Here is a 67,997-nt window from a genome sequence, read left to right on the forward strand (position 1 = left end):
ACTTCACAGCTTACATAGTAGCTTACTGGTTCAGTGTACAGACAGAAGCTTTGGGCCAGTTTGTTTCAACACAGCATTCACAAACATTAAAACACTAACCAAATGATGTAAAACAATGTTGTAACATAGTCCCACTTTGTTTTTTATATTTAAATAATTTAAAGTGACTAAAATAATAATGGCTACCACTAATGCTAGACATTTAACATATTTAAGTTATCTAAAATCCCAGTAACCTTTGTTTAAAAGTAAGCAAGCTAAGGCTCAACAAATTTTAGAACCCGTGGTCAAAGTACTAATAAATGACAAGAAAGAACATCCACACAAAATTGATTCAACCCCAGAGCCCATGTTTGTTTTTAGTCACGCGGTGTCTCTCATAATTGTGAACTCAATGCACGTTCCTATTGACGTATAAAGAAAGCATGCATTCACTAATGGGGGAATATGCTAAAAAAAAAAAAAAAGAACCAGAGAAAATGGCATTTACCTTAGTGAGTGTACAACAGTCTAAAGTATTAGCCATCCAACGCTGGACTTTTGTTAGTCACTACATTTCAAAATGATCAGAAAAGCAGTGATGGGCCAACAGTGAATAAATTTACACTCAACTGTAATATAAAACAGAAGGCCAATTTATTAGTTTAGAAAATGATATCCCTTTCCAGTTTCTAAAATGTCTGTGTCTGCAATATAAGGTAGCGATTCAGGATGCCCAAGAAGCTGAATTATTTATCAGGAGATTACTTAGCAAAGGGAGGTAAATTATCTTGAGGACCATTTCTTCCAGATCATGGGGAGATACGGGCTATCCCTGATGCATAGCAAAGACTAACTCTCTTGAGGACTAAGTTACTCATGACCCAGGTTTCAACATCTTTCTCTTCTGGACAGCTCTACGTACATTGGCATAAAGTTTGTATCCCTGAAAAAGGCTTCTCCATACTCACAACCCCTTCAACTGATAGTCTTCACCAGTGTGAATTCCACTAATTAAGCTAAAGAGCTGTTATCAGAAAGTGGCTATTACCAGTAACATTCTAGACATTGTGTCTCCATCAACACATATCGATTTAACAGGTTAACTCTGCAAATCATCTCTCTCTTGAGTAGATAATCTGATAGCCTCTGTTAGATTATCAGCTTCAGGAACCAAGATGCGTTTGTTTCCAAACTTCTGTCGCAGATAAGCTTATTGCCAGCTATTCAACCCTGAAATGGTTGTAGCTGGCAGATATCCACCTATGTTCAGAAAGAGGGTAAATAACCCTAAGCAGCAGGGTATAACTTACTCTTTTTCCCTTGGAAGTCTATTTTAAAACAAGTTTTCCAATCCAAACCACCAGGTGGCAGTGCTACTCAAAGCCAGGTACTTGATAGTGGCTCTGTTGAGTTTTTTTAATAGTCCAAATTTCTCCAGCAGTTTTCCTCACTTAAAGAAGCAATTGATGATTCTTGTCATATATTTTTTAACTACCCATTTAAATAATAACTTCCATGCTCTGATCCTAATCCCTGAAAACCTTACCTGAAATGTGTATAAGCACTTCTGAAAGAAAATGTTAATGTACTGTAGGTAAAAACAGAATGAGATCAGTTCACTGAAATGATAGAATGTTACCTCTGCCACCTGAATATGTGCGATCCACATCTTTGACAACAAGAATCACAGCACTCCACAGTTCTTCGAGGCAGTTCAATACTGCCAGTCTAAGCCCCATCAAAGCACAGCTAAGACAGGCAGAATGACATGCTCCTCTATTCTCTGCATGCAGCATAGACTACCAAAAAAATGATGTCTGGACCTCATTAGATTAGCATACTTCCCACCTTTCCCTATTGCAGAATGTTGGGCTTTACTGATCTACGTCCTCGGTTTTATAAAGGGTCAGTATAATATCACACAGGCCTGTGGACCTTCTCGGCCCAGTATGTTGGAAACAGAAAAGTTTGACACCTGGGGATGGAGGTGGGGGGGAGTACTGGCTTCAAAATACTAGAAGAAAACTGCCAAATATAATGGTTATTTCTTTAAGTATCTAGATGTCCCTTGTTAAAATTTGCGATCGTCTTTATTTTGATATCTATTTGTTAGTAATCTGTAGGTTCCATTAGCAAAATGTAATCTCTATGTGGCACAGAGAACATACCTATTTTACTCTTCCTTGTGTACCCAGTGCTTAGCAGTTAGGAGCACTCAATAAATACTGAAAACATGGAATCCAGTTCTAAGATAAATCATTCTAAGAAAGGATTAACTAATTCATATAGATTTCATTTTCTAGGTGTTTTTTCCCAGTGACATCTGTTTTACCCTTCACTCAGAGAAGTGGATGTTCAGAAGTAGCTAAATTAAAAGAAAATGGTGGTTCAAAAACTACACATATAGAACCAGTGGGTGTAGAAAAAAGGTTGAGTGGTAGAATTAATCTCCCAGTCATCTTGGGTTATTTTAACTTCCGATTTCAGTTTCTTGTCTAGTCCATTTCATGTTATCCCTGCAGCCTTGTTGCTAGTTAGCCACTTTCCTGGCCTTTTCCTTTCTCAGATAGGGAGGCATGGGATTTAACCCAAGAGTGCAACATTGCTGGTTTCTTCCAGGCAGCAGCAATGATTTACCAGTCCTCATGTCTGCAGCTCCGAGCCCAGTGCCTGACCCCTAGTATGGCCCCTGAATGATGGAATATCATTCAGCAATAAAATGGAATAACGTACTGATACATGCTTCAGCCTTTCATGGATGAACCTTGAAAGCATGCTCAATGAAAGAAGCCAGTCACAGAAAACAAAACAAACCAACAACAACAAAAAACTACCTAATGTATGATCTTTTGTGTGAAGTGTCCAGAATAAGCAAATCCATAGTGACAGAAAATAGATGAGTGGTTGCGTAGGGATGGGGAGGCTGGGAGGAATGGGGATTAGTGAGTACTAATGGGTATGGGGTTTTGTGGGAGGATGATGAATATGTTCTGAAGTTGCTTGTGGTGTTGGTTGCAAAACTCTTGTGGATATGCTAAAAGCTATATGAATCATGATATGTAAATTATATCTCACTGAGGCTTTTATTTAAAAAGCTAAACAACCTTTGAATTTGCTTTTCATCTCTAAAGAGACCAGGTGAATGCTGGAACTTTGTTGCTTGTTTTGACTAATAGAATTTAGATTTATGAATTATGTTTTTCTATAGATAGACTCATACGTCCCAATTTCTCAAGAAAAATATGCTAATTATAAAAAAAGATCAACATTTTCTCCATGTTTTTGTATTTGTGGGCTTGTTTAAAGAATTGTTTCTTATTCAGTCACCCAGGGTCTTTTTATGATTACCAGTATCTCAAAGAGACTAAATGAACAATTACTATTCAAAATAAAAAATATTGTTAAGGCAAAATTTTAATTCATCTTGTGATCTAATTAATGAACTATTTCTGTGTAATGTTTCAGTCCGTGGAACCTGGTGAGGTGAAGCACACAGCTGTGACATCAGGACCAGCACCAGGAGCTGCTGACCCACCCAGTAGTGAGAAAGAAATAGATCCCAGCAGCATCCCCACAGCCATCAAGTACCAAGATGACAATTCTCTGGCCCATCCAAATGTAAGATCTTTAGATCAGAACAATGTCCACTGAAGTCTAGTTGACTGAAATGAGTTTAAACCGTTGTTATTTTGTGTTGGTGACAAGAAGCCTATTGGAAGAAATGGATTCATATGTTCCTGTTGCCTAGAAATAGGCAGCTGACCCTTGTCCCTTAGAGCAGTTACATGGATTTGAAGCCGGTATAAGCCAAATCATTTTGTCTGACTTTTAGAAGTATTCTTTCTATGCTTAACATAAACAAGCAAAAAAAAAAAAAAAGAAGAAGAAGAAGAAGTTTGTTTGTTTTTTAAATCTAGCATTAAAGATCTAATTCTGCCTGAGCTCTAGTTGGTTCATTGAATTGAGCCTGTCATCGGCCTATTTTGCTCTCTGCTCTGAAGTCGTGGCATTCCACTGTGTCTCTGAGAGAGTGTGTAGGAAATAAACTTCACAAAATGCACCGTAAAATTGTTAACAAACAATGTTGATATTAGTCCTTTTCTCGAGGACTTTCTGAACGTTACTAATTCCAAATAGATTATCTTCATTTGAGAAGTCACCAAAAGTTAAACGGTATCCAAATCTTGTGCTAAAAGATATATTCTGTAAAGGTAATTTATGTTGCATAAGATCAAATCAAATTATTGGCAAACAGTAACATTTTTTCTTTTTCTTTTTCTTATTTCAGTTATTTATTGAGAAAGCTGATGCTGAGGAAAAATGGTTCAAGAGATTAATTGCCCTCCGACAAGAAAGGCTAATGGGTAGTCCAGTGGCCTGAGTAATATACATATGGTTGAATTAACAGTAGCATTGGAAATTTAGGTTTTTAAATCCCAATATTAACTTTTTTACTCTCAAAAAGCAGTTAGCTGATAATGTGAAAAGGTACTATTTCATTCATTTCTCGTGTAGGCTTGAATATTTGTTGATTTGAACTTAACCAAACATTGTGAATATTAATACTAGTGTAAAATTTAACAATGCATGAAAATGTCATACTGTTAATAAAAATATCAGTGGTAAAATAAATGATACACAGTAGTATTTGAGTAAAATTGGAAAATATCAAGTCATCATTTAAAGACACAATTTTGATTAATCATGCATATGTGAGAATCAAACTATATGCTATCCATGTGAGATTTCATATTCCATGTATTATGAAACTATTTGGGTCTTTTTTTTCACCTTATTGTAAAAATTTAGGCAGAATAAAAAGCACTCTAAACAATCTAAGCAGAATGAGCATGTTAATCTTAAAGGAAAAACATTTTTTAAAACATTTCTTGAAAATTAAATGAATTGAAAATTTATTACCTAGAGATCAGCATTTACTAAGCGTTCCTTTTAAAAATATTAGCAGATCCCGGCTCATTCTTCTAGAACCATATGTTCATACTAGACCTCATCAGTTGACCAAATACCCATGATGGAGAAATCATTTCTGAGGAAACTGGTGAGAGCTCTCACTTCAGTCTTACTTACCCAACTGCTAGTCCCTGCAGAGAAAGCCAGCTAATTGTAATTTTGATAAGGCTATGTGTCATTATAGAATACCTTTCTCCAGTAGCTGAATGAAAATCAACTATGCTTTCCATACTAAACATGCCAGAGTGAGGATTTCTAGGCCTTGCCTTACAAAACTAGTTTTCAACAGCTGACATGAATATTTCCCTTCTATTTTATTCTGTTGTCTGGTCTCACTCTAATTTGGTCTCTGTGAAGACTGTGCCGCAGAATACAGTATAAACCTGAAAAGTTTTGGGGAGAGGATTACCAATACTTAGGACAGTTTAAAGCCATCTTTGTTGTATTTCTGAAACTAGTAAAACTCTAATTCCTATAAAAAATTTTAAAAATAGGGGTGCCTGCATGACTCAGTCAGTTAAGCATCTGCTTTCAGCTCAAGTCATGATCCCAAGGTCTTGGGATCCGCATCCTGTATTAGGCTCCCTGCTCAGCCTGCGTCTCCCTCTCCTGCTCCCCCTGCTTGTGTCTCCTCCCTCCCTGTTAACCAAACAAACAAACAAATAAATAAATATTTTAAAAAATAAATAAAGGGTACCTGGGTGGCTCAGTTGGTTAAGCATCTGCCTTCAGCTCAGGTCATGATCCTGGAGTCCTACATCAGGCTCCCTGCTCAGTGGGGAGCCTGCTTCTCCCTTTGCCCCTCCCATCTCTCATGCTATGCTGTCTCTCTCTTTCTCTCTCCCAAATAAATAAATAAAATCTTTAAATAAATAAATAGATTTTTAAAATATAAGGATCCCAGTTGCAAAAGGTATGGAAAATAAGCTGATGACAAAATATTTGTTTTCATATGAACATGGTTCACATTCTAAGTAGGTGCTAGTAGTCTTTTCTTCTCTTTTCTCTTCTTTTTTTAGCTGTAAGTGAAAGTGCCCAGCATAAACTCAGGTTCATGTGATCTTTAATAAAGATACATACATTTTTAGTGACTAAAGGAGGGATTACAGTTTTTGAAATATTTTGTAGTTCATTCTTTGCATAACTTGTAAACAATAAAAGGACTCTCATTCTTTTGGAAAGTATATTTTACAAGAATATGGGTTGTCATTTGGTCCACTAGTTTATTCTCCAGAGAATCTGGATGAGGCATTTTTTTCCAGTATGCCTAACGCTCCTTACTTATAACTAGTGAAAATATTGTGATCTGTGTTAATTATATTTAACACCAGTGTTCCTTTGTGGCAAGTAGCCCAAACACAGAAGTTTAAATTACAGTTGATTTGTATTTTAAAGCTAAATTTTTCAAAGACATGGAGAATCAAGTTGTTTTTTAATTCACTAAACTTTAGTCCCTGCAGGAACTCAATGACTATTCCCCTCCTTCCTGATTTCCAGTATGATTCATTTTAATGTATTATTAACTTCATTTACCTACATTCCTGTTGAAGACTACAATATTACCACATAAGCCAAATCAAATTTAATGAGAAAGACTTCAGAGAACACTATCAAATATATCACCATACTCAAGCTAGGTGATGCATCCTGGCCTTCTTTAATATCCTAATATAATGAGTCTATAAAACACAACAATCCCTTTCATGTCACTTGAGTAATGATAACAATTTGGACTTACATGAGACCTTGGTGTTTATTGAAACATTGATTTCATACAGAATGATGAGTGCTCGTAATATAAGTTGGGTTTTCATTTCTGACTACATTCTTAGGGAAAATGGAATAAGAGCATTACGTCACTCGCCTGCTTCACTTTAGCATCCTCACCTATAAAATGAGGATGCTAAGAGTGGACCTGCCTTCTTTGATTTTTCGGAAAAATAACATAAAAGAATGTCCTTCATAGAAAAAGTTTTCTGTGTATGCCAAAATAACATTTTAGCATGCTAGCCAGCTTAAGGAAATATGGAACAGATAGTTGCATGAGTAATGGTGTGAAAAGCTGCACCCCAACATCAGTGTACTCCTTATGTATGCGCTTGAAATGCCGTGGTCGGTGGACTCCATCCCAGCTTTGTCCCCAGCTCTCCCTGATCTCCCTCCCTGCCAAGAACACAGGAAACCCTATTTGCTCTGCAGTTAATGACCTATGCCATCTACTTACTTGAGGGATCTCAGGTTTTCTTTAATCAAATTTACCCACTTATTCATTAATCTTTTTTTTTTCAATACCTAGTTTGTCCTGGGCACCATAAGTGCAGTTGAGTACACACGGGTGAGTCTAGTGGGGATCCTGCCTCCAAGAGGTTTAGTTATGAAGCTCAGACATGTATATGACATAAGAAATGTAGTACTTAGTGGCACAGCAGAAAACACAGTGGCAGTGAAAAGAGAAATTATTCCAAGTTAGAAAATTAAGGAAGTCTTCATGAAAGAAATCACAACTGATGAAGACTTGAAGAATAAGATGGCTCCGGAGCCACAAGGACTCCCAGCCAGCCATCCACCTCCACCTTCCTAATAGTTGCCCTGGAAGGTTGGGAACTATCTAACCCATGGAAGTTCTAACCCAGGGAAGAATCCCTCTTGCAAAAGACCTAGATGGCCCTGCCTTTCAATTTTATGAAAAATCCAGGAAAAATTTGAGGTTCCTGGCTACCCTTTAGCTTTCTCTGACCATTTCTACCTTTCAATGGAGAATTGGATAAATAAGCCAAGCCTTCATTTGGCCACTGGTATCAACAGTCTTGTATCACTACCAAGATGACATGAACCGAGACATGCAAAGCTAACTGAAAGGAGACTTCCAGTACCTCTGAGAGCATCATGTCTGGCAGTAAGGCCTCACACAGCCATGTGGATCCTTCTGTGTTCCCCTGATACTCTTTGTTTTTCCACTGTGTACTGTTATAGAAAGCCTTATTTGGAACTAAAAGATAGAGTCCACTTGTCGGGTTAGCTCCTACCCCAAATTTTCCTTTCATTTGGGCATCCAGTGAAAATCTTTAAGTGTACAAATAAGATAGTAATAAAAGCTGGAAACGGAACAAGACAGGTGACATTTTTGGTCACTGAACTATGGATGAATTGATCTGGAATTCTTGTACCCATATTACTCCTTCTTCCCCCATTTCCCTATCCCCAAATTCCTTTTGAGTATTACAGAAGGAATTTTATTTATATAAGAATTATTTCTTTTAGAGACAGAGCAGTGGAGAGAGGGAGAGAGAGTCTTAAGCAGACTTTGTGCTGAGCATGAAGACCCTGAGATCATGACCCTGAGCCAAAACCAAGAGTCGGATGCTTAACCAACTGTGCTACCCAGTGACAGAAGGAATTTTAAACAAGCTCTTGGCCATTACTCAATTGATATAGTACTCGAATTATTTAGACAATGTTTAAATGCCATCCTTTAAATGTAAGCTTAACTCCTTGGAACTCCGTTCTGGAATAATGAAAAAGCACATCATCTTCATAAGAAAATACTTGAGTCTTTACCACAGAACAGGAGTAAAAATTAAGAAAGAACGTTTTGTGAATTCTCTAATCATCTTCATCTTTTATCACAGGGGTAGACATTGGTCAATATATTTAACTGGTGGGTTTTTCTAAATCAAAACACTCTTATCTATATTTCCAAGTTATTTTTGGCTATCATTGTACACCTAGGATCTAGCCCATTCCTGACACAAAGAAAGCTCTCAAGAAATATTTTCCAGTGAAAGAAGAATGAATTTGCCCATGTCAAATGAGCCATCTATTTAACAGTATGGTTATTTAAATTAAGCTATTTGGAGCCAGCACAAAAAATAAATAGGTGTCTATGTATATGCCAAAAGAACTGAAAGTACAGTCTCAAGGAAATGTTTGCACCCCTGTGTTCATAATGGCATTATTCACAATAGCTAAAACATGGAAGCAACCCCAAGTGTCCATGGATGGATGAATGGAGAAGCAAAATGTGGCGTATGCACACAATGGAATATTATTCAGCCTTAAAGAGGAAGAAAATTCTAAGCAAAATAAGTCACTCAAGGAAAGACAAATACCATATGGTCTCATTCATATGTGGAATTTAAGAAACAGAACAAATGAGCAAAGATTAAAAGAAGAGAAAGAGACAAACCAAGAAACAGACTCTTAACTATAGAGAACAATCTGATGGTTACCAGAGGGGAGAGAGTGAGGGGATGGGGATTAAGGAATGTACATGTGATGAGCACCAGCTGATGTATGGAATTGCTGAATCACTATATTGTACACTTGAAACTAATATAACACTGTATGTTAACTAAAAAAGGAGGAAGGAAATTCTGCAATACACTACAACTTGGATGAACCTTGAGGACATTGAAGTGAAGTAACCCAATCACAAAAAGACACAAACTATTATGATTCCACTTATATGAGTTATTCAGATTAGTTAAAGTCATAAAGACAGAAGGCATAACCATAGTTGCCCAGGCTGGGGGAGGGGGAAATGGGGAGTTACTGTTTAAGGGGAAAAGATTGTCAGTTTCATAAGGTGAAAAGAGTTATGGGGATGGATGGCAGTGATGGTTTCACAGTACTGTGAATCTATTTAATAACCCTGAACTGTAGATATAAAAATGGCTAAGATGGTAATTGCTATGTGTATTTTACCACAATAAAAAAAAAATCTATCCTAAGTAAATGTCATGGGTAAGTACAGAGTACATAGTGCCTTTCTGTTGTAATTGGGGCTACAACAGTGGGGTAGAGTTAAAGCAAGGATCTTACTGTTTCTACACTAGACCAGACTTTCTAGTGTAATCTTTTTATTTGTGAAATAATATTTCAAATGATGTGGATGTGGTCATTCAGGGTCCACCGCTGGCTCCTATGATTGCTGTCCTTGGGAGCTATAGGCCAGTGTTCAAGAAGTAAAGGCTACCGATATAGTAATACACCACTGTAAACTCAACAGTGTACCATTTTATTTTTAGATCTTGAGAAGGAATGGCAAAATGATCCTGTGACAACTCTCAGGATGATGAACTGAACTGACCCTCTTTTAGCATCTCGTAACTTGAGACTTGGGCTGAAATCCTACAGCGTAAGAAATGTAGTAGAGTGCAGACTCCCTTCCTAATCTTTTTAAAAATGAGCTGCCAAAATCCCATGTCTTACATAAAGTCTGTAACTACCGTCTACCTGCAAATGACACAAGAATTATGTCATAAAATTAAAATGGAATTTAAAACATAAATAATTGAGAAATAAATATTTTCCAAATACCAGCCCAATGGATGAATGACTACTGTCAAAGATTCCCAGGTTTGTTTAAACAAATTCTGTAACTGGATTATTTATTTAGCACCATTGTAGCTTTTCTCTCCTCTCTTTCTGCTATAGTACATCTAATTGGCCTGGAGAAGATAACGCATAACTAATTGATTAATAGTTTGTAAAAATACTCTTTTCAAAATGCTGTGTATTTGAATCCCCTGCACTCTCAGTATGTGAGGTGAAAATGGAAGGTCATCCAAAATGATCATCGCCCATAAATACAGTTTTCTCCAAGTTTAAAATATTTCATTAAAATTTGTGGACCTACCGTAGAGCATAATCAGCATCCTAAGTCCCATGTTACTTAACAGGTGTTCCACCAGAAACATTTCCAGGTGAATAACCTATTCACATTAAGTGTTCCTACAACCACGCTTGTGTTGCAGAGGTCATCTTTTTCTTTCAGAAAAAGATGCTATGAGGCTTTTGACTTCCCTTCTTTATAATTAATAAGAGAATAACGGATGTGTTAGCATTCACCATAGCCTAGAAAATACCAGAGACTCCGTTTTTACTTATTGTCCTAAACTTGACATTCCAATTTCTAAGTATTCTCATCTTGTTATAATAACTGCAATGTAATTCCCAAGTGACATTGTTCAATTAATTTCTAAATCCCTTTGAAAGGCATTTAAACAGACCTTAAAGAGCTTTGAAAAAGTTATAAAAATATACTTTTTCTCTTACTTTTTGAAAAGCTACCTTAAAATTCTCACAATCTATGAGAAAAATCTCTGTTCTTTTGCCAGCAAAGACAGCATAGCATTAAAATGTATTTTTACTTTGGAAGTTAAAAAATCAATCTAATGTTTAATGTCACTGGGAGATTTGAATATTGGACTCTAGTTCAAATGCAGAATGTATATATTAAATGTGAATGACCACTACTTTGTTAAACTAATTCTGTTTCTAAGTACTTCAAAGTGTACTCAATCTTCATATATATGTTTTCTATAAATTACATAATTTAAATATGCCAGCTAGCAAATGGTCACATCTAATTTATTAAATATGCTCATTTGCTAGCCTTGTATCAATACAGGCAACATCAGCCTGATAAAAGAATAACATAATGAAAATTATATCAAGAATTAACATTTTTCTCAAGTAGTGTCTTCAACATTTTTGTGACTTGAGATTTTTCTTTCATTAATTTTTTTTAAAACAGGAAAGTCAAGTCATCCATAAGCAACCAATTTTTGTTACACTGCTGCTTTCTCTCCCTGCCAAGTGACCATTGTTAACAGTCCTTCCCAGTCCTGCCCTATGTTTAAACAAATACATCTCTGTAGAGATAGGGACATATGGGCTGTCTTTTCAGACCATGGAAACAGATTGGTCTGCAGTTAACTTTTTCCCTTGATATTGTGCCTTGGATAACTTTCTGAAGCCATACATCTATGTGCCTCATTCTTTCTGAATGGTTGCGTAGATTTCCTAAAAGTGAAACTGCTAAGCATAGGGTATGTACCTTTTGTATTTATACTATAATAGCAACAGTAAATAAACTTTCAAATTAGATGATTTTATGCAAATTAAGATTGTTATCACTCTCTTCTCCAAATCATTTAAGAACTAAAAACTCAGGTGGCGCCTGGGTGGCTCAGTGGGTTAAAGCCTCTGCCTTCAGCTCAGGTCATGATCCCAGGGTCCTGGGATGGAGCTGGGATGGAGCCCCGCATGGGCTCTCTGCTCAGCGGGGAGCCTGCTTCCTCCTCTCTCTCTATCTCTCTCTCTCTCTCTGCCTGCCTTTCTGCCTACTTGTGATCTCTGTCAAATAAATAAAGTCTTTAAAAAAAGAACTAAAAAGTCATTCTGTAATTAGGATACATTTTATGCAGCTAATAATCTCCATATTCCCCCTAAAATCATTGGCCACAGTGCTCCTGGAGGCAGACCTTAATAGACTGCAGTGCCTGGTTTCCCTTGCCCTCCAGCCTTTGGCTGGGTTCAGCCAATAGGAGGCACTGGCAAAGTCAAAGGAAGGAGCAGAGAAAATTGGGTATCTGTACCTTTGCTGGGCCCTGTTTCAATTGTGGCTGATTTCCTAAGGTCACAGCTCTAGGAGGCCAGCCCCTTTCCCAAGGGTGCATCTCTCACCGTGTTCTAGTAACAGCTCCTTTCCTCCTGCCCGTTCAGACGTGGGGGCTGGAAGAGTTTCCTATAGCTTCTACTCCCTGATTGGGGCCCATAACCCTGCCCACATCCCTGTATTTAATACCTTCATTAAACACTTTTGTGTATGTCCTCTGTTTCCTACTGAGACCAAAGCTAATAAAATTATCTTCAAGGGCAGTGTATCAATCAGGGTTAATTAAGTATATCTGTTCCATAACAATAGCATAACAACAATAGAAACAACAAACAATGGCCTAAAGAGCAAAAATGTTTCTCTCTCAAGGAAAAGACATTTAAAGGCAGTTACGATGGATTCATATGTCAGAGACTTGGGCTCTTGGGTCGGTGGCTTCCACCACACGCCTCAGGCTGACTGAGGCCGTAGCTACACATTCCAGGCGGCAGAAAGGATGTCCTCCCTGCCCTTTTTTTCATTTTTTTATTAACATATAATGTATTATTTGCCCCAGGGGTACAGGTCTGTGAATCATCAGGCTTACACGTTTCAGAGCACTCACCATATCACATACCCTCCCCAATGGCCATAACCCAACCACTCTGTCCCTACCCCCCTACCCCCAACAATCCTCAGTTTGTTTTGTGAGATTAAGAGTCTTTTAGGGTTTGTTTCCTCCCTGCAAGTTTATATCACACCAACTGAAACTTAATCAAATGACTGCTCTCCTGTTGCAAGGAAGATTGAGAAATGAAGTATTGAATTGTTTTAGCTCGTCAGAGCAGAAAATACCCTGATAATTATGAATCAATCATAAAATATTTCCTTTAAAAATACAGTAAAATCCTGAAACAGACTTAACTATAGAGAAGAAATTGATGGTTACCAGAGGGGAGGTGGGTGGGGGTATGGGTGAAAAAGGTGATGGGGATTAAGGAGTGTCCTTGCCATGATAAGAACTGAGTAATATATAGAATTATTGAATCACTATATTGTACACCCACAACTAATACAACACTGTATGTTAACGATACTGGAATTAAAATTAAAACATAATTAAAAATAAAGATATAGCTAGCAAAATCCCACAGAAATCCAGCTACATAGCCCATTACTCATTCAAATTTTCATTAATTCAGAAAACGATTTCGAGGAATACTGCTTGGCAGCACGTTCCCTTTCCCAGCCCTCCAAAGGTGACTAGACACCCTTTTCATATAAACAGTAGCAGTTTATATGTAAACATTTCATACTCCGCATGAGTGGCATTTAGACCCTAAGAATTCCTAATCACTGTTGTTGTTTAGCTTTATTACAGGCTAATACTAATCAGTTAAGAGTAATTCTCTGAGCCTGAATGTATCACCTTTAAAGAAATGTGGCACTCATGTTTCAGCCTGACTTTATGTCGCACAGGTGTGATCTCTCGGGTGAGGATCCCAGGGAAAGGAGGCACCAAATCATCAATTTAAGTCACATGCCTACCCACCTGCTTTTACACTTAAGGAGTTTCCATGTCTTTATTCTACTTTTTCTCCTTTAAAGACCCTTTCATTCATCTTACATTGTAAGCACATGGAAAATGCTGAATTCAATTCTAATTCTGTATTTAGCAAGCAACCTTTGATCAATGGTTTCTGTCTTCACCAGCAGGGTCTTGTCAACAAGTATTTTAATTTGCCAGAGATTGAATTAACCAGGTGCATGATTGCATGTGAGTGAACCAATAAATTTGAATTTTTTAGCCTGCTCTTACTCCTGAGAAGCCAAGAGAAATGAGGTAAGGTAAATGAGAGGTGAATTGTTGTTAGAAGAAATGATTGGTGTTTCTGTTAGAAGAAATGATTGAAAAGAGGCCTCCTAATGCTTGTATCAAGGTAGCAGATCAGCTAGAAATTAGGGGCAGAAGCCCCAACTAGTGGTAGAGGTACATTTGCCTGGAGCATGCCCTTACTTATATTTCTGGGAACCAAGGGAGCCAGCAGAAGGGGATGGGGTCCAATAAGAGAGAGATGAGAAGCCCAAATCCAACATGCAAGCCAGAGATAGCAGTAGGTAGTAGAGTGTTTCTTATACGCTGTGATAGCTTTCAAACATGTCTGCAAATTCTTTGATACTTTTCCCATGGAGAGGTGGGAGTGTAGGTCCCCTTCCTTGAATCTGGGTCAGTGTCAGTGATTTGCCTTTAACCAAAAGAATGCATCCGAAGTGGCCCAGCATAATTTCCAAAGCTGGTTCAAGAAAGGCCCATGCCTAATTCTCAGGATCCTCTCCCTTGGAGCCTGGAGCAGCCATTAGGAGATGACCAACTACCCAGGAGCTGCCCTGTTGTGAGAAAACCCAGCAGCAGGGAGAGTCCACGTGTTGGTGTTCTGCCTGAAAGTCCCATCTGAGGATCCAGCCAACAACACCCAGCATGTGAGTGAAGACATCTCCAACCTCTGAGTCCCCCTAGCTGAGGCCCAGAGATAAGCCATCACCATTTCCCTGTCTGAATTCCTCACCCATGGAATTTATGAGTGTCATAAAATGACTCTTTCGCACCACAAAGCTTGGGGGTGGTTTGTTGTACAGCAATAGTAGTCAGAACACCAACCCTATGGAGTCACTGAGAATCTGGTTGAACCACACACCAGTAAACACCGATGTTTACCTGCAGGTCTGTGGGAAGCTGGCTGACTGCCGCTGTTGAGGCTGCGGGGATTGTGCTATGAGCATGCGTTGTCTGCCGAATAGACTCCACTTCCTGAATCTCTGTTCCACCATCTAGTAAACAAGGTTGGGGGTGGGGGGGCGCCTGGGTGGCTCAGTCCATTCAGCAGGAGGACTCATGGTTTCGGCTCAGGTCGTGATCTCAGTCATGGATTCTGCTTGAGAGTCTCTCCATTTCCCTTTGCCCCTCTCCCGCACTGTACACATGTGAGCCATCTCTCTTCTCTCAATAAATAAATGAATACATACATACATAAATGTAAAAAAAAGGGGGGGGAGTAATTCCCATCTTGCAGAATTCCTTGTTAGAAGAAATGATTGGTGTTTCTGTTAGAAGAAATGATTGAATTAGAGTTATGTATGTCAAACACCCAGCACAGGACCTACCAAGGAGCCAGAATCTATTAAAAAATAGTTGAGAATTGCAATGCTATAATTTTCTGATTTTAAGTTTCCCACATTTCACTTAGAATGTGAATGATCTTATTCTATAAAGCCAAGTCACCATATACAGCTAAGTTGGACAGACAGACCTATAAGAGTGTTTGGATTAAATGATAAATATAATTAGAAAATGAGAGTGCCATGTAAAAACAAATACAGGGTTATTTAGGGCCCTTAGCTAGAAATCAGCGTGTGCTATAAAACTGACTGCCACATACAAGATTGAATGAACCATAATCATCAAAATGACTGAGAATTAAGAAAGAAAATTAATTCCCAAAGGAAATCACTGTAGATCTCATTAGTTCAGGAATAACCTACCTTAGGACTTTAATTAAAAATAATATTTATTCCAAATAAATGAGTGCTGACAGGTTTCTGCAGAATCCATAATCTTGGTTATGCTAAATCTTCTTATATTAAGGCAGACATCATTAATCTCATTTGAGATGCCCTCCAGTCTGACAGCTCTCACAGCACTGGGGCAATTTCTTGCAGCAGGCTTTTTATCTTCACAAAGGAGTTATAACTCATGCAGATACCTAATGTAAAAAGGTCTGGGCAATTAGAGACATCACTCTGAGATCTACACTGGCATTTTATCACTTTAGAAAGCATCTCATAATGAGTTTGTTCTCAAATGGAGGCCAATATCTCAACACTACCATCAAATTAACAGTGGTTATTTTATTATTTTATTTATTGCTACCATTCTTTTTTTTTTCCAGAAAAGCATCAGGTGTTTTATAAAAAATGCATAGAATATGGCAAGATAAAAGAGAAATTTTAACAAGTCGGTGAAGAAAATAGGGCAAAGGAAGGAATGAAAGTAGAAAATTTAGGAAGAAGTTAGAAGGAATCAGATTAATATCCAAAAAGCATACTGTAAAATTTTATAAAGGTACGCACTTTCAAGCTGCCAGCTGATCGTTGGCTTATATTTCAAGTCTTATTTAATGATTAATTCTAAGAATTCTGTTCTGTACCTGTTCTGATTACTTTTGTACAAGTTACTAATAGATGCATGCACTGGGTTGAACGGTCTCTTCCCCGCCAAAAATGTTCACTCCCCCCCAAAAATTCACCTCAAACCTGTGGTGCCTTTTTTCAGAAATAGGGTCCTTGCAGGTGTAATCAAGTTAAGAAGAGGTCATTCTGGATTAGGGTGGGTCCTAAATCCAGTGACTGGTTGTCCTTGTAAGGACAGGGAGGTTTGGATTCAGATACTTGCAGGGGAGAAGGTCATGTGATGACAGAGGAGAAAGGAGTGATACCCGGATAAGCCAGGGAGCACTGAGGACTGTCAGCCAGGCAGAGGCCAGGACCTATGCTTCCCTAGAGCCTTTAGAGGGAGCATGGCCCTGCTGAAGCTTGACTTGGAACCTCTAGAACTGTAAGAGAATAAACTCCTGTTGTTTAAGCCAACCAGTTTTTTGTTCTCCGTGATGACAGCCCTGAGAAGCTAATAACAGCGCATAAAGGTGTTTCCTTAAGAGCCTAGAATATATGCCCAGAATGAATATAAAGGCCTGAAGGAGAAAAAATGAAGTAAAAGAAACAAAATTTCTAAAAATGTTGCCTATCTAAACTTTTTGTTTAAAACCTATGCCTTGGGGGCGCCTGGGTGGCTCAGTGGGTTAAAGCCTCCGCCTTAGGCTCAGGTCATGACCCCAGGGTCCTGGGATGGAGCCCTGCATCAGGCTCTCTGCTCAGCAGGCAGCCTGCTTCCCTTCCTCTCTCTCTGCTTGCCTCCGTGCCTACTTGTGATCTCTGTCAGTCAAATAAATAAATAAAATCTTTTAAAAAAAAACAAAAAAAACTATGGCTTGGGCCTCTGGGTGGCTCAATCAGTTAAGCCTCTGCCTTCAGCTCAGGTCATGATCTCAGGGTACTGGAATCAAGTCCTGAATCAGGCTCCCTGCTCAGTAGGGAGATTGCTCCTCCGCCTGGTTGTTCACTCTCTCTCTCTCTCTCTCTCTCTGTCAAATAAATAAATAAAATCTTTAATAATAAAAAATAAAACCTATGGCTCCCATATGCATGTTGGCTGGTGACGAAACAAGTATCAAGTAAACAAGTGACAAATATTAAGAGGGGTAAAAAGTCTTGGAAGCATTCAATCGCATTTAGTTTAGCAGATTATATTTATATGGATAAATGGGCTTTTGAAATTTTATTACATAACACTGCTAGATTCTAATTTTTCCAAAGCTATACAGGAAGGACATTCTTCAATAAATAAAAAATTGGAATACAAACAGATAGGGCACAGGCAAGACGATTTCAAGTCCACTTTAAGACTGAACAGAATTAGAAAGGTAATATAATACCCAGAACCTGATAAATGTATACTAGATGTTTGCAAACCAGATGAAAACATTAGTTTGTTATCTAAATATCCTGTAGAAAGGAAACTACTGCCTCATGGCCCCGATATTTTAAGATCCAGACACCCAGCGATGTGATGGTGACTGGTGTCCACTCACAAAGGCCTTTTGTGAGGAGTCAGGACACTTCTCAGCTCTCACCACTCGGGACTTGCTGTCAACACAGTTCTGAGTTACATTCAGAAGCCCGTATGCGGGGGTTACTGGGCTCAGGTATCCTTTCATACCATGAAAACTCACACTGTAACTAGATCACAGACTCAAAGCCTGGGGGCCCGATTGAGCCCACAGGGTTGTTTTGTTCGCCCTGCTCAGGTATTTTGTTTTTAATTAATTGCTAACTTTTAAAAATTGGGAGATTTCCTCTGAAATTCTGTATTACCAGCGGGCATGAATTTCTGCAGGGCAATCACCTGGAGCTGAATAGCAGTTTCCCCCTTTGCTGGAAGCCTGTCCAGTGCCCCACTGTGCGCCGCTCCAGGAGCCCATAGCTATGTGGCACCAGGGTAAGAGTGCAGGTCCTTGGACCACACTCCTGCATGTGTGACCTTGAGCAAGTGCTTTCTCTCCTGTGACCCTCAGCTTCCTCTCATGTAAAATGGGTGTAATAATAGTGTCCATCTCATGAGATTGTTCAGGGGATTGAGGGTGTTAAGACACTTAGAATGTGCCACACACACTGTGGCAACCAATACGTGTCTGTTGTTATTTTGGTAATTATTAGTTCTTAACATCTTACCAATCCCACTTTCTTCGTTTTTATTATTTGCCTGGCCTCTATTGTTTTGACTCCAGCTCTAGGTATAGCCCCGCCCTCAATTGTAGGGAAAGGAGACAGTCCTACTAAGTGCTAGCACAGGTTTGCCTGGCGTATTAATAAGAGCTCAGAGTCTGCAGTCAGACAAGCTGGCTTTCAATCCCAGCTCTACTACTCCCTGGCAGTATGTCCTTATATTACTTAACTTTCTAAAGCCCATGTTTACTTACTTCTGTAACATAGTCATGGGGAATGGTCATGAATCAATGAGCCTAGCACAGAGCAGGGTTCAGCTTTTTCAGGTTTTATCATTAAGAAGAGCAAATCTCCCTGGGCCTGGGTCACTCAGTTCCTCCCAGTGGGCTGCCAGTGCCAGTAGTATGAGCCTGGCTGGAGGCTGTGTCCCAAGGGGGTTTCCAGGTGAGGGAGATATGAATTAGGAGAAATCCAGGTATAGCTTGGAGCCACTCATAATTAATCCCTGGTTACCCCTTTGTTACCCCAAAACATATACTCGAGATAGCATTAAAACTCGCATTGCCTTGAAACTAAAAACAATTCTTCTAAGATGGAAGCCGATTTTTTTCTACATTTGAAGTAATAAAAGCATCTAAGCATATATGACAAAGGGATGAAGGAATTTCAAGTTCTTAATGTTTTCCAAAATAATCCCTTAATCCCAAGACAGGCTTCTCAAATCATTGCCTTCACAGCAGGACATCCATCCACAGCTTGAATTCTCTCCAAATCTTATCAAAGATTTAAAAATAACTTTTAAAATAGCACTGTAGACAGTCACATTAAACAGTGTCTGAGAGCAGATGACCTCAACAGTATTTCTTAAAGAATACTTTATCCTCCTCAACTTGTTTTAGGCTCAATGATTCTAAAATTTTTCATTTCTTAGAAGAAGCAAAAAAGTGTTCTATCCACAAAAGAAATAGAGACAGTCACAAATATCAAAGTGTTGACTCAATAGGAAAATCCTCCTTATGAGATTATCCCCTGTAGAGAAAAAGTTTTCTGAATCTCAATGACAATAAGATTAAAAAATAGCTGAATGTTAAATCAATTTTTAAAACTAATCAAGACGTGGACAAGAACGAATGATCATAGCTTTATTCTTAAAAGCCAAGAGAGAGAAAGAGCGAGAGCGAGAGCAAGCTAGAGCATGGAGAGAGGAAGAAAAAGGAAGAAAGAAAAGGAACAAAAATTGATCAATAATTGATGAGTAACTTGTGGTAAATTCATACAATAAAATACTACACAGCAATGAAAAAGAATAAAGTGCTGCTATATGTAACAAGATGAATGAGTTTTGCAGACCTAATGTTAAGCAGAAGAAACTTCAGAATACTGGTTACCTTTGCGGGAGACTGGGAAAGAGCATAAGGGAATTCTCTGGGGCATTGGAAATGCTTTACACCTTCAGCCAGATGGTGTTTTCATAGGTTTATTTGTATGTAAAAATTTACTGAGCTGTACACTTAAGATTAGTGGACTTTTTAAAAGAATTTATTTGTTTATTTGACAGAGAGAGAGAGAGATCACAAGTACGCAGAGAGGCAGGCAGAGAAAGAGGGAGAAGGAGGCTCCCTGCTGAGCGGAGAGAGCCCAATACAAGGCTTGAACCCACGTGGGATCATGACCTGAGCCCAAGGCAGACGCTTAACTGACTGAGCCACCCAGGAGCCACCCAGGCGCCCCTCTAAGTATTTATTTTAAAAAGAGCATGACACATGCTCCAAAGTATCCAAGCCCCAAAGACTTATACCTAAATGTAGGAAATATAGGTAAAAGCCAAAACTTTTGCCCATTTTTATTAACAACAGTATAATCTCTGTTTTAGCCCTGACCCTACGGTGAGTCTTCACTCCCTCCCCCAGCCTATTCTAATATCTTCCTCCTCTCTGGCCTTCCATCACTAACTACAACAGAACATTCCTTTGCTTTTCTCCTGGGAACTCCCTGTCAGCCACCTGAAGGTTAGTCCCACTCCAGGGCCTGGAGCTTCCACTTCTGCCCCAGGAGGCAGCCTAAAGCATCTTTCCGTAAAGGCACATCATTGTGACCAAAATCCTAGAGGACATATTCTGTACATTTTCCCAAATAAAACAACTCCATTACAGTTTGTGAAAAATAAACAGTCAGACATGAATATGCACATCCAAAGAGATGGAAAATAAACATGACTGAGAAAGTCTGCTGCTTGTTCATAGTTCAGTTGTGAATAAAACTCCAGGCCCTAGCCTCAGTAGCAGGCACCAAAAAGAAGTTAATATTGGAAAAGCCTCTCCGTAAATTCAAACTTGCTCTGAATTTGTAGGTCACTGGAAGACAAATGTAGGTGTATTTCTCAAAAGGAGAGGGTACTATGGGCATTTAGGGTAAGACAATTCTTCCCTGCAGGGTTCTGCCTTTGCTCCATGCAGTGAGGGGAATACAGACCCCTTCGGGGAAGTGGCCTGGTTGGCAACCAACCACAGCTTGACATCTGCTCCCTGGAGGTGGGGTTGTCAGTGCCAATGGAATGGGAACCCAGTATATAAATGAAGTTTGGTTGCAGGAAAATAAATTGACATTTCTTACTCACAAGATAGTGGCTAGAGCTTGGTACACATCAACTCCTGTCTGGTGGGAAGCATTCAGGCTGGGGAGCGGGGCTGCCCTGGGCAAATGTGTGACACCTGTGGGGACACCAGTCCTATCATACACACTGTAGATTAGTGTATGATAAAGATATCTTGAGAGAGAGGGTTAATCTGGATTTGAACTGACTGGACATTCACCAAATTTCGATGGTCCTCAGCTTTTTCGCATGTAATATGGGGATAAACATCTTAGCATACAGGATTGCTATAAGGATTAAATGAGAAAAATGTATGTAAAACACTGAATGCAATGCCTGGGGCATAGGAAGTATAAATAGGAGCTATTATCCCAATATATAATTTTCACTTAGCTCATCTTATTCCTCTGAAGGTAAATTTCAGGACATATGAATAGACTCTATATTATATACACCAGGCACATGCTACCTCAGGATCTTTGCATTGACCTGGAATGTTTTTCTGGCAGATGTCTGTTTTCTTCCAGCGAATCTCCTCAGATTTACCTTCTCAAAGTGGCCTACACAGGATTCCCCATTCATAATTCACAAGTCCAACCCCCTTACCCTGCTTGGTTTTTCTTCCCCCAACACCTATCACCTTTTAACATAGTACTTTCTATGCCTCTTATTTTTATTCTGTGCTCACAAGACTATAAATTCCAGGGCAGGGATTTTTTTGTCTGTTTTGTTCAGCAACACCTTAATGTCTAGATCAGTGCCTGACACAAGGTAGACACTCAATAAATATTTGTGAAATTGAATTGCTGGTTGAATATATTCCCACAGAATTTTGTGCTTTTTAGTTTGGACCCATTATTTAGTTGGTCAGCATGATTTTGAGAAATGATTACCTGCTTTTATCTTGCATCTTTCAGTGTGGCCCATCACCCACATTCCATGCAACCAGCCACACCAGGGAAAACTCCAGGCCTCCAACCCTGTTCAATAACTAGCTGTGCAAACCTTGGCAATTTATTTAGCCTCTCTGTGTTTTGTTTGCATCACTTATAAATGAAGATAAAAACCATCTCTCCTCCACAAAATCTCAGGAGGATTCAATGAGTCAATGCATATGAAGATCTTACAACAGTGCCTGGCACACACTCAATAAATATCAGCTATTGTGATTCTATTTATAGCCAAATCGAGGACTGTATCCCCTTTAATCCTGATCTCCATTCCTATTGCTCCTTTTTGGGGTATTCATCCTCTCCTGCCTCTTCTTTCATTTCCTATCAGTTTGAAACTACGCTGTCTCTTCAGCTTCAACTCTCCCCTTTCTTCCATTAAGCTTTAAAAAAAAAAAACCAAAAAAAAAAAAAACAAACAAAAAACATTTGTTGGGGCACCTGGGTGGCTCAGTGGGTTAAGCCTCTGCCTTCGGCTCAGGTCATGATCCCAGAGTCCTGGGATCGAGCCCCGCATCGGGCTCTCTGCTCAGCGGGAAGCCTGCTTCCTCCTCTCTCTCTGCCTGCCTCTCTGCCTACTTGTAATCTCTATCAAATAAATAAATAAAATCTTTAAAAAAAAAAAAAACATTTGTTATTAGGCCCAAATTGCTTTTGGGATCTCCAGGTAACTCTGCGACTAACCTGTGCCCAGACTAAAGCTTTCAGGTTTCAGCACTGTAGGTCTAAGAAAAATCCCCATGGAAACAAGGCAGAAATTCTTCTTACAAGGTGCTTTATTCAATGTTAATCCAAAACTATTTTAATACTATCATTTACACCAAACATTTACCCCATTTCATTTAAGGATTTTGGGCGGGGGAGGGGTAGGAACAGAGGGAGAGGGAGAGAGAGAATCTTAAACAAGCAAGTTCCATGCCCAGCGTGGAGCTAGAGGTGGGCCTCGATCTCAGGAACCTGACTGAAATCATGACCTGAGCCAAAACTAAGAGTTGGACACTTAACCAATTGTGTCACCCAGGCACACCTGTTTTTAGTTTTTAAACAATGTGGCCCTCCTTAACATCTTGGATTGTACTATTTTATTTATTTTTTATTTTTTTTAAAGATTTTTATTTATTCATTTGACAGAGAGGGGTCACAAGTAGACAGAGAGGCAGGCAGAGAGAGGGAGGGAAGCAGGCTCCCTGCTGAGCAGAGAGCCCGATGCGGGACTCGATCCCAGGACCCTGAGATCATGACCTGAGCCGAAGGCAGCGGCTTAACCCACTGAGCCACCCAGGCGCCGGATTGTACTATTTTAAAGAGGAAATGGTTTCAAGTCTTCTAAAACAATTTTTTTTGCCTTGAAACTAATTTAGAAATCCCTGATATATATATATATATCTATATATCTATATATATATAGATATATAGATATATATATATATACCCTCTGAACTTCATTCTGATACCAGAGAAGAAGAAAATATCTTATTCCCTGGAAAGGCTGTGCTATCTGAACTTGGACAGTGTAAAATCTGCTCTTACCTCACACCACCAGTCTCAGGAAAAGGAGGCTGCCAGCAAACTTGGCTAAAGGTGGGGAGGTAAGAGGTCCAAAGGATTAAATTTCCAGCTCCCAAAATAACCCCTGAGTACTCCTGTCACCTCAAATCAGGTCCTGCATGCTTCTTCGTGCTGGAACAATGCCACCTCTCTGGTCTGATCCCGGGAGGCCCTGTGGAACCCTGGATGCCTCTCTGTCTCCAGAGGACAGCCTCCTAGAGAGGCTGGGGAGCCCACTGTATTAAAGGTAGACATACAAAGTCCATCTTCTCTATTCTTATACTCATCATTCTCCTCTTTAACGTCCTCTCTTCTGCCTTCTCCTCCACCTGCCTTTAGACTAGCAGTAGGCCTCAGGAGAGTGTTTTCCAAAACTTATTAATATGAGTAGCACTGTCATATATCCTTCCCCCGCATCATGTCCAAATCCCACCTGTGCTATATTTTTAAATTAGCTCATATTTTCACTTACATTTGTAAAGACTAGTTATTAATGTATAGCACTGCTTTAAATTTAAAACCATTTTCACTTGCCATAAACAGAAGGCTCACACATAAATATAATTAAAATAAAGCTATATAGTAATGGAATCTTAGTTGGATATGGTGCAGGCGTTTTGTCTGAGTCCTACTCTGTTAGGTTAAGGACTGCTGGAGAAGTGTTAAAGACATACTGGCATCAAAGTGAGACTTCTTCCTTGAAATGGGAGACTGGAAAGAGGACCAAAAAGAGAGCAACTTGCTCATCTTGCTTTTAAATATCATGTCTACATAAAACTTAAGGGTTCCCACTTTGGGAAATATTCCTTTGCATTTTAGACTCACATAAGGCAAAGAAGGTTGTGAAATTTTATAAGGCTCATTTCCTTCAAGTAAGCACTGAGTACCTTATTTATTAACTGTACTCAAAAACTTGCTGCATGTTTATTCTCAGTATTTGTGCACAGCTTTGGACCAACTACCATGGAGTGCTTTGGATATAAGACTCTTTCCCGTGAATAACAAAATGCTGCAAGTGACTAGATCTTTGGAAGCCGTCTAACCCAAATCTTGACCCATTTCCACTTTCCCGAAAAGTGAGTTGGGGTTCGAGGCCGAGGGCGCTTTGCCCAAGGTCACGCAGAGGGTGGTCTAATTTTTGTGTTCCTGCAGTCCTGGGAACAAGCTACCTCGTCCCTCAGAAGACTTTATGAAGGGTTGCCTGGCTGGCGGGAAACCAAACCTCTCGCTTCCCCTGTGTTGATCGCAGTTGCTATGGCAGCGGCGCGTTTTCCCCGCCTCGTCTTAGTTACGTCGAGAGACCGGTGTCCAATGGGAAAGCAGCTCGGCGTCACGCGCCGCCTTTCCCGGCGGGCACCGCCTTCTTAGCCGGGTGAGTTGCATTGACTGCGTGGGGGAACACTGGCTCCCGTCGCGGCCGCGGCAAGTTACATCGTCTTTCAATCTGTCCGCGTCCGCCGCCGCCCGTGACAGAGCCAGCATGTTCGGGATGCTGAGCAGCAGCTTTGAGGATGATCCCTTTTTCTCGTGAGTGTCTGGGGTCGAGAGCCCGCGGTCGCGCGGAAGTTCAGGAATCTTGAAGGGAGCTATTTTAAGGGAAAGTGCGAGAAAACCGAGGAAGGCTAGAGGGAATTTGAGTAACTTCAGGAGGCGGCTTGGGGGAGATATGGACTCGAGGGCGTGAGGGGGAAGGGAGTCGAGAACTTAGGGATGTGGGAAGGAGAGGAGAGAAGGCTTGGAGGGGGGTTGGGGGAGAGGAAGATTTGGGGGTGTGGGAGGGAGGGGAAAAGGATTGGGGATGTGGGAGGGAGAGGAGAGAAGGATCTGGGAGCGTGAGGTGAGAGAGGTGCGGGCCGGCCCCCGGCACACAAACCCAAGTGCCCGCTGCTCTCAACTTGGCCGGACTTGGGGTGTTCGGGGTTGGTTCCCGCGTTCCGAGGCCCGCCTTCGCAGCCGCAGAGCTTTGCAGGTGACGGTAACTTCTCTCTAGATGGAACTTCTGGTGAGAATTTTGCTTAGGGGACCCCTTCCACACCCGTTTCAATTCCAAATGAGAGGCAGAGAATGTCTTATAAGATGACAGTTGTTTGAAAAGGAACACATTTTTAAAACAGGGTTTTCATAAATACGCGTTTCTGAGAGCACAGCAAAGTTGGAGAGTTGTGCTGTCGCTCACGTCGGAGTGGTTGGAGGTTGCCAGGTGCACTGTTTGTTTTCTTTGCTTGCTTTGTTACAAAGCTAGTCTTGTTTGTAAAGGGACTCCTCTGTCAAAAGTACAAATAGGGCAGGGACGCAGGGGTGCATTTAACACTTCAGGTAAACAAATGTCAAACCTGTGGACAGTTCCAAGTGAATTAACGTGATGCCTTAGGAAGAAGGGATCCATAACTTAACTAATTGCTTCATTATAAGCTAGTTTTCTTGGGTGAGGGTGTGTGGTTATTTTTGGTTTCTTGTGTTTGTTTGTTTTGTTTTGTTTTAGTTCTTCCTTTGGCTATGGTAAAAAATGGTAACACAATCCTAGTTGGATTCCCAAGACGGGAGGCTTTGTGATACTTTTTTTTTTTCTTTCTTTCTTTTTTTTTTTTGACACAGAGAGAGAGAGATCACAAGTAGGCAGAGAGGCAGGCAGAGAAAGGGGGGGAAGCAGGCTCCCCACCGAGCAGAAAGCCTGATGTGGGGCTCCATCCCAGGACCCCGGGATCATGACCTGAGCTGAAGGCAGAGGCTTAACCACTGAGCCACCGAGGCGGGCCTTTGTGATACTTTTTTGCCCAAGTGTTTTGCCAGTTTGAATTTTGACTTGGTGTCCTAATTTATTTTGATCGATTAAATTCTGCATCTCTGCAACTTGGAGACTTTTTTTTTAAGTTTAAAATGTCAACGGTTTTCTACATAGTATTGTTTTTAAAGGGAAATATTATGTTGGCTTGTGTGTTAGTACTATTTTTAAACCAAATAACATGAAAGTAACAATTGAAAGAATAATTGGTTAAAAAAGGATGAAATGATTAATATAGAAAAATAAAATGGTTAACATTTCATTCTAAAGGTTATAAATTACAATTAAGGGGTGTATGGATTCAGAAAAATGTATAATGCTGTTTTAGTTAACTTGTTTAGGAGCTTTTGGGACATTTACAATTAATGCCATCTTGACAAGTTTTAAAATTTGTGCTATAATATGATTTGCTCTTTTAAAAGTCTCTGAAGAGGGGCACCTGGGTGGCTCAGTGGGTTAAAGCCTCTCCCGTCGGCTCACGTCATGATCCCAGGGTCCTGGGATCCAGCCCGACATAGGGCTCTCTGCTCAGCAGGGAGCCGGCTTCCCCCTCTCTCTCTACTTGCCTTTCTGCCTACTTGTGATCTCTGTCAAATAAATAAATAAAATCTTAAAATAAATAAATAAATAAATAAAAGTCTCTGAAGAGTAGGGACTAACTAAATATATCCATAGATTTGTTGAACTGTTGAAATGATTCTTATGTAATTGTGACATCACTACAATGGGTAGTATTTAAGAAGATTATGACAACTTTTAAATTGCATTATGTCCACAATTATATCAAAAATAGCAATGGCCTTAACTAAACTGTGAGTGTATAATTAGTACCTTTTTTAAAACGTCTAGCAAAAGTGTAATTTAAACTCTTGGGTAACTGTCTGAGCAAAGGCAATGAACCCAAGAGTCAGGGTCAGAAATAGTAACAGACCACAAATAGTAGGCATACATCAAAGAACACTCTTCCCTGTGCTTAGGATGGAAAGAACCGTCGGTTACATGTCAGTGGGTCTTTCAGTCATCACCTTCCATAACCACCTTCAAATGCAGACAGCCATATCATAAAAATTTAGGATAAAATTATTGTAATTACCTGTATAAAACAGATTCATCCTTATAATTTCGTTTCTCCACAAATAACTGTTTAGAACGTAAACACAATTGGGCTGGGGAGAGTAAAGAAGAAAGAGAATATGTGTTCCTATTTATTTCAAGTCTGTCAGTTGACCCACCCCTTTTACTCTAACCCCAAACAAAATGAGTATCCATTACTTATATAAGTCCAACATAAGAAATTCCTAAAGGTTATAGACACCTTAAAGAACACAGAAGTGTTCCATGCCCACCATCTTTTGTATAAAAATTAGCCCTTTTGCTAACATAATGTGTCTTTGGGTTCCTTTACTGCTAACTTAATACCTGACATGTAGAAAGTATTCAGTAAATATTGTTTAATGATAATCTGGTGTCCTTTACACTTTGTAAAGGACTTTGTATTGTATTTAATTTGTATTGTAGTTTGTATTGTATTGTAGTTAATCTGGTATTTAGTTGATTGCTTAAAGTATTTGCATTCAACATATGCTATTGTTGTTGACACTTTCTAATTGGAACACTACCATCGCCTAAATAACCATTAGTTCAGTATATCAAGGATGTCAATATAAGCACACTCTACTAATTTACTAATTATTCAAAAGTGGGAAAATACTTTTTGGATATAAAATTAGAATTATTAAATAATATGAGGCTGGTAAAATCCTGTAATCAAATTGTCGATGTTTAAAAGATGGGAGTAAAAAAATTAATAATATCTATAGTCTTGAATTCAAAAATGTTCATTTTCAATGTTTTCCCTAAGTGTTGTACCTTAAATGTTTCATCAGAAAATTAAAAGGAAACTGTAAAAGTGATATGTTGAAAAAAAAAGTGATATGTTGAAGTTTAGTGTCTTATTATGTATTTGGAACTTTTTTTTGTACCTGATGTTGCAGAGCTGAAATTCAGTGAAAGTTGCCGTACAATATACTCTCATATATACCTTCTTAAGTAAATAACACTTGTAATTTCGTCAAAAACACAAAAGCTAAAAGCTGGCACTTCTGGCATGCAGTTTACTCTCAAGAACACTACTTTCCCTTCCCATTTATATTTGCTTGAGAAGAAATAGAAATGCATACGTATGGACAGGAAAATCAATTTGAGGTCCACATGATTTTGGCATCCATCCTATATCCTAAGAAACATTGATTATTTAATATAAAAACTTACCTATATCTGATACAGTCTGAAAATTTCTACTTTGTGCAGAAACATGAACTTTGAATCTTCTGAGCTGCAGAAATGAGAGACTGATCATGCAAGTCTACAAAGGATAGCTATGTTACCACATATCAGATATTAGATATTAAAGGCTTAGAAGCAGATTGGCAAATCTATCAGCCTATTTTTAATTATAAATCATTAGCATTTCCTTAAGGGTATCCTATGTATGATGACCAGTCTTTGGACAAAGAACCCCTATGTATATTCACAGGGTGTTACATTTTCCATCTCCTTGGTCTTAGCAGGAGCTAAAACTTATATATCTATAATCTTTTTAAATTAAAAAAATTATTTTGCCCTTTATAAGTAGTTGAAAGACTCTGGCTTGGACTTACACAGTGAGTTGAAAGTGAATATATTCCATGTACAATATAGGCCTTGACTGCTATTTTCTTGATTGAGAATATTGTCATAAAACAGGAAATAAAATCACCTTTCTAAATAAGCTTTCGTGAACAATGAATATTGTTCGGGGTTACACACATACTTGTTTCCACACTTAAAGTCTGAGGTAGGGTCTTCATCAAGATGACATAGTTTGGTGCTAATTAGTATTCTGCCGCATAAACCTCTAATTTTAATCATTTAATAAAGGTGGCTTGAGAGTACTCCGCTAACATTTAAGGTTTTCATCTCCAGGGTCCCATTTTATGTTAAGACACCTAACAGCTTCTGTGATTTTTGACACCTAAAAATTTGTTCTCAGAAATATGTTAATATTTCTTATAAATGAACTTTGCAGATTTCAAGATCATATTTGATAGAATGAAGCACTATGATCCTTGAACTGAAAGAATTTCTAAGGTAGACTTTGGGCTTTCTGTGGTTCAGTAGGTATAAACCATTGAATTAGGAGCCAAGGAGCACAACAAGAGTGTGACATAGTTGCTGGATCAAGAAATGCCATTTGGTAGCATCTAATCATATAATGCTTAGTTCTATCACTGAACATTGTAAATATCTGCATAAAATAGGGAAGTACTTATAGGATGAGAGGGGGCCATAGTCATTCCTACAGTCCTTTTAATATAAAAGGCTTCTGCCATACCACCGTTTTATTTTATTTTATTTTATTTTTATTAACATATAATGTATTATTTGCCCCAGGGGTACAGGTCTGTGAATCATCAGGCTTACACATTTCACAGCACTCACCACAGCACATACCCTCCCCAATGTCCATAACCCAGCCACCCTATCCCTACCTCCCAATCCCCCCCAGCAACCCTCAGTTTGTTTCATGAGATTAAGAGTCTCTTAGGGTTTGTCTCCTTCCCGATCCCATCTTGTTTCATTTTTTCTTTCCCTACGCACCACGACCCCCCGTCCTGCCTCTCAAATTCTTCATATCAGAGAGATCATATGATAAAAAATTGTCTTTCTCTAATTGACTTATTTTGCTCAGCATAATACCCTCTAGTTCCATCCACATCATTGCATATGGCAAGATTTCGTTTCTTTTGATGGCTGCATAGTATTCCATTGTATATATCTATCACATCTTTATCCATTCATTTGTTGATAGACATCTAGGTTCTTTCATAGTTTGGCTATTGTGGACATTGCTGCTATAAACTTTCGGGTGCACGTGCACCTTCGGATCACTACATTTGTATCTTTAGGGTAAATACCCAGTAGTGCAATTGCTGGGTGGTAAGGTAGCTCTATTTTCAACTTTTTTGAGGAACCTCCATACTGTTTTCCAGAGTGGCTGCACCAACTTGCCTTCCCACCAACAGTGTAGGAGGGTTCCCCTTTCTCCACATCCTCACCAACATCTGTCATTTCCTGACTGTTAATTTTAGCCATTCTGACTGGTGGGAGGTGGTATCTCATTGTGGTTTTGATTTGTATTAACCTGATGCTGAGGGATGTTGAGCACTTTTTCATGTGTGTGTTGGCCATCTGGAAGTCTTTGCAGAAATGTCTGTTCTTGTCCTCTGCCCATTTCTTGATTGGATTATTTGTTCTTTGGGTGTTGAAGTTGATAAATTCTTTATAGATTTTGGACACTAGCCCTTTATCTGATATGTCATTTGAGATTATCTTCTCCCATTCTGTCAGTAGTCTTTTGGTTTTGTTGACTGTTTCCTTTGCTGTGCAAAAGCTTTTGATCTTGATGAGCTCCCAATAGTTCATTTTTGCCCTTGCTTCACTTGCCTTTGGCAATGTTTCTAGGAAGAAGTTGCTGCAGCTCAGCATACCACCATTTTAAACTGTGCTTCTAAACAGCAGGGAAATGAAGAATTGCCTATGGAAATGTAATTCATTCTTCAAATATTTCTTAGGTTTCTATTATATGCCTAATGCTGTGGACTCTATTATTAATTTGTAGAAGTCATGCCCCATGCCCTCAAGATTCTGTTAAGAATGTAATATGCGTTATTTCTAGTGTCAAAACTTGGATCACCTAATATATTTTCTTTATGGACCTTTATACCTCATTGGAACTAGGGAACATTTGTTTATGATCAAAAGAACCATAACAATCTGCTGATAAGCTTTTTTTTTTATTTTTATTTTTTTTTTTATTTTTAAAGATTTTGTTTATTTATTTGACAGAGAGATCACAGGTAGGCAGAGAAGCAGGCAGAGAGAGAGGAGGAAGCAGGCTCCCTGCTGAGCAGAGAGCCCGATGTGGGGCTCGATCCCAGGACCCTGGGATCATGACCTGGGCCGAAGGCAGAGGCTTTAACCCACTGAGCCACCCAGGTGCCCCTGCTGATAAGCTTTTTGCCACCACAATGTATAGTGGAAGGAAGGAATTTCTCTTGATGACTGGGACAGCCATGTCAATTATCTGAGACCCTTATGTATAAAGAATAAATTGCTTTTTACTATATTATTGTACTAGCTAAATAAAAATTGAAATTTATCAATATATTTATATATTTGAGAGTCTTACAAACAGGACCTTATTTGGAAATAAAACTTACTATCCCTTAAAAAAAAAAACACCTTAGGGGCGCCTGGGTGGCTCAGTGGGTTAAAGCCTCTGCCTTCAGCTCAGGTCATGATCCCAGGGTCCTGGGATCGAGCCCCACATCGGGCTCTCTGCTCAGCAGGGAGCCTGCTTTCCCCCCTCTCTCTCTGTCTGCCTCTCTGCCTACTTGTGATCTCTGTCAAATAAATAAATAAAATCTAAAAAAAACAAAAAAAAACCAAAAAAAAAAAAACACCTTTTATGTTGAAATTATTCCCAATCTAAGAGTTCTTTTTTTTTTTTTTTTTTGGTAGTTGTGGCAGGGCAAACTTTATTTCTCATAGCTTGTGATAGGTAAATAATACGGTGTAGAAAAGGTACATTTTGTGCAAAATATCATTCCGTATGGTTGTGGTTTGTGTCAGCAATCCCAAAAGAGGTATGGCTATCATAATAGTGTAAGTAAATTTTTTCTGATTTAAATGAAAATGCATCTTCACGGAAAATCTGGAAACTATATAAAGTTTGGTTAAGGAAATCATGCAACCAAGATTTTATCATTTTGGTGTATTTTGTTTCCATTTTCCATATATGAAAAATATTTTCCAAAATTAGAACAAAGCTTTATGATCACAAATACACTGTTTTTCCTCTACATATGCCACAATCCTTTTCTTAGTCATTATTCCCTAAAGTGTGAATTTAGTGTCTGCAAAGTATTGCATCCTATGGATGTATGAAGAATATTTTTTCATATAAATCTTTAACCACATTTCAAATTATTACTTTAGAATAGCTCATGTATATGAAATGACCAGTTTATAAAGTGCGAAGTTTATAAAGCCTCATCATATTTCCAATTTACTTTCCTAGAATGAAACATTAATTGTCAAGAGAATAATATGAATAGGTAGAAAAATATAAAAATAACTAACTTCTTACCTGAGAAAAGAAACTCTGCATTAGGTTAATTTTTAAAATAATAAAATAGTTCCTTGCTACGACAAGATATTTTTGGCTTTGATAAAAAAGAATTCAAGCTTGAACAAGAGAAATTTTAAAGTCTTATCTCTGAGCAGCTGCTGTTCTGGGTAGACAAGAATTGAACTCACTTCAGGGCCCAGCCAGATTTCTTCCTGAATGGTTTAGACAGGTGCAAAAGCCAGACTGGGAGCATAATTTTGTCTTAATGCTTTTTCCAACAAGCAGCCTTTTGTTCATGTCACTCAAAAAATACATTTTTAACAGTTGTTCTACATATAAATATATCTACTTCTATTTAAATGAAGAGGAACCTGGGCAACATATTATATGATTATATACATACATATTATATACATACATATATATTATATGTAGTTGTTGAATTTGTAGCCCAGTTATAATGCAATTAGAAAAATAAATCTCACTATGTTCCTATAGGAAAATAATAGCTGCTGAATACTCACTTATTCACAGAACAAAATCTAGTGTTCTCTGAAGTATTTTTCTTCTTTGCAGTTGAATTTCATCCATATAACTAAAGGGAAAGTTGACTGGTTTTCTTAAGTGACGCATATTAATAAGAATAAACATTTTAATCTCTACACCAGTACCCATATTCTAAGCTGTAAATGTCCAGTGAATAATGGAGCTCTAAGCAAAAGGACTGTCTTTTGAACTATCCTCTTTAAAACATCAGATGGTGTGAAATCCTCTAACTCCACATAGTTCTATTTCTTTTTGTTTAAAAAAATTTTAATAAAACATTTCAAACATACACTACAAAAGTATAACAATTGTGTATCTGTCACCCAGGATTTCAAAATTTATACTCGTTTTATCCATCTCTATTTCTGCTGATATCTCAAATGTATTTTAAAGCAAATTCCAGATTTCTTATCATCTAACCCCTATGTATTTCCAAATACATTTCTGAAAAATATGGTTTTCTTATATAACCACAGTACCATATCACATGGAATAAGACATAATTATAATTGCTTGGCATCATTTGACATTAAGTATCATCAAGATATGAAATACTTTGGGGGCGCCTGGGTGGCTCAGTGGGTTAAAGCCTCTGCCTTCGGCTCAGGTTATGATCCCAGGGTCTTGGGATCAAGCCCCGCGTGGGGCTCTCTGCTCAGCAGGGAGCCTGCTTCCTCCTCTCTCTCTGCCTGCCTCTCTGCCTACTTGTAATCTCTGTCTGTCAAATAAATAAATAAATAAATCTTTTAAAAAAAAAAGATATGAAATACTTTGAAATAATCTAGTTTTTGAGGTAAGAATCAAAAAATTGTTTCTTAGACAACTCTTTATGGGTCTTAGAACTACTTGAAATTCTGTTCTTAAAGAACATACTTTATACTTAAAGTATAAAGAAGGAGATCCAGACACCAAATTCTGATTCCTTAATTATAAACTAACTTGATCTTCAGATCTTGATTTCAGAAGCATAAACCAACTCCCTTTCTGCTCTCCAATGTGTTCAAACCTAAGTGGCTCCTTGTGTGCGATTGATCCATTTAATTTTTTAAATTATTACAACTTCCCTATTGTCTTACAATTGTAAAAGTAAAAAAGTTGTCTTACAACTTCCCTAGTTGTCTACAGTTCTGTTAGAGTAGTAATAGTAGTCTGTCAAATTTTCTGTGCCTGTCACTCTTACTAATGAGACAAAAATCCCAGGCTAAAAATCCCACAAGCATTCATGGAAAAATGACCTTGTTTATGATGTTTTTCTGTACCGTATGTATAATATATTTACTTGTATTTTTCTTAGTATGTTAGAGTTTGTTTTCAGTTGAGAAGAATGAGATATGAAAAATATCTAAATAAAACTAATGTCTGGTGTCTTCATTTTATTATATTTCCTGAGTGGACTTAGTACAATTACGTTTTTCCAGTTAATACCCAGCATTTATCTAAAGCGACTCTTCATTCTGAGAGACTCAGTTTCTAATTTGATTAAGAATAATTTAATTTTCCTGTAGAAATTTTTGTATTCAGTTGCAATAGGAATATCTTCAACCTGTGCACACTGGAGAGAGCACTTTCCTTTTATGACTTTACATAAAATTTGTCAGTGAGCAGGAAGGAGGCAGTACAGTAGTATTCCTAAACAGATCAGTATGTAGAGGACAAGAGAGTCATGGCAGGAGAGGAAATGGAGAACTAAGAACACTGACATGTTACAATTTTTTAGAGTATGGATTTGTCAAACAAGTGATTTGTAAAGTTGTTATCAATCATCCAGACCAGCGGTGATCCTAATGTGGATGCGGTTGGAAATTATCACATTGGTCAGGTATGCAGGTAACCTGCTATTTTTATTTAAGTCATTATTAACTCTATTTTTCTATTTAACAGTTTCTGTTAAAAGAATTGATATTGGACAAGAATAAACAGATCTATGGAATAAAACAGTCTAGAAACACTCTCATACACAGCCTCTGTATTAGATTTATTTAGAGACTATTCATCTTTTTATTTCTTAATACTTTGTAATATCATCAAATGTACCTGGTCAATGGCACTGCTTTCTGAGAAGATTAAATTGTGATTGATGGAACTATTGACACCTTATTCTTTATTTTTAGTAAAATTTTACTACAGAGATACTGTGTTTCTGAACTGCAAAGCAGTGATCTAATTTAACCATAGTAGTTTAAAAAAATACTTTGCACCATATGTGGTAGACTCAATCATTCAAAACAATATAACAAATTTCTGCATTCAATTTTCAGGAATTATGTCCCAAGTTTAATTAAGGCAATAAGGCCTCAGAACTACACAATGTTTTTGAAGTGCAGTTTGTGCTCCAGCATATTTTTTAAAACTAATGCCTAAGTAATAACAGCTGGGAAATTACTTTATTAAAACATAACATTTAGAAGCTTCTCACCATAGACTTTGACAAGCTAATATATTTTTAGGGTTTTCACAGCATAAGATAAATTGGCATACTTTATTTTACAGCATTTTAATGGGATTTGCTGAGAGATAAGCTTTATTACTATTAAGAAAGAAAAACACATTTATACAGTCTGGAGTGAACATGTGCATAGATTTGGAATTGCAGAACAATTTTCCATAGTTACATGTGCCCTAGGAGACTTTAAATTTTTTTTTAATCTTAAAATTCAGTAACATCCAACATTTGGTAATACCATAAGGTATTAAGGTGCTTTACATTTTCAAAAGTGTGTTTTTGGAATATATAATACATGCTTATGGCAAAAACAAAAGGTACAGAAGAGTACATGGTTAAAAGACTCACTTCTCATGACAATGTGAGTATGCTTAATACTAAATATGCTTAATACTAAACTGTGCATTTAAAAATGCTTAAGATGGGAAAAAACCTCAGTCAGTTATACAATTATGATCTGTGCACTTCTCTGTATGTCCTATACTTCAATAAAATAGCTTATTGAGACCAAAACAAAAAAACAAAAAAACAAAAAGACTCCCTCTCACCTTTCACCTTTGGCCCTCAACCATCTAGTTACCTTCTTGAATGCAACCACAGTGACCAGTTTGCTGCGCAGCTTCCTCAGGATATGTTCTATACATTTATAAGCATATATATCTGGATTTTTTATACAGATGGAGGTATACTATATATCTTGTTAATCCTTCCATGTTAGCACATAAACATCTGCCTTGCTCTTTTAAAGGTGGCATAATATTTCATTTAAATTCTTTTAAAAGTACTGAAGAGCTGTTAATGGCTCTTTTCTATCCTTTTTTAGTTATTGTTCTATCAATCAGTAAAGAAACATCTTCAGGCTACTTTTGGATAGTGGAGGGAGCAAGAGAGATATGTTCCTTTTCCTTAAGAAGCTTTTAATCTAGCAGAAAAGACAATATTTTCTACATGTTATTTTATTATCAATAGTCTTTACTTATAAAGAGGCCTAACACAGATAGCAAGACTATTTTCAACTTAATTAAAAAAATTTCCCCTTTGACTCTCAATAATGGTAACCTATACCTTCTTTTTGTGGGAAAGAAAAGAAAAGTAGAAAAGAAGATAGTGAAGAGTACTTAAAAGAAAAATGATAAAATAGTTTGAATAGTCAATACTACTTAGAAATACTGGACCGGGATTAAAGCTTCAAAAGTGTGTCCTTTCCTACTTAGATTGGTTCAGTTACAGAAAACAAAATTTACTGACTTTAGGCAGAGAAGAATTTATTACAGGGCATTAAACAGGTTAGAGAACGATTGCGATGGCTTAAGAAACAAACTCTAAATTGAACTTTGAAGAATGACTCCTAAAGCCACATCAGAGGTCCAGACCAGGGGGTGGGGGAGCAGTGGCCACTTCCCACACTAGGAATTGTTGAATTGGGAAGCTGCTGCTACCACTGCTGGCTCTAAAGTCATGGTGTACCTGTGAGGACCCATACCACCAAAATGGATTTCCCTTCCCTGGCCCCTAATAAGCTCTAGTGATCACACTCGCAGTTCTGGTAACACTGCAACAAAAAGACTATGTTACTCGTGATCATTTTTACCAAATAAGAGAAGTAATAGTACATACAGACTCTGCCACACTTCTGCTTTCCAGTTCTCAAATAATGGCCCATAATGGGCAGAACTTAAACCCAGAAACTTTGCTGCAGTAGAGTCTAGGAAATTAAATCTTAACCTTTCTTTGTATGCAGTATAGAAAGGCACATTGAAAGGAGATTGAAATGGGTTGAATGTGAAAAGCTTTATAGAGGTGTCGGAAGATAGTGCATTCATTTTGAAAAAACTAACCAGAGATACCAGAAATTAAAATTTTGATTTTAAAATGAAAAAAAAAATTAGTTAAGTAGGATTTTCACAATCAAAGACTAAATTAGCAACCTGGGAAACTGAGCCAAAGACTTTCTTCCGATATGTAGGACAAAATCACAGAGGGTTCAAAGTTCTACAAAGAAGGAACAGATAGAATAGTAAATATGCAAAGAAATATTTTAAGAACAATTTCTAAAACTAAACAAAGACCTAAATCCTTAGAACACAGATTGAAAAGGGAAATTTGAGGGTTGTCAGGATTTTTAAAAATTCTATACCCAGATGCATAATAATGTAATTTTGATACATTAAAAATATATACAGAAAAGAATCAAAGATCTTTCAGAGAGTGCATTTTTTTTTTTTAAAGATTTTGTTTATTGGAGAGAGACTAAGTGAGAAAACATGAGCAGGGGGAGAGGAGGACTCCCCACTCAGCAGGGATCCGGACACAGGGCTCTATCCCAGGACCCTGTGATTATGACCTGAGCTGAGGGCAGACACTCAACCAACTGAGCCATCCAGGGGCTCTGAGAGTGTAGATTTTTTAGAAAGAGTAAGAATCACATTGTCATCACTCTTAACAGTAAGTAAGGAAGATAATAAAACAATATAGATTCTCAAAATAGTGAGGGGAAATAGATTTCTATGCCCAGATAAGCCATTGTTTCACTTTGGGTGTGAAAAAAACTTAGACATTACTACTAAAAATTTACTGGGCTCAAAATTACTAGGTGTTAGAATCCAGAAAGGAAATAGTGAGATATAAGAAGTAATGATAATTCAGAAGTAAACTAACCCCAACTTTTCTTGATAGAGGAAGGTTGAACTAGAGCACTTGCCATCTCCTTTATTCTTTCCATGGAAGCAGAGTTCACCTGTTTCCTCTCTTGAAGCTAGCAGGACAGATAAAAACCCAACTAACATCCAGCCCATTCCTGAAGTTTTAAATTTGGATGACTTGGAGAATAATGGCTGTGCCATAAAGAGAAAGAGCTGGCTAAGGAAAAAGAGAGTGTGGGAAATGTTAGGTTAAAGACTTACTACAATAGTAATAGGCAAATGTCCCAAAATTACTTTATTATTATTTGTAATTTATACTCTGAATATTTTAGAAAGTATTACAACTTCTATTGTAAGATCAGGTCTCTATTTCCACTTCCTGGCACAGTGCTTTTTACACAGGTATCCAGTAAATATTTGTTAAATAAATGGAGATAGTTTTGTTTTGTTTTAGATTTTTTTTTTAATTTGATAGAGATCACAAGTAGGCAGAGAGGCAGGCAGAGAGAAAGAGGGGGGAAGCAGGCTCCCTGCTAAGCAGAGAGCCCAATGCGGGGCTTGATCCCAGGACCCTGGGATCATAACCTGAGCCGAAGGCAGAAGCTTTAACCCACTGAACCCCCCAGGGGCTCCAAATGGAGATAGTTTGTATCAAAACAAGCTGAAATTGAACAGAGGTCTCTGATTAAATGGTTGAAGGGGTTAGATTCATGTTTATTCATGTGAGGTTCTTGGAATGTCTTCACTAGGGTTGATAGAAATGCTTGCTTAAATGCAGATTATTGGGCCATGCCCCAGATATAATGAATCAAAAATCCTTGGGTGTATGTTTCAGGAATCTGTATTTTAATAAGTACCTCCGGTGATTTTTAAGCATGTTCAGGTTGAAAGGAATAGCCCCACAGAAGCCAGGGAAAACAAGAACAGATGAAGGATAAAGCCCAGAAGAAGTACAGATTTCCCTCAATTTAAGATGGAGTTAACATCCTAATAAACCCATTGTAAACTGAAAATAGTGTGATTTGAAAATGCATTTAATACACCTAACCCACTGAACACGATAGCTTTGCCTAGCCTACCTTAATATGCCGGGACACTTAATCATCAGTCATAGAAATCCCATTCAGTTTCCTAGTGCCAGGTTAATCATAGGCATTTTTTTTTATAGCATTTCTGTCTTCTAAGACTTTTATACAGACTGGGAGAAGTAATTGGAAATTGCTTTAAGTAATGTGATTTTAGGAATATATCAGTAGTAGGTGGAATAATTCCCCTTCTCCCAAAGATGTCCATGTGCTAATCACCAGAATTTGTGAATATATTATTTTATATGACAAGGAGGAATTAAGGTTACAGATGAAACTAAAAATTTTAATCACCTTAAAATAAGAGATTAACCTGGATTACCCAGGTAGGCTCAATTTAATCACAAGCGTCCTTTAAATGTGGAAGAGTCAGAGAGACTTGAAGATGCTATGCTGCTGGCTTTGAAAATGGGAGGGAAAAAAAAACGGATCACAAGCCAAGGAATATGGGCCATCTCTAGAAGCTTGAAAAAAGGCGAGGAAGAAACAGATTTTCCCCCACAGCTTCTAGAATGAACCCAGCCCTGCCAATGCCTTTATTGTAGCCCAGTGATATCCATTCTGGGCTTCTGACCTCCCGAACTGTAAAAGTATAAATTTGTTGTTTTAATCACTAAATTTATGGCAATTTCTTACATTAGCTAAACTCATATCCAAGTTTTATATTTTTAATTTTAAAACATATGTCTCATTTCTCTGTCAGACTGTAAGTTCCTCTAGACCAGTAATCAACTTCTGTGCTTGACACACAGTATACATGATAGATGTTTATTGAATTTGAACCATTCTATATATCACACGGTCTCTCCATCATTTTGGGGGAGAGTTACTTACCCAACTCTCTCTACTCACCTGGGTACATGCTACATGCTATATAGAGTAGCAGCTGCATTGCAATCAATACCTAGTTCTGAACCTCTTCCTTAGTGACTTGATTAGAGAAGAGGTACTCACTTCAGCCAGTTGGTTTTCTCTGGCTCAAGTGTTTTAATACACGAGACATCTTCTAATCAACAGTTTCATGGGCTTCTTGTGCCTCGGTTTCAACTGCTCTAGAATGAGACCACCTGTCTGAGAAACCCCAACCTCCTGAGGTTTATAGAAGCTCATATTTTAATTTGTACCCCCCAAACATAGTCTCAAAATTTGGTGAAAATTTAAAAAAATATTTTCTCAAAATGCAGAAGAGGACCTACAGACAAACTACTTATTTTTATAGATTTACATTCATTTCCCTCCCAGTCTTTAGATAAAAACCAGCATAATTGAAGACTTAGAATGGGGACAGTTTTAGATGTATTATGTACTGTTCCTTGGGATGTAATATGTATTAGTAATATATTGCTGCTGTAATTTAGTAGCTTAAAACAACAAACATTTATTATATAATTTCTGTTGGTTAGAAATCCAGGAGCAGCTTTCCTGGGTGGTTGTGATTCAGGGCTTCTTAGGAGGTTGCATCAAGTTGTGAGTCAAGGCTGCGGTCATCTCACAGCTTGACTGATGGAGAATTTACTTCCAAGTTCTTTCACGTGGTCTCAAAAATCTGCATCTAAGCTCACCTATGTAGCCCTCACAGGGCTGCCTCACTGCATAGCAGCTGCTTGTCCCACAGTGAGTCATCTTGCTAAGACAATGCCCAAGCAGAAGCCACATTCTGTTAGAGAGAAGTCAGTAAATCCAGCCCATACTTAAGGGAAGGGAATCACTGGGGGCCGTCTTAGAAGCTGCCTACCACACATATAAATTAGTGAGTTCATTAGTTTACCAGAGACTAGATAATCAAGTTTATAATGTTTCTGACTGAAATTAAGTTTAATAATATCAAACATTTTTTTAAAGACTGTATTTATTTATTTGACAGACAGAGAATCACAAGTAGGCAAAGAGGCAGGCAGAGAGAGAGAGAGAAGGAAGCAGGCTCCCCGCTGAGCAGAGAGCCCAATGCAGGGCTTCATCCCAGGACCCTGGGATCATGACCTGGGCTGAAGGCAGAGGCTTTAACCCACTGAGCCACCCAGGGGCCCCAATATCAAACATTTTGGGAGAAAAATTCTGTGAGAAAACCACAAATAAGTTTCATATTAGAAGATAGAAAATAAAAATGGAAGCCTTTTAACTTTCATAGAGTAAATTCAGAAGGTACATTAAAATAACACAATTTATTTTTTAAACCATACTTCCCTCAGATTGTCTACTTTAAACTTTGTCCCTTCATTTTAAAAATCGTACTTACCCCTCATCTCCTAAAAACAATTGAAAGCAGCTTACAGAAATATGTAAAATATTATAAGAATTGAAATTAAGCAAAGATGAAAGGAAAGACAGAGATAGAAAACTAAGAAATAAAACTACTACAGGAAGGTCATAGTCTGATGAAAACTGAAGACTAACAAAGATCCATAGCTATGTGACTGAATAAGTTGGTGTTAAGAAAGTGAAAAGGCCAGACCAAGACTAGGAAAAAAATACTTAAAGACATAAAAGTCTTATGTCTACAATATATAAATAACTATTACAAGTCCATAACAATAAAACAACCTGTTTTTTTAAATAGGGAAAAAATTTTAACGCATGGTTTATCATAGAAGATTTCTAAATGACATACAAAATACAAGCTACTATTAAACCACCACTCAAATGGCTAAAATTAAAAAGACTGACAACACCAACTATCAGTAAGAATGTAGCACAACTAGAACTCTCAGTTCACATTTTTTATGAAGTTAATCACAATCCCACTCCTCCTTATTTTACACAAGAGAAATGAAACTATATACACAAACAACAGTAGATGAATGTTCATAGGAGTCTTTTCACAATAGCAAAAAAAACTAGAAACAGTTTTATGATTACATTGTGATATATTCATATACATACAATGTACCTAGCAAGAAAACTGAAAGAACTAATGGTAAATGGACCAGTACATTTGTATATACAAATACTGAAGAATTCAAAGAAGATTTTTCTGCCTGGGGCTTCTGAAGGAAGACAGAATTTTTGCACTTCCCCATGATGACATTAGAAGATCGGAGTTTAGAATTAGAAGTTGAAAGGGTGACATAAAGAGGATGAAACTAAGGTGGAGAAGTCTAAAAGGGGGATGAAGTGTTAGGGGACTCCAACAGATTATGGGGAAGAATAAGATTGCTTGGTAAAGTACGCGCCAACGGTGATGTACCTTAAGTTCTAGACTGCGCATTAAGGAATTGACCATGGGTGAGTGACTTTCCAACTGAAATGAAGCTAAGAAATCACTGTAATAAGGCAATAAAAATTTTACATTCTTGAATGCGACTTGTGAATGGGATAACATCAGGTTATGAACACTGGTATTTATACAAATACAAAACATGATTATTGTTATATGTATTTTTAAATAAAACACAAATCTTTTTTCAATGAGAGGTGTTTAATATTAATAATAGAATAATAGGGAGTGGCATTCATAAATGAATTAAGAAGAAAAGTTAAGTTTCTCTTAAAGGAAGGGAAATTAGGGGAATTTAAGGGAAATTAAGTTTCAATATACTCTATGGGCCAGATACTGTGCTTTGTGCCTTCAGATTACATGCTTTAATCTCAACAACAGGGATATGCAATATTATTTTCATTTTATTGCAGTGGAAATTTAGGTTCAGGAAAAAGGCTTGAGTTCTTATTAATTCACGTACTACATATACAGAAGGAATACTATTCCTCAAAGGTTGGTGAAGGGACTACTTTAAGTAAGATCACCAGGGATGCATGTCCGCAAACCACACCCAGAACTAGTAAATTAGATTGAGATATTGTCAGGGGACAGAAATATGCATTTCTAACTGGCTCATTGGTTGCTTGGTAATTTCAAAAAAAGTTTGAGAACAGCTATCTTAAGACACAGGAGATATTTTTTCTGTGTGGTGATTTCTGATACTAAGGTTTCTTAGAAACAAAAGTTAGCCTCATAAAGGTGATCTGTAGCTTTATTTTTGACTATTAAAATGATATATATTTACAGTATTCATAACCTAGCTATATTTCTCAGTGCTCATATTTCATAAATAGAGTTAAAAAATAAATAAGCCAGCATTCTTTATTGGTTCTTACTAGAATTTATATTTTTTGGCTGCCTAAGATGACCTCTACCTGGTAGTAGTATTTTTCAGTCCTTTTTTTGGCCATTTCCCTTAGTGCTGACCTAAGCTACCTGAGATGTGTTACTTTGTATTTGCCATTTTTATACAGTAAGGGTTAAATAAAGATGTATTTTTATTATATATAGATTAATCATAGTAGATATCAAGTGGAATAGTTTTTGTATTCATGAATAATGGATTTTTGGGAGATAATTCCATTTGCCTAAATTCTTCTGTCTCTTTAACAAGACTATCAACACAAAATAATTCTTTGTAGTATTTAGCTGTCTACTTATGACTTAAAATCCAACACTTACTCTTGGATGATATGTATTTTCAACAGTGATTCTTTTATTGCACACCGAGAAAGTATGCGACAGATGATGAGAAGTTTTTCTGAACCCTTTGGAAGAGACTTGCTCAGTATCTCTGATGGTAGAGGAAGAGCTCATCATAATCATATGAGACATGATGATGGTGAAAATTCCTTGACTGTAAGTTCTTTATTTTAAGTTAGTGAGAAGGCCCTGTGGGATTTGAAGAAAATTATTACAGAAGAATATACGTATCTTTGATGTTAGGATATGAATAATGCTTATGTTATAGAAAAAACTATTATAAAAGGATGGACCTATTGGAAAGCTAAATCCTTTAACAATGAATTGTTAGCTGTGTGGAATTCCACGATGCTACCAAAACTTTAGGATCATATTATAAGCAAACTTAAAGCATTATTTTACATATGTGTCTATAGTTTGTTCTGCATGGCTACCTTGGGCCTTCAAAACTTAGATTAACTTTTAACTGTATTTAACTTGCATAACTACAGAATATTTTCATAAGTTTTATCTGAGAGCAAAACTAGGAGGTTACAAACATATTCAACTAGGAAAAAAAAGTCCTGGATGGTTATAGATTTTAATTACTTTCTTCTCTGTTTATTTTATTTCTATTGCTTTTTCAGTCTCAGAAGTGGCAGTTCTAGAATAAAAATCCACAGGAGTTTCTGGTTTTGGTTTCTATTAATTAGTTAAATTTTGCTATTACATAAGTCTTTCATACTTAGACATAAATATGTCACATGTATCACAACTTAGAGAAAAGGTGTGCCATATCTTGCCTATATAAATTATAAATGTAGAGAAAAAATGAGTTTTGGCTAAAAGACTGAATATTTCAAATAGTCCTAAGAAGTTTGATGGATAAAATTAGATTTACCATATGAACGAAATTTTCACAATCTTTTTCTTATTAATCCAGTATGGATTATTCATATTCCAATTTGTTTTCTTTCAATTAGTGAATAGTGGTATTTATATCTGTATTTTTTTACTTTTAGGGCTATCAGTTTCCATAAAAGTCTAAAATTAAGATCTAAGGAAAAATTATCAAGGAGGGCAGAAATATCAATTATAAAGACATTCTGAAATTTTATCTTTCTATGAGCATTGAAATATTTTGTCTATTTGTTATAAGCATAGCAAGGCAGAAATAGGGCTCTATATAGTACTTTGTATTTATGTGCATAAATGAGCTACTTGTAGCTTTTGTGGAAGAAGGAAAATGTGACAATTTTATTCCCAATGGAAAAAGATATTATATCATATCAACCATCTTAGAATGCTAACACCAGTGCACTTTTTTCTTGTTCAAACTATATGAAGACCCTTTGCCAGCCAGGAGTACTGAGTATTGTCCTAGGGCAGTAATAATTTTTAAAATATAGATTTATAACAAAGTTATAGCAGATTTTCCAAGGAACATTCAGCCTCTCTTTTAGCCAAACTCATTTTAATTTATACTGGTGAGAAATGGCTCTCCTTTTTTCCCATAGGGTATGATATATTTGATATGTGTATGTCTAAATGTGAAAGACTGAACGTAAGAGCAAAAATAAAATTTAAAAAAAGATAGCCAAACAAACAATAACAACAAAAGACCTCTATGCCAACTTGAACTTTTCTAAGTTCAGTTAGATGTGAAGGTAGAAACAGAAATTAAAAATTGACTGCAGAAGATGGAAAAGATTGCTGCTATTTGAAAAGAGTACAGCCAAGAGAACAATAGACTTTTCTGAGCATGCTAGCTGTTCTAGTCCATTTAAACTTTAATAAAAATTCATAGAAAGCTTCTCTCTCTCTAGTGAAGCTGTAAAGTTTTTTTTAAAAATTTTTTAAAGAATTTTCTTATTTATTTATGAGAGAGCACATACATGCGCCCATGAGTGGAGTAAGGGGCAGAGGGAAAGGGAGAGAGAGAATCCTAAGCATCCTAAGCGATGACTCAATATGGAGCCTGGTGCTGAGCACAGGACCCTGAGATCATGACCTGAGAGGAAATGAGGCTGAAATGAAAGAGTCTGCAACTTAATGGACTGAAACACCTAGGCACCCTAAACTGTAAGTTTTTAAATGATTGTTTTCATTAAGCGGTGAGACATTATGCTGCTGCTTTTAAGCATAGTGGATGAAAATCTGTATTTCAGATAGACATCATGACAATTTTTTTCTTTAGTTTTGGTCCATTACTTGACATATGTCCTTTTTTTAGGGGAGAAAGAGCAGAGGCAGATGGAGCGGGGCAGAGAGAGAATTTTTTTTTTAAGATTTTATTTATTTATTTGAGAGAGAGAGGGAGAGCACCAAGTACGAGAGGGGGAAGGATCAGAGGGAGAAGCAGACTCCCCACTGAGCAGGGAGCCCTATCTGGGGCTCCATTCGAGGCTCCATTCAGGGCTCGATCCCAGGACTCTGGGATCTTGACCTGAGCTAAACGCAGATGCTTAACTGACTGAGCCACCCAGGTGCGCCGGGAGAGAGAATCTTAACCAGGCTCCATGCCCAGCGCACAGCCTGATGCTGGGCTCCATCTCATGACCCTGAGATCATGACCTAAGCTGAAATCAAGAGTTGGCTGCCCACCTGACTGAGCCACCCAGGCGCCCCTAAAACTAGATAATTTAATCTATAAATTTAATCTTCCAAGCAACTGAGCCACCTAGGCCCTCCAACATTTGTCATCTTTATCAGCCATTTTATGAAGGAAAACAGAGACTCCTACAAAAGTAGGGGAAGCATCAGTTATGTTATTTTCTTGTTTATATTATTAGCATTTTCTTCAGTTCATGATTTCTTTATAGGGGATTTTCTAAGCCACTTTTCCATTTTGGGAGGATTAGTTTTATTTAAAACTTGATTTTTTTTATTTTTTGGAATTTATTCATTTTAGAAATAGAGATAGAACACGAGTGGGAGTTGGGGGGAGGAGCAGAGGGAGAGGGACAAGCAGACTGAGCACTCAGTGCAGAGCCTGACTTAAGGCTTGATACTAGGACCCTGAGATCATGACACCACCTGAATCAAGAGTCAGCTGCCCAACTGACTTGAGCCACCCAAGTGCCCCTAAAACTAGATAATTTAATCTGTAAATATATTTAATTAAGCAGTTCATAATTCAAGGTATGACATGTGACCATCTAACATTTAGATTGAGTGATGGTACCAGAGTGAATCTACAATGTTTTTATTTTCAGTGAAAAGAAAGTAGTGTATTGACGATAATACACTTATAATAATACACTTTGGAGATTACTGTTCTAAATATATAGTATAGATATATATAATCTGATATAATTTATTATATAATTTTATATACAGTTTTCTCTATTTTTCGGCATAATTTACAAAGGAGAGAAGTATCACTGAATGATGGTAAAACCTTATATATACCCTTTACCCAAAAATTTAAATTTTACTTTCAGTATTTGAAACTTCCAAGTAATGAATGTTTTTAATATGTATATATGTGTGTCTAAAATTTTATTTTTACTTCTCTGTTTCCTACTGAGGAATACAATTTGTGAACTATTAGATAATTCTACCTATTACACTTAACATTCTTTTGCCTATCAAAGACCCTACATATTTTTAAATCTGTGTATGATCCTTTCTGAAGTCTATATTTTTTATTCTATGTATTAGTTCTTGGGAGACATTCATTAATTTTTTTGCCCAATATTTCTACTTTTGAAATGTTATTAATGTGAATAATTGCTTATTTTTAATCAGTTATGAGCACGATTAACTCATCTCTTAAAAATACAGAATAGTTGAGCAAAGGAAAGATGAGATATTAATCATTGTACCTTATGTTTTAATTAATTTTAGTGTGAAATTATATTTCCTTTGACAAATGTTTGTCTTAATCTATAGCAAAGACTTTTTTTCTTTCAACTGCCTTTGATAAATACTACAGTAGTCATATTTAAAAGTGGTATATGGTCTCCCTATTTATCTGCCACACTCCTGTCTGGCTTTATGATGAATAATAAGTGGTTAGTTTTTTAAAATATATTTTGAGGGGGCACCTGGGTGGCTCAGTGGGTTAAAGCCTCTGCCTTCAGCTCAGGTCATGATCTCAGGGTCCTGGGATCGAGCCCCGCATGGGGCACTCTGCTCAGCGGGGAGCCTGCCTCCCCCTCTCTCTCTGCCTGCCTCTCTGCCTACTTGTGATCTCTGTCTGTAAAATAAATAAATAAATAAATAATCTTTAAAAATATATATATATATTTTGAGGATTTTTTTATTAAGTGGTTCTAAAACTTTGTTAGTTATGAACTATGTGATTATATAGTACATTTCTTTTTCAGGGATTATTATATAATAAATATCAACCAAAATTAACTGGATTTTTTTTTCTAGGCAATGAATTCTCTTGTGCCTTTTGGCGGTTTTGGTGGTATGGTTCGTATCATGAGACACAGACCATTTTAACAATATTTTCTGACAAATACTTATTTTTCATTAACCCAAGCAAAAGTGAATTGGCATGCAGTTTCACTTATTTTCAAAATAGCTTTTTGGTTTGTACTGAAACCTGTTTTATGTATTAATCTTAGAGTATTCAGGCATGTTTTTTCTGAACTAAGTCATATCAACATAGATAAAATCAGTCTTCCAAGAAAGAAAAAATACAATTTAATAGATAAATATTTGCTTGATTTACAAAAGGGATCCCCATAGTTTGTTTGAAAGTTTGGATACTTTCACATATTTATGATGACTTTCTAAAAGATGAAGAAGCACCAAACTATAGCTAGAGAAGCACATTTGGAGAAGCTCAGATTGTCTGCTCTTTCTAGGACTCTAAAGTTAGTTTGTGCATGCTGCTTTTCCTTTCCCACATCCAAGTATGGCTAGTCTACAACCAGCTTTTCTCCCACTCCTGTTTCTTTTCTGTTATGCTAGTTTCTAGTACACTTAAAAGCAGCCTGAGAAGTAGCAGAGAATAGCATGACTTTAGAACATTTCCTATGGATGCATCTGTGCTCTTATGAAAAAGTTTCTTCTGTGTTAGACTTGAATCATTTGTCTTCTTAAAGTTGGATGAACCACATTTGTCCTTTCTGACCAGAGTTTCAGTGGGACAAATGACAAATTAAAAAACCGGTTATAGCCAGAGTTATCAGTAAAACGATCAGGAAGTTCAGCATGCTGTGGAAGCACAGATAGAGGAAAGCCTTTTACCCAGACCTTTTGGGGTGGTAGGGTGTGGAGATTAATCAGAGATTTCTGGAACCTTAAGGATGAATAGGAGTTAGCCAGGAAAAGCAGGGAGAGGAGGAAAGAGAGTGTTCAACACAGAAGAAACAGCACGTGCATAGACTTAGTGGCTAGGGAGCTCAAAGATGTTTCGGATCACTTGGCCCTGGAGCATGAGTTGGAGAGTAGATAAAGATAGAATGGTAACCAGGGACTTCTTTTGGTCCTGGTAAGGACTTTAGACATTATCTTAAGAATAGGGGAAGCAGTTGATGAATTTTCACCAAAATGGTAATAGAAGCAGGTTCTCATTTTTGAAAGATTATTGTGCCTTTAGGGGAAGGAAAGATTAGAAGGGACCGCAGTAGAGGCAGGGAGGCCAGGAGGCTGTTAAAGTGTTCTGGGAAATATTAGTAATGGCTTCTATTTAGGCAGTAGCTCATCTGAGAGTTAAAGAGGTAAATGGGTAAAACTTGGGGATTTACTGGGTTGGAAGGACAGTAAAGAGGGAAAAGGAAAATATTATGCCTACTTTTTGGTGTGAAGAATTAGCTACGTGGAAATACCACTGAGGTAAGGAACAGTGCATTCATACAGTACAGATATGAGAGCAGGGGCGGTCAAAAGATCATTTTGGTTTGGGGTGTTGGGCCTTTGAGGCATCTGCAGTATGTCCAGGTGGATTTATCTGGTGAACAATTGGATATATGGGTTTAAGCCAAGCTAGAGATAATTTGTTCATTCATTCAGCAAATATTTACTGAGCCCTCCTTATGTGCAAGGGAATTATTTTTAAAGTATTGAGAATATAGTAGTGAATAAGACAGAAAAACTGCCCTACCTTCACAAAGATGATTTCTAGAGTGGGAAGACAGGCAATAAACAACAAAATAATTTCAGATAAAGTACTTCAAAGTACTATGAAGGAGATGAAACAGGGTAATGATATGAGAGATGGGAAGTGAAGCAGAGATTACTTTTGCAGGTGGCCTTTCTAAGGAGGTAATACTGGAATGATGAGAAGAAACTATGCTGAGAGTCAGGATAAAAACATTCAGGGAGAGAGAAGAGCTTGTGTACAAAGTTCCCAAAGGCCTTAGGAGCCCACTGGCATGTTAGCTCTAAATTGTACCCATACTTTTTGTCACTCCAAGGTGTTGGGCCACCCCACAGCAAGTACAGATGGATTTTGGATGGCTGATTTGACAGTGAATTGAGGAAAGGGCAGAATATACCTTAACATCTGATCTTTTCTTCCTTCTCTTCCTCTTCTTAGTTGGGCTAGCCCTTCCAACTCTTGTGAATTATCTCTTATATAGCCCTGATGATGAAACAAAGCATTCAGAATGTTTCCTGAATTGTGTTGAATCTCTGAAATGCAGATTTATTCTATTGCAGTTCTTTGTGTATCCAAAGATTATCAGTATCCCCTAAATGTGCCTTTGTTCTTCCCTATGGTGTTAAGTGCCTGTTCTAAAGAAGAATTTGGTTTTCCCATCTGTTTCCCATTGTTACAAGGAATAAAACCCACTGGAAGGCGGAGACATAGACAGGCCTTTGATAATTCTTTATTGAGTCCCAGCTTGGCATACAGCAAAAGAATCTCTAGAGGGGTTGAAATACGAGCATTGAACTACAGTGCCTTACAGGATTTAAAAGACTACTGTTTGAGTGGAGGAATTCCTTGAATCAAACACTCCTTCTGTTTTATAATAGTAAACAATGCATCAGGTGACACACTAAAATGTGTGCATCACTTTTTAAATTTCTTGTGAGTGTTCTAACAGTAAAACTTAAAATCAATAGCAGATTTTTCTAGAGCAGAGCTTCTCAGCCCCTGACACCACTGACATTTTAGGCTAGATAATTCTTGTTCTAGGGGGACTGTCCTATTCTTTGTAGGATTTTAACAGGGTCCCTGACCTTTACTCAGTAGATTACAGTTATACACCCTCCTCAGTTGTGACACACAAAAATGAATATAATATTAACAAATGTCCCCTGGGAGTCAAAATCAGTCTTGACTAGGAAACCACAGTTCTAGAGGAGTTAACTACTCTTCTAAAGAAGCATATGCCATGCCTCAAGGGAATGTTCTACTGAGCCTTCTGTGGTAGGCAGCAAATTCCAGGCCTACAGTAGAGTGAATTAACCTCTATTACTTGGAACCTCTTATGATGTAAAGGAGAGGTGGAGACCTCAGAGGCAGTTTCTATCAGCTGTGTTGTACTGGTGGAAGTGATATTGGTATCATATACCCAAGTTTTATTGATTTGCATGGTGAGATATTGAGAGGGAAGAAGGAAAAACTTGAAAACTAGTCTATGCTAGAATTGTCCCAGCCCAGAATACACTGCTCAGTATTTAAATATTAACTAAATTTGTTATAAGAAAGTTGGTAAATGTGTATTTATTTATATGTTCATGTGTGTATATATACACATATCTGTATGCATGTATTTACAGTGATGCAACCCCCTAATCATTTAAATGTTGGCTCTTTGAGATTTTGTATATGCTTCCATTTTTTCTTTAACAAATTGCTTTTTTGTATAGTTCTTAAATTATCTTTGCCTGGCCGTTTGCTGCATGAGCTCCCACTACATAAATCAAGAAAAAAAATTTTTCAGCTGTTTTGGGAAGGTTGATTTGCTTCTTTTGTGTTGTACTTATAGTTAATAATATACTTCCTAATGTCCTGTAGCGTACAGATGTCAACCCTTTCCAGGCAATGGACCGAATGATGTTAAATATGCGAAACAGTATGCAGGAATTACAAAGAAACTTTGTAAGTACTAAAAAATTGATGAGAATGTTATTCTCAGTTATTGGTACCCTATATTATTAGTGGCTTTCAACTTTTTTTAACCATGGTCCACAGTGACTAAAAAATATATCTTAACAGTATGACCCAGTACATAATACTTGTGTACTGTATTAAAAAACCTGAAACAAAAGTTTTGTGACAAAATGATCATACTATTTACAGTGTGTGCTTATATTTTCTGTTTTAGCTCATATTTTTAAAATCCTGGTCACAATCCACCAAATTGATTTTACAACCTACGAGTTTGAAAAATAGCGTTAATTAACTTACATGATTAAAAAAAAACACAACCTGAAAAACATTTATCTTGCTGAAGGTCACTATTGTAAATGAACATTTTTATATGAATTTAGACTTTTTAATTATTTTTAGTTTGTCTACTTAAAAGGCTTTGTGGCATCTAGGAAATTAAGTTTTAGTATTTTCTTAAAAAAAGCTGAAAACAGAAATTTCAGGAATATGTTTAGGCATTGGATTATATCAATAGAGTTCAAATAGTTATAAACTAGTACTGATACTCTTTTCTACTCACAATTTTAACATCAAAAAATTAACTTGATTCAATATGAAGAAGACACATTTTAATCATCTAGTTTAGAATCTAAGGACCATTTCAGAATGTCCAAATCTAGGGCATTATTAATGATCATCATAATCTAGCAATCTGGTACCCACAGGAGGTATGAAACTTCTTGGTGTATGGCTAATTGGCTCAGCGTTGGCAAAATTGCACACAGGGGTCAACCACTGACTATAAAAGCATCATAGGCTTCAGGGCATAGCATCTATATTTAAATCTAAGCTGCAAGTCTTTGATCACAAAGACTTAAGGATCTCTGAGTATGTCACTTATTCCTCACAAGCAGAGTGAGAATCAGTACCTAAAATGGAAGGAAATTAGATCCTTCCTGGGGGTGCCATTTGGATATACCATCCTGATAGTATGGTATCCTTGGTAGTACTTTAACTAGTGTTGTTACTTATTTGAATCATCTGATGTCAATTCTTCATTCTTGACTAAACTCTCTGGACTTAAAATTTATATTTACCTCTAGGGTCACCTTTCAGTGGATCCAAATGGACATTCATTTAGTTCTTCCTCAGTTATGACTTATTCCAAAGTAGGAGATGAACCACCAAAGGTTTTCCAGGCCTCAACTCAAACCCGTAGGGCTCCAGGAGGAGTAAGTATTTTCTGAGCATTCTTGGAGCTTTATAAAGTTGTGGAATGATAGGTCACCTATATTGGATTTTAATTATGAAAGCTTGATCTGGTATTCTGGGGGTTCAGATGAGGGAAGAAGACACATATCACTGTGAAGAACAATAATGCTAACTGTATTTACTTAGTTTAAGGCATTTTTTTCCTCCTTTCCATCCCCACCTCAGGAGCCTTTTTTCATGTAAGTATCTATTGATGTTTATTCTTACCTTTACATGTTGACCAGGTAAGTAGACACTAAAAGAAGTCTTTGTCTCATGAAATAAATGTCTATTTTTAATTTATATCAGAAGCAAAAGAATTTTTTTAACTTATGAAATACTTCAAGAATACAGAAAAGATATAGAAAATAATATAATAAATACCCACATTCCTCCCACCCAGTTTAGTCAAATCATAACATTTTTCTCTATTTGCTGTAAGTTCTCTCTTGTTTTGTTTTCTTTTTAAGCAAAAATACTAGATGCAGTTAAAGCTTTCAGTACACTCTTCCTCCCTGGTTCCTTTTCCCTTTCACTCCCTCCCCACAAAAGAACCATTTTCTTGTATCTCAAACTTATGATTCTCATGTGTGTTTTTATAATTTTATTACTTATGTATGCTTTGTAAATAATATAATGAATTATTTTATGGTTCCTAAACTTTATGTAGTTTCATGCTACATGTGTCCTCTGCAACTTGACTTTGCTCAGGCATATACTTCTGAGATCTATTCAGCTTGATATATGCAGCTCTCTTTATTTATTTTGACTTTTATATATTATCCAAAATATGAATATGCCACAGTTTTTAATCTATTTTTCTGTTGATTGATACTTAGGTATTTCTGATTTTTCACTTATCTTTATACATGTCTTCTTGTGCAAATGTTTTAGGAAAGGTATTGTTGGTTTGTAGGAGATGGGTGTTTTCATCTTTATGTAAAAATTACTAAGTTACTCTCACACAGTGATTGAAACAGTTGGCTCTCACAAAGCCTGGTATGAGAGTTCCTATTTCTACACTTCCTCATTAGTACTTATAGTTAAAAAAAAAAAAAAGTTTGCCTGTTTACTGGGTGTGAATAGCTCTTACATATAAAGATATAACTTTTAATGATGCTGTTGGCATAGTGCAGACATTTTCATTTTCACTTGCTGTAAGTGACATACATCTTAAATGAAAACAGTTTAATTGTAGACATCCCGCAGCAAACCATGCTAATATTAATGGTCTTTGGCTATCATGAATATTCTCATAACCCATAGAGTTGATATGTAAGAGCCATGAGATTCAAGCTCATCAACATGACTGCTGAATAATCAATTGCCCTTATTTATAGGGATGTACTCCCAAATATGATACTGTTAAGGACACTATTGAAGGCACTAAGTCTTATATAATTAAGTAATTATTTGTTATACTATTTGATTACAACTTAGAAAAAGTTTAAATTGTATTGGTTCTATTTGCCCTAGACATTTTAATTTTAAGCAATTCAGAAAATATCAGAGAACTATTACCACAACTCTACTGCAAGTTGGTAGTGGAACTAAGTAGTACCCAGTGTTTTTAGAGCTGTAGATTTATGGTCTTAACCTCTATTAGTAAATAGGTCCTGAGGAGTTGAGAATTATATCCATTCTCTATATATTTAAATAACAATTTTTAATTTTTATTTTCTTTATTTTTTCAGATAAAGGAAACTAGGAAAGCAATGAGAGATTCTGATAGTGGGCTAGAAAAAATGGCCGTTGGTCATCATCTTCATGACCGAGCTCATGTCATTAAAAAGTCAAAGAATAACAAGACTGGAGATGAAGAGGTCAATCAAGAGTTCATCAATATGAATGAAAGTAAGTTGTCACAGAAAATAGTATTCTTCTTCTTAAAATAACAGCTGTACTGGTAGAACTTGATGAATGTTTTTTGTAGAAACATTCCATAAGGTGTCATTTTGAGGTAGTTTATGAATAATATGTGTGGGGACTACCAGGGATGACCTTATAAAAGTAATAAAATTGGGGTTTCATTGTTTCATAGAAATTTGTTTTTTATACTGATTTTTGGTAATGTTATTTATTTTTTGTTCTATACTTGGTAAATGGAATCTTTTGAACTGTCATTTAGTAAGATTGCCAGTAGGCAAAATGAGTTTTTACATATTTCTAAGGTATATTTGAAAAGTATAAAAAAGAATAAAGAAGAAAACTAAAATTATCCATAATCCCAACCCAAAACAACTATTCATGTTTTAGTATATTTCTTCCTAGTAGTTTTATGTATATGTAAACACATATACTTTTTCTAAAAATTAGTATTTTACAATCTAGTTTATATTGTACTTATTTTAGTTCACCATTATAATTGTGAAATCAGTTACCTATGATGTTGTTTTTCAAAAACATTCTAAATGGTTACCTAAAAGTTTTTGTGAATGGGCCATAACTTATTTAAAACATTCTTTATTGTTGGGCACTTCAGTTTTTGTATAGATGAGATTTTAATTTCTTGTATTGTTAGATAATATATCATGTATATTTCAAGTACATCTTTCCATTTTCTGGATTTTATATTCATTCTTCAATGCATTTAAGTCCTTCCAGTGTCGTAACTCTTCTCGTTGTAGTTTTTGGGTTAAATTCATCTCCTACTTTCCAAAAGTATTTTGAGTAGAAGTGTTTTGTCACTTTAAATTTTTTTAATGGAAATGGTTTAAATTATCGTATCATTTCAGAAAAAAATTCTCTTAGGGTTGGCTTGGACAAAGTTATTTTTATGCAATGAGATGGAATCTACAACATCTTAACCTTTCTTTAATTTTAAACTTTATAGTTTTGTCATAATTAAATATATACAGAGTACTTACAATAATTAAAATGTTGAAGGAAAATTTAGTGAGGGAACACATTATTATTATAAAGTCCGTCTGATAGAACAAGTATTACCATTTTACATATTGTTAATTGAAGTTAGATTGCCTAATTCATAACAAATTGACAGTTGAGATGAGTAACCTGTCTTAGGAAACTGACAGCAGAAGCTTGTGAGGTAGGCCAAGTTATGCAGGAAAACGGTGAGGTTAATAGGAAGTGCTAGTTATAGGAGAAGTGCCCAAGTACAGACCAGGAAGATGACCCAGGAAGAAAGGCTGTAAGTCAGTATAATTGAGTCAAAGGGTTCATTGGGTAGAATAACGTGATATGCAGGCAGATACATGAAAAACCAGATCATCAATAACCAAATTACGAATAGGAATAAAAGAGGAATAGGCAAAAAAAGGAAATAGTACTCTGAATCAAAGACCTTTATATTTGGGACAGTTCCCTGCCTCTGTCTTGAGGTTAGGCTGAGGGAAGCACAAGGCCAGAATCAAGTATGTGGGAGCCAAGGCAGCTACTGACAGTTGACATCTTAATACTTGCCTCTTTATTTTGATATTTAATGTAGGTGATGCTCATGCTTTTGATGATGAGTGGCAAAATGAGATTTTGAAGTACAAACCAGTGGGACAGTGGTGCAATGTAGAAAACCCTAGGATGAGAAGTGTTGGTCATGAGAATTCAGGCTGCCGAGAACTTAAAAGAAGGTAAAATTATTTCTAAAACAAATTATATTTTTTTAACAGGAATTAGAAGAAAAGTAATGTAATTTTACCTCTGTCAGGAAGTTTTGATTAACATCCGTTGTTTCTATCAACAGTATCTTTTTTGAAGGATGTCATGACTTTATATTATATCTGAGCATTCCACACAAATTTGAATTTGGATCTAAAAACCAATAATATTTTAAGATTGCGTGATTAGTAACTCACTAGCAAACTATGCTTCAGAAGAGAGGGGCTAAAATCCTTTTAAGAAAAAGTGAAATATTATAATGTAGTTCTTCTTAAAACAGATTTTAATCTGGATGTAGGAGGAGTTATACATTTCATGCCAGGTAAGATATTGGTATCTAGAGATCTGATAAGGGAGGAGGGGCTGTATTTGAAAGGCTTAACAAAACTCCCCTGACAAGTCAATGGTAAAAGCATTTTTAGATACTTGTGTAATATATAACATTACTTGCACCTATATTAGGTATTAGATATTTTGGAAGAATTTTCCCAAAACTTTAGCCTCCTTTGGGATTACCTTTGGAATAGCTGTGCTGAAACCACACCATTAAGATTATAAAGATTTTTGTACATTTAGTGTATATTCTAGAGTTAGAATTTAATTTGGTTCTCTGGGGGAAAAAATGGAAAACAATACCTAGTTCCTATTAAATTTACACTTGAGAAAGAAGAGGCCTCGCCAGGCCTTAAAATAGAAATCTGTTCTAGGCCGTAAGAGAGTGGAGGATTGCTGCAGAAGGTGGAAGGCTTCACAGAACCAGCGGTGGACAAGTGGGTATCAAGTAAATCAGAAGCCTTGTGCAGAATTTCATGAGCTAGGATCTTTTATTTTTAAATACTTATTTAGGAATTTAGAGCCCTAATACTTTCTGTAGAAAATTAGCTTCCATATTACTTTTAGGCAATATTTGTCTCAGTTTGGAAACTCTATTGATAAAAAAAAAATTACAGTGCTAAGTTTGACTATGAAACAAGGTCCCTGTTAGAGAAAGCATGCTCTTTATAGATGATCCATAAATCTCTGGCCCTGTCCGTGGCATTTCCTGTAAACCAGCACTGTCCAATAGCCCTTTCTGAAATGATTTTCTATAATAGTGAAAATGTTACGTATCTATACTGTCCAATATGGCACCCATTAGACACATGCGGCTATTGAACCACTCTTCATATGTGGCTGATACAGCTGAGGAACTGAATTTTAAGCTTTATTTTAATTAATTTAAATGTAAACGATGTGGCTAGTGGCTGCCAGTTGGATGGATGGCGTGGTTAAACAGTTAAATCTATCTCAGGAAAACAGCGTTGCTTTCTTAAATGTGAATGAAATAATCTCCCACATGTTTTTCAAAGCTATTATGGAAGTCTTAGATAAAACTTAAAAGTATTTTTTAATCATGTTTGTATTGATTTGTAAACTACTGGCCATTTGAAAAATGGTATTAATGTTCATATTATATTTCTCAGGGAGAAACCTCATCAAAGTCCAGCCATTGAACATGGAAGAAGATCAAATGTTTTTGTGGACAAACTCAACGTCAAAGGATCACCTGTGAAAATCAACAAAAAATAAATAGCCTTGCATTTGATTTCTTTAGCTTTGATTGTTTTAACAGAGAAAGTCATGGTGCTGGGTAATACATATAAGACCAATCTCTTGTTATATCAGTACTGTATTTAACTTTCTTCTGATATCTGAATGTTCTTGGAAGTGCTAGCTTTATATTGTCCATACTTTAGGAATAAAACTTTGATTTTCAACAATTCAAGTTGCTAAACATTCTATAAACTCTTCTCTTTAAAACATACTAATTTTTAAGGCTGATTTTGCTTTCCCAATTATTTTCCTATTGGCTATGTTTTCTTTTATATAGTCAAGATTGAATGTAGAGCTAGTTTTATCATATGTGTTAGTTATAAGAAAATAAAATATTAAAAAATAGTCTCAGTTTTCACTAACACACCACCACAGTGATGCTAAGAAAGGTACAATAATTTAAATCAGATTTCATGTGTTATATAGCCAGCTAGCTTTAAGATTTTTAAAAAATAAAGCAAAATTATATTAGTACTGTTCTATGAGAAATTAGTTATTTTGATAAATTACATTAAAATCAGAATTCTGAATTTTAAGATTTTAAATTGCTAATATATGATTTTTATTCTTATAATTTCATTATACAGTGTATTCTTTTTTGTTCCACATCACATTCTTAACATTCATCAGACTTTACATTGACCTTTCTCTTTAACTTCTTAAGGTAGCATATTTCTGCTCTCCTTTCCCACAAACAGCTTAATCTGTCTCTACAGTTAACATTCTAAAGTTGGAATGTCCTTGGAGAAACTCTGCTCAGCCTTTTTGTGACATTTAGAAAAATGCATTTGGTATTCTGTAAACCTGAATGATTGATTGTCTCAAAATGTCTTAGACAGGTGATATGTGTTCTTGAGCAAGGTACTTAATAATTCAGTTGTTCCCTTTTATACCATTTAAAAATTCAGCTTTAGCTTTTTCTAGAATTCAAGCATTAATCTGTTTTTAGAAAAAGTTTGAAGTTTATGAGAATATTATATCTTAACCTTAAGTTTTTGTTGTTTCAGAGGAAAAAAGACCAGAAAATCCACTATCACCTTGTAATCCTAATATCTTACTTTTTTCACTTTTGAAATAGAACTGTGTGATTGAGCTTATACTTTCCTATTTTCCATATTGTATCCTGTTAATTTTATTAGTCGGTGTGTTTCATGCCTCTAATTAGTTACAAAATAAGATGCATACCTGTCAATTCATTTTTATAACAAAAAGTAATTGAGCATGTATTAATTAAAAATGTTAACATTTTCCTCTTATGCGTACATTGGTATACTAGTAACATATTGGGAAGTTGTCATAAGGCATGAATTCTAAATAACACTTTTGTATAAATTTACTTGATAGAGCAAAATCCCAATAGAATAGACACTGTAATACTCTTCTGCCTAAATCATTACACTGATAACTTGAATCAATATATTCAAATATAAAAACACACTTTACCCAAAAAAACCCCACACTTTAATAAATGTATTTAAAGCTATATAACTTCTGTGCAGCATAAAGCAGTTATAGCATTTACAGCTATTTTTTCTCCCAATTTGTTTATCATAGAAAGTAAATAAAAATTGAATTAAATATATATTTCTTCTTATGCCACAGAGCTTCATAAGGGACCACTCATAAAACTATGTGACATAGAGAGAGTAAATGTCAATTCTTTATATTCACATGTTGCTGGAATTTCCTCTTTTCAGAATTATTTTTACCATGCTGCTGAAGTCAACCATATAAGAAAGAAGATTCTCTGTAGCTTGTAGTTCATATTATTTTTCCCTTGTGGATAACCATTGATGTTTCTGGAACCCTGGATCTTTTGGGACTAGAAAGATAGTAACAGTTTGGTGAATGTGGCCTTGGCAATGAGGTCAAGCTGGATACTTATAATCCTTTCCTTGCTACATTAGAGTTCTTCCTGGCAGTCTCAGTGATAGGTTTCCATTACTCTGCCTTTATGACTCCATTATCCTTTACTGTCACAAGGCAAGGGCAGGAGCACATTGGACCTGAGGGTTGCTGGAGGGGAGGAGGCTGGGGGGATGGAATGGCTGGGTGATAGACATTGGGGAGGGTATGTGTTGTGGTGAGCACTGTGTGTTGTGTAAAACTGATGAATCACAGACCTGTACCCCTGAAACAAATAATACATTATATGTTAACTTAAAAAAAAAAAGTAATCAGGGGCGCCTGGGTGGCTCAGTGGGTTAAAGCCTCTGCCTTCGGCTCAGGTCATGATCCCAGGGTCCTGGGATCGAGCCCCGCTTCGGGCTCCCTGCTCAGCAGGGAGCTTGCTTCCTCCTCTCTGCCTGCCTCTCTGCCTACTTGTGATCTCTGTCTGTTAAATAAATAAAATCTTAAAAAAAAAAAAAGTAATCAGATGATGCCCTAAATATGGCAATAACATGATGGTGGTATTTGGAGATGGTGCTTTGGGGAAGTGATTAGCTCATGAGGGTGGAAACCTCCTGAATAGGATTAGTGCCTTAATAACAGAGACACTAGAGAGCTCCCTTGCCTTTTTTTTTTTTTTTTTAAAGATTTTACTTATTTGACAGAGCACAGGCAGGGGGAGCAGCAGGTAGAGGGACAGGGAGAAGCAGCTTTCTTGCCAAGCGGGGAGCCTGATGCAGGACTCAATCCCAGGACCCTGGGATCATGACCTGAGCTGAAGGCAGATGCTTAACCGACTGAACCACCCAGGCACCCCTCCCTTACCCTTTCTATTTCTATTGTTTTTAAGCCACTATATTGTTTATAGTATTTTTGCTGTAGCAGCCTGAATGGACTAAGACAGTGATCTTAGCAGCCTAAGGGCTAGGACAGTTTAGAGATTCTACTCAAGTGTGACCTAGACCCTCACTGCAGTGAATTAGGATCTTCAATTTGGTAATAATGTACATATCTTAGACCTCTTGAGTCCCTTCTGTCCCCGATTACATGGAATTTGCAGTAAATCTGCATTCTGATGATTTCTTTGTCCCCAGGATCATGCTTATTGTCTCTTGGGGATTGGGGGTTCTGATCAGACTTTGGTGTCTTCTGGTGAATTTGACTTTAAGCACCATCTCCTATCTTCTGGCTACTTGCCCACCATCTTATATTATTTGTCTATGAAAACTTTCCTCAGTCTTGTCACTTGTATGAAAAGTTTGCTTTGGGAGAGACCTTCTATCTACCCATGTTACCTTCTAACTACATGTGTCTCAGGTCAATAGTCATATGGCTTAACATTAAAGCCTGAGACAGAGAGCAGTGTTTTACATTTGATGGAACATAGGCAGTTTTTCATGGGTTTGTCAGCTGATAGACTTGTACTACCTCCTGGCATACCTTTAGCAAGGAATTGTAGTGACAATTTTGGGGAACTTGGATGTGAAAGAGACTTACACTTGAACAAGGCACTTGCCTTGAGAGGAACCTTGGAAGAATGACACCAAAAAACAACTAACAAAACCTCGGGAGAGTCTATGTGTTACTTGTCTAAAAGAGACCACTTTATGTAAAAGATTCTCTGTCTTTTATTTCCATACTTCAGAGCTTTTTAGATTTTTTTTTTTAAGTGGTCTCCATGCCTAGCATGGAGGCCAATGCAGGCCTTGAACTCACAACCCTGAGATCAAGACTGGAGTTGAGTTTAAGAGTTGGAAGCTTAATCAACTGAAGCACCCAGGTGTCCCCATACTTTAGAGCTTTGTAACTGTATGGTTTATATTTAAACTTTCTCCTCCCTTCTTGAAGAGGGAAGGTAATTATACTTCTATAGGAATACTTTGATATTTGTATTTTTTTAAAGATTTTTATTTCTTTATTTATTTTTATTTATCTGACAGACAGAGATCACAAGTAGGCAGAGAGGCAGGCAGAGAGAGAGGGGGAAGCAGGCTCCCTGCTGAGCAGAGAGCCCGATGCGGGCCTCAATCCCAGGGCCCTGGGATCACGACCTGAGCTGAAGGCAGAGGCTTTAACCCACTGAGCCACCCAGGCGCCCTAATATTTGTATTATTAATTAAACAAGGAAGCCATTATACTGAGATGGCTTTAATGTCTTAGTAGCCCATTTAGCCAAATCAAAACAAGACTGTTAATGCCTCAAGGTTAAGAAATTGAAGCCTAAAGACATCAATCACAAACAGCCAACTAGACTTTCCCATAGAAGGCAACCATTTAAGCTAAAGCCAGTCAATCAAATAATTTTCCTTGTTTGCTTCTGCCTCTTCTTTATAAAAGTCTCCCTTAGCTCTAGTTGGTGGAGACCTAACCACTTCCTGTCTGGCCACTGCCTTATTGCAATTGATTTTTCCTCAAACTCAAACTTTTTTTTTTTTAAAGATTTTATTTATTTATTTTTCAGAGAGATAGAGTACGTACAGGCAGGCAGAGTGGCAGGCAGAGACAGAGGGAGAAGCAGGCTCCCCGCAGAGCAAGGAGCCCGATGTGGGACTCTGTCCCAGGACGCTGGGATCATGACCTGAGCCGAAGGCAGCCGCTTAACTGACTGAAACTCAAACTTATTTTTAAAGATTTTAATTTTTTTCAGTAATCTCTACATCCAATGTGGGGCTTGAACCACAACCCCAAGATCAAGAGTCACCTGCTCTACTGATTGATCCAGCCATGTGACCCTCAAACTCAAAATGTTTAATATGCCATCTAGCTCACTGTTTTTCCTGTTCCAATTTTTTCCTCCCACTTGAAAATTTTTAAAGATTTTATTTTTTGATTGATTTGTGATACAGAATGTGCAAGTGGGGGGAGGAACAGAGGGAGAAGGACGAACAGACTCCTTGATGAGCTCAGAGCCTGACATGGGGCTTATCTTAAGACCGTGAGATCATGACCCAAGCAGAGATCAAGAGTCAGATGTTCAACCCACTGAGCCACCTAGGCACTGTGCACTTGAAAAATTTTAAAGATGAATTAAGAAAAAAGTCATCTTGGCATATGTGTAACCTAAGAATATTTAGTCCAAAGAATCTAAAATGTCTAAGACAAAAAGTCCATTAACTATTTGTGCTGTTTTGCATATAAAATGTGGACAAGTGGGGGCGCCTGGGTGACTCAGTACATTTAAATAATAGCTTTTGTTAGTATGATTATAAGAAGAAAGTTTTCAAGATAAAAGAGGAGTTTTAAATATGATTTAATGATTATGAATATAAGGTTTATGAAGTACTTTTTAAAAAGTTTTATGAAATATTTCTGATAAATAGGTGCATTTAGGTAAAGGACTGAATATGGTCAACTATAGTCTTCTTCCAGGTTTTATCACATAAAATTAACGCTAATAAAATCTTCTAGTTTATATAAAACCAAGGTTGAACTTCTCATGATTTAAGCTTTCCAAATTTTCTATATTGATTTTATTGGTCATAAAGTTATTGTTGACTCCATCAATTATGTAAGATTGCAAAATATAAAATGGTGTTTATCTAAATAAAATTACAATGCAGATCTCTTTTAAAGGGGTTATAATCTTACAAGATTATTATAATACTATTAATTATAATGACAAAGTGTTAGCTAAAATTGTAATTTTCCAAATCTTTAGTTAACTTTTCCAGAGCTTAGAAAATATTAAATTAGTCCTTGGACATTTGGATCGTTTCCTTCTTTCTTTTTTTTTTTTTTTTAAAGATTTTATTTATTTATTTGACAGACAGAGATCACAAGCAGAGAGGCAGGCAGAGAGAGGAGGAAGCAGGCTCCCCGCTGAGCAGAGAGCCTGATGCGGGGCTCGATCCCAGAACCCTGGGATCGACCCGAACTGAAGGCAGAGGCCCTAACCCACTGAGCCACTCAGGTGCCCCTCTGTTTTTTTTTTTTTTTAAGATTTTATTTATTTATTTGACAGACAGAGATCACAAGTAGGCAGAGAGGCAGGCAGAGAGAGGGGGAAGCAGGCTCCCTGCTGAGTGGAGAGCCCAATCCCAGGACCCTGAGATCTTGACCTGAGCTGAAGGCAGAGGCTTAACCCACTGAGCCACCCAGACACCGCATACTTGGATAGTTTCTAAGTAAAAACTGATACAAGATTTTGGTCACTGAAGATAGTTTCAAATTTCTTAGAGATTATAAAATGACTATGAATTAACTATGGAAATGTTTTGGATGATATTGTATATGTGTATTTTGCCACTTTAAAAGTTAACAGAATTAGGAGTACCTGAGTGGCTCAGTTGGTTGGGTGTCTAGTTCTTAATTTTGGCTCAGGTCATGATCTCAGGGTTGTGAGATCCAGCCTGCATAGGGCTCTGCACTGGCCGTAGAGCCTGCTTAAGATTCTCTCTCTCTATCTCTGCCCTCTGCCCCCAACAAGCTCTCTCTCTAAACACACACACACCCCTTAACAGAGATAATCTATAATAACATAAAAATTTAGCTAGACAGTTCTTGGTTTTCTGTCTTCCAGTTTTCCTTTTAGAATAAAGAAAAGTTGATTACTTTGATTAAAAGTGATTAATAAAAATACTATATTCAGGGGTGCCTGGGTGACTCAGTGGGTTAAATCCTCTGCCTTCAACTTGGGTCATGATCTCAGGGTCCTGGGATTGAGTCCCATGTTGGGCTCTCTCCTCGGCGGGGAGCCTGCTTCCTCCTCTCTGACAGTCTTTCTGCATTCTTGCGATTTCTGTCAGATAAATAAATAAAATCTTTACATATATATATATATATCAGCATAATAATTAGAGAAAAATACGAATACACACAAGATAATGAGCATGAATTTTTACTTAAGCTTAGTTAAAGTGATTTTAGTGTTGTAGATATACTGTTTTATTTAACATAATTATATCTTTAAAGTAACCTTAATTTATTAACATTTGCATAATTATATATTTATGTATTTTAAGCAAATACATTAAAGGGTTATAAAGACTAAATTTTTGAAAGTCTAAACAAAAGTTTATTGGGTATACTCAGCATTAATGGATTCTCTAATCAGTTTACAAATACTTTCTTGCCAGTTAATACATGGATGGCATATGAAAAGTAAATTTGAAATTCATCATTGAAACTTTGATTTTTCTTTTCTTGTCCCTTGTAATTTACTCTGATTTCTATTTATTTATTCTCATTTGTACATTCATTTAATACTTATTGAGCACCTAGTACATGCAAAGGGATACAGAAATTAACAAAACCTAATTGGTTTCCTTATGGAACTTACATTCCCTTTGGGAGAGCTGGACAATAAACAGGTATGTGAAATGTCTAGGTCTATCTAAGAAGTGCTCCAAAGGAAAATTAAACAGCATGAGAAGATAGAAAGGGAGGAGCCTGCTGGTTCAGAAAAGTTGGTTAGGAAGCATCTCACTGATGAGGCTACTGAAAGTAAAGAAAAGAGCTGCCATAGGATCTAGGGAAGAGCAAAGTCTCTGATTATATGAGGATCAGTAAGGAGGCCGATGTGGCTGGAGCAAAACCAGCGAGGGAAAGTAAGGCTATGTTGGTTTGGCTGCTGAAGTAGGGCATTTGCAGCCACTTACTCTGAGGAGAATGGGAAGCCACTTCAGAATTTTTTAAAAATTTAGTTATGAAAAGTTTCAAACCTACACAAAAGTAGAGAGAACAACAATGATGAACTCACTGGATGGAGTATTTTCAGCAGAGAAGTGACAAGATCTGCCTTAAAAGGATCCCTCTAGTTACAGTGTTGAGAATAAGCTGAGCTGCAGGCGAAGCAGTGAGATCCTTTATGAAATCTATTATAATAATCTGGTGGAGAGATGGCAGTGTTGAGAGGCGGGGAGAAACGGCAGATCCTGGATCTATTTTTGAAGGTGGTGCCTATAACATATGCTGACAGATTAGACCAGAGGTGTCCAAGAGTAGCGAAGTGACATTTTTGGTCTGGGCAACTTGAGCGGGGTTTCCATTTTCGAAACAAAGACTGCAGGAGAAGGTTTTGGGGAGGAAGATAAGCTCCGTTTTGGACATACTGAGCTCAAAACGCCCCCCCCCCCTTTTTAAAGGATTTTATTTACTTATTTGACAGATCACAAGTAGGCAAAGGCAGGCAAAGAGAGAGGAGGAAGCAGGCTCTGCGCGGAGAAGAGAGCCCAAGGTGAGACTGGATCCCAGGACCCTGGGATCCTGACTCCAGCCGAAGGCAGAGACTTTAACCCACTGAGCCACCCAGGCCACCCTCAAAACACTTCTAAGAGATCTAACTGGAATCGTCAAAGATGCCCTCTTCCATACGCACTGAACATGTAACATTTAACATCCAACAGTGAACTTTTTGAAATGAGAAAAAACACTTATAATTGACAGTTCATTTTTCAAGTCTTGTCTTTTTTCTTTTTAAAGATTTTATTTATTTGACAGAGAACATGAGTGGGGTGGGGTGTGTAAGGGCTTACTTAAGCAGAGGGACCCGTATTGTTGCAGTGAACTTAGATTGACCCTGCCCCTCCCAAAGGAACTTCCTTGCAAAGCCTAGATACAAGGGCGGGTCAGGCCAGGTGAAGACATCCAATCAGAGGGGCATGCATATATCCACTAGGGTAAATTGAAATTCAATTGGCTGCCCATGTGTAACCTAGCAGGTTTGTTTTTTTTTTATGTGTGGCAGATCTAGCATGACTGTGAAGTTTTCTCTGTGTATTGCAATCTCATTGGCTACCTGTGTATAGCCCGGCTAAAAGTGCCTCTATAAAAGCTGGTTTGCGAGGCTAGTAGTCTCAGTCTCGCAGTCTCACCAGAGCAGTAAGAGCTGTTAGCAGGAAGAGTCGTCGGGGAGTGGCCTTGCCAGAGCAGCCTCCCCTCTGGGGAGTGGCCTTGCCAGAATACCCTCCCTCTGGGGAATAAGAGCTGTCCCCTGCAGGAGTAGGAGCTGTGAGCCTCATCGGGAGTGGTCTCGCTGGAGAAGCAAGAGCTGTGAGAGCTGTCAGCGAGAGCTGTCAGCTGTAGGAGTCATCGAGAGCAGTAAGAGCTGTCCGTAAGAGCTGTAAGAGTCGATGGAGTGGCCTTGCCAGAGCAGCCTCCTTCCGGGGAGTGGCCTCGCCAGAGCAGCCTCCCTCCGGGGAGTGGCCTCGTCTGGGAAGCAGCCTCGTCGGCAGCAGCCTCGTCTGGAGCAGTCTCGTCCAGAGCGGCCTCGCCGGGAGCAGCATCATGGGGAGCAGAGTCTGCGTCATCGGGGCTGTCGTCCTCGTAGTCATCATTGCCTCTTCATCGTCGGGAGCAGCCTCGTCCAGGGAGCGGCCTCGTCTGGGGAGCGGTTTCGTCCAGAGCGGCCTTGTCCGGACTGGCCCTGTCGAGGTCATTGTCGTCATCTCTTCGTAAGAGACAGCCCTTACCAGTCGGTTCGATTTTCGATGCTTGGCGTGAAATAAAGCTTTGCTTGACTTTCGCTTTGCATCAGTCTCGTTCCTTTGATCACGGACCCTAACACTGGGGGCTCGTCCGGGATCAAAAGACGAGACCTGAGCCAGCATCAGAATCTTTGGGAAAAGCCTCCGGAGGTATTGGGATCTTGTCTGTCTGTCTGGTTAGAGCTCCAGGGTATGGCCAACCAGAGAAGCTGGACGCAACCATGCTCCCCAGGGCTGGAGTGGATGCGGGGACGCCCCATCCCTCTGCTGGTAGATCGACAGGGGGTTTGAGTCCCCCTGGGCAGTCGGGGGGTTCAAGTCCCCCAGATGGTTTGGGGTTCAAGTCCCCC

General features: G+C 37.4%; 2 protein-coding genes across 6 annotated transcripts in view; both read left to right on the forward strand.

Moving 5' to 3' along the window:
• The window catches only part of RSRC1 (arginine and serine rich coiled-coil 1), a 449,299-nt gene extending 443,698 nt beyond the window's left edge, over positions 1-5,601 (forward strand). Inside the window, exons 9-10 of the mRNA XM_080796319.1 lie at positions 3,448-3,600; positions 4,271-5,601. Of these exons, the coding sequence (XP_080652445.1) occupies positions 3,448-3,600; positions 4,271-4,363 (246 nt within the window). The 3' untranslated portion in view covers positions 4,364-5,601. The remainder of the gene's footprint in view (positions 1-3,447; positions 3,601-4,270) is intronic.
• A 19,529-nt stretch (positions 5,602-25,130) lies between these two features.
• On the forward strand, positions 25,131-59,908 carry MLF1 (myeloid leukemia factor 1). 5 transcript variants are annotated; one of them, XR_013968379.1, is made up of 9 exons: positions 25,141-25,291; positions 43,899-44,049; positions 48,256-48,297; positions 51,800-51,883; positions 52,978-53,106; positions 54,820-54,979; positions 56,574-56,712; positions 57,448-57,510; positions 58,204-59,589. XR_013968379.1 is itself a non-coding variant. In XM_080829850.1 (8 exons), exons 1-8 carry the CDS (start codon positions 25,245-25,247, stop codon positions 58,307-58,309), a joined length of 858 nt encoding a protein of 285 aa, XP_080685976.1. In that variant the 5' UTR covers positions 25,131-25,244; the 3' UTR covers positions 58,310-59,908. The 5 variants fall into 5 exon arrangements, 3 of the variants coding, with proteins under 3 accessions (XP_080685976.1, XP_080685977.1, XP_080685978.1); XM_080829850.1 differs by lacking the exon at positions 57,448-57,510 and having other exon boundaries at positions 25,131-25,291; positions 58,204-59,908; XR_013968380.1 differs by lacking the exon at positions 48,256-48,297 and having other exon boundaries at positions 25,152-25,291; positions 58,204-59,583.
• Positions 59,909-67,997: the final 8,089 nt, after the last annotated feature.

Source organism: Martes martes, assembly GCF_963455335.1.
Source record: "Martes martes genome assembly, chromosome: 1".
Taxonomy (NCBI): Eukaryota; Metazoa; Chordata; class Mammalia; order Carnivora; family Mustelidae; genus Martes; species Martes martes.

What these genes read in the sequence shown, in the direction of transcription:
- MLF1 (XM_080829850.1), top strand. Translation starts at nt 25,245, where the DNA reads ATGTTCGGGATGCTGAGCAGCAGCTTTGAGGATGATCCCTTTTTCTC. An exon ending in ATGGTGAAAATTCCTTGACT is followed by an intron (nt 44,050 to 48,255) that starts GTAAGTTCTTTA and finishes TTTTTTTTCTAG; the next exon opens with GCAATGAATTCTCTTGTGCC. An exon ending in GTTCATCAATATGAATGAAA is followed by an intron (nt 54,980 to 56,573) that starts GTAAGTTGTCAC and finishes TATTTAATGTAG; the next exon opens with GTGATGCTCATGCTTTTGAT.